At 35.9% G+C, this 72,089-nt stretch overlaps 3 protein-coding genes, 1 long non-coding RNA gene and 1 other non-coding gene across 13 annotated transcripts; 2 read left to right on the plus strand and 3 right to left on the minus strand.

Annotated features, from left to right (window-relative positions):
- Positions 1-1,390: 1,390 nt before the first annotated feature.
- On the minus strand, positions 1,391-1,725 carry LOC147516967 (uncharacterized). The gene is made up of 3 exons (XR_015213777.1): positions 1,653-1,725; positions 1,508-1,583; positions 1,391-1,434 (listed from the first exon to the last, which is right to left on the minus strand). It is a non-coding gene; the product is annotated as an uncharacterized LOC147516967 (long non-coding RNA).
- Positions 1,726-16,969: 15,244 nt separating this feature from the next.
- Positions 16,970-17,075, minus strand: LOC147516968 (small nucleolar RNA R71). Its single transcript, XR_015214580.1, has one exon. It is a non-coding gene; the product is annotated as a small nucleolar RNA R71 (small nucleolar RNA).
- Positions 17,076-22,728: 5,653 nt separating this feature from the next.
- On the plus strand, positions 22,729-28,983 carry LOC147516969 (putative tRNA N6-adenosine threonylcarbamoyltransferase, mitochondrial). 9 transcript variants are annotated; one of them, XR_015211263.1, is made up of 9 exons: positions 22,748-22,907; positions 22,993-23,193; positions 23,730-23,820; positions 24,163-24,212; positions 24,948-25,138; positions 25,335-25,420; positions 28,257-28,332; positions 28,408-28,613; positions 28,781-28,983. XR_015211263.1 is itself a non-coding variant. In XM_086589414.1 (8 exons), exons 3-7 carry the CDS (start codon positions 23,795-23,797, stop codon positions 28,291-28,293), a joined length of 390 nt encoding a protein of 129 aa, XP_086445540.1. In that variant the 5' UTR covers positions 22,729-22,907; positions 22,993-23,193; positions 23,730-23,794; the 3' UTR covers positions 28,294-28,332; positions 28,408-28,656. The 9 variants fall into 9 exon arrangements, 8 of the variants coding, with proteins under 8 accessions (XP_086445540.1, XP_086445542.1, XP_086445538.1 ...); XM_086589414.1 differs by lacking the exon at positions 28,781-28,983 and having other exon boundaries at positions 22,729-22,907; positions 28,408-28,656; XM_086589416.1 differs by lacking the exons at positions 28,257-28,332; positions 28,408-28,613; positions 28,781-28,983 and adding an exon at positions 26,041-26,416.
- Positions 28,984-36,436: 7,453 nt separating this feature from the next.
- Positions 36,437-37,054, minus strand: LOC147516970 (uncharacterized). The gene has a single exon (XM_086593435.1). The coding sequence runs from the start codon at positions 37,052-37,054 to the stop codon at positions 36,437-36,439; it is 618 nt and encodes a 205-aa protein (XP_086449561.1).
- Positions 37,055-49,754: 12,700 nt separating this feature from the next.
- On the plus strand, positions 49,755-50,918 carry LOC147516971 (uncharacterized). Its single transcript, XM_086593437.1, has one exon. The coding sequence runs from the start codon at positions 49,755-49,757 to the stop codon at positions 50,916-50,918; it is 1,164 nt and encodes a 387-aa protein (XP_086449563.1).
- Positions 50,919-72,089: the final 21,171 nt, after the last annotated feature.

Raw genomic sequence — 72,089 nt, forward strand, 5'->3', positions numbered from 1 at the left:
AACTGTCTCTCCTCACCGCCCTTCTCTTGAGCCCTTAATCGCTTATCTGAATGGACATCCGTTAATTAAATATGCTATTACCTTCTCTTTATAGGTAAAGAGGTCGTCCATCCATCTCATGCTAGAAAACATTCACGGAATCGGTATGTCTCTGTCTCTATTGCACTTTCATGAGAGAGAGCTAGTATTGGACCCATACAAATACAAAGATCCTTAGTGCAAGTGCAACAAATTGATTCTGCTTGGGCAACACAAGTAGTAAGACAATCGGGATCTGAGAGGTTGACTCAATATCGGGATAGACAGAGGTGGCCGATGGCTTTACCCCTTTATTGAAGGATGAAAAACCCTTCTATTACTAAAGCATTTATGTACTTTCGGATAGGTGGCTAAAAAGATTGGTTGAGAATAGGAAATAGCAACCTATGAACTAACAACCTATTATTATAAAATCGGTTGCTACAAAGATAGGTTGTGGAAAGGATCGATTCATTGCGGTGAAAAACACGTTCACTAGTAAACCTTGCTTTTTGAAACAAAATAAGTTTTCCTGGGATTCAAAATAGGAATCGGGGTTGTAGTAAGTGGGGAGTTTGACTTGCCTTTAGGCCGCCCACTATCAACTCTTATCCTCTTACGGAAAAGAATCCGTTGTGGACATAGTAAACCCAAGCTACTAGGGCGCCCTTAGCCCATTCTTGACTTTAGGCAGTCATCGAGGGTTGACGAATTCCTTATCAAGCTAAAAGCAAACGGAAGGTACACCTTACTCATGAACAAAAATATGCAACCTACAGGTAGAATATTTCTAGTGGACCTTATGCCAAAACCTCAGAAGATTATTAGTAAATGGTTTCATGGGTGACTAGGTCTAGTCGTCTATCCAATCTAACTAACTGTCGCTTCCAGGGTAAAACCCGACAACTCATGATAACACCATCAGTTCGCCTGAATTAGCTATCTCACTTAGAAATTCAAAACATCTCAAAGATTATTTATTCATCAAAACATGTATGCAAGAGAATATGGATCCATTATATAATGCGGGATTAAGGGAATATCAAGAAATTATAATATACTTTCGAGATCAAAAGCTAGTTCTTGAAATAATACAACGGAAAATATTTCCTTCACCGAGACAGACACTCTAGGTGAGCATCAATGAGATTGAGTTTCTTCAACCGGGCATGTTAAACCTGTCATCGGAACTTTGCGGTGTCCTTATTGTGTTATATAGAAACGACTTTTAACATCCTGGCATGCGACCTTGGCAACAAACAAATAAAAAATCTCTTAATCCTTTTCAGTTGAAATAAATAAATAATGGAATCATCTGCTCAGATTTCTCACCTAAAGCCGGAGCGGTGGGTGGTACTTCAACCTCTAGCTAAGGCGATTCCAACCACGCCTAACTTTCCTGTCTAAGTCCATCACCTGCAAAGGAGTAATAAGCATTAATAACCCAAGTAACAATGAGAAGCGTTTAACAAGATGGAATGAAACCCACCAATCTCTCGCAAAACTGTGCGAGCTCAGCTTTGAACTTGGGCACATGCGCATTGTGTCTAGGGGACTTCTCGAAACTAAGAAGAAAACCAAAATGAGTCAATCCATAAAACCCAATTCACAATAAGGACTATTGTGAATTTTACCTCTCTTTGAGCTTGGGATCATGAATTTTAGGGCAAGGTCCTGACACACCAGATTCGGATTCACGGCCTTTAAATTAGCTCTTTGCTCTTTGCCCGCGTAAAATATCGTCGATTTCGATGCGCTAACATCTGTAAAATGCATCATCTCTGCATAAACTTAGCCGTTCACACCTTTTCTTCAATGTAAATTTGTAATGTGTGTCATGGACAGATTGAGCATACAATTGGAACATAAATACATAATAATAATAATAACAAAAAGTCGACCATAGACAAACCAAGTGAACAAGAAGATTTGTCGAAGACACCGCTTTAGCTCATTCATAGTCGTGACCTCGGGATCGCGCTTGAGCATTTGTAGAGCCTGCTTGCTTAGAAAATTCAAATGCAAAATAGCATAAAGTAAATGTAAAAAAAGTTGTAGTAGAGTAACTTTCTAGTATAGAGAAACGAGATTCTCGTTCAAAAGTAAATTGGTAAAATATAATGGAGTGAATATAATCAAGACAAAAGCAAATAGGTTCCCTACAATCAACTAAACTTGTATCAAACATCTCCTTCTCTAGCTTAATTAATCTAGTCCAACTGGCCCGAAAGCAAAATTCCTATACATTCTTCCAACAATGCCATTAATCAGTATAGTCATATAAACAGTTCTACATCTCCATAAAAGTGTAATGCCTCCTGTTCTTCTTTTCTAACTAACCACAAAAGTCCAAATAAAACCACACATAATTCAAGTTCAAGTCTATAAATTCTCTTTGTATTATAATATTTTCCGTTGTGCCCTCTAATGGGTGGGTCGCTCTCGATGTTGTCTTTGACACAAGCATACCAACTAAAACTTGATAAGAATATGATGGGGAATGATGATAAACCATATGGACTGATCTCAAAATTTCCACTTCTGATATATACTTTAAGCTATCTTTGTTATTGTTTACAATATTTTCCACAAAGCAGTCATTTCGCGGAACCTCATACTTGAGAATAGTACTGAGAGAAATGGAACTTTGACATTGAAAGTAAGTTCATTAACCAATTTATTCCACGTCACAAAGATGATGTATCAAATTGAGGTCCATTTGACTGAAAACTATAAATGGAATCACAGAGTTACATGAGATTCATGGTTAACCAAAAATAATTATTTCCACGTCTTACAAAAACATACTTGGCGGTTAAATTAGAAATTCATAGCTAACCGATACTGGGATCGACTAGCAACCAGTCTACTTCTTCGAGGATTAATTGGACCAATTAAGAGTTTTTCTGCGAATGATTTTCATGTCCAAAGACGACTAACTACACCAAAGAGAAACCATCGAAGCTCTAGATTTTGAACATTGGGAGGAAAAAAAATGTTACCTTGGTAGCTTCTTTCACTTTGAATAAATTATATAACCACCGATACTATCGAAGTCACCAACCAATAATACACTCATCTTGAATGTCACTTAAATGCTAAAAGATATCATCTACCACTACTTAAATATCGGTTTACATTAATGCTACAATCAATGACAAGCAAATAACTTCTCAATTAATTCAATCAGAAAAAAAAGTATTTAAGGCGAATTTGGCGGAGAGAATACTTACAGATTCCAAATGAGAGTAAGGAACTTGACGAGTTAACATCTCCAAGACAAGGTCGCAGCCAAGACTCCATATATCACCAAGCCCATAGCCATGACTCTTCCTGTTGACAACCTACATTTCACAAAATGTATTATGACTTAACAAAGCATTACATACATTATTCATGAATTCAAAAGGCAGATCATCCATGCATTGATTGGTATTGAACAATTAAACCTGACTTCCCAATCAGTTGAAGTCTTGACAATTCCCCACCTAATGCAGAGTGTAAAATGGCATAAAAAAATGCTCACCTCGGGTGCCATCCAAAATGGAGTCCCTTTGCTAGACTTCACATCATTGAATTTGGTTGCTGCGAAGGTGAACAAAAAGCAATATAAGGTGACAAAGAACTACAATTGCTTAACAAGTTACGGGAAGCTAAGAAAGAAAGAAACCTTTGCCAATCCAAAATCTGCAAGTTTCAGCGATTCACCGGCATCCACCAATATATTAGCACATTTAATATCCCCAGATGACATAAAAAAAAAAAAGTGGGTTAGATAGAACTTAGAAGTAGAAGGGAATGTATGCGCCCGAAATATTCGGGACAAAAAAAAATTAGTCAAATCTAAAAGAGAACTTGATTAACTAAATAACCAAAACACTAAGGCAAGCTTAGAAATCACTTGAGAAACTGAAACCATCCCATCCTAACCATCTTTGAATGTTTAAAATGTTTAAAATATCGAAGTGGAAATTTCCACTTCCGATATATACAATATTTTCCTTCACGAGATGCGGACTCTAGGTGAGCATCAATGAGATTCGAGTTTCTCGATTTCTCACCTAAAGGCGGAGCGGTGGTGGTACTTCAACCTCTCAAGGCTAGGCGATTCGACCACCCTAACTTTCCCCTTGCCTAAGTCCATCACCTGCAAAGGAGTAATAAGCATTAATAACCCAAGTAACAATGAGAAGCGTTAAACAAGATGGAATGAAACCCACCAATCTCTCGCAAAACCGCGTGAAGCTCAAATCGAACTTGGGCACATATGCGCGTCGTGTCTAGGGGACTTCTCGAAACTAAGAAGAAAACCAAAATGAGTCAATCCATAAAACCCATTTCGCAATAAGAAGGAATATTGTGAATTTTACCTCTCTTTGAGCATGGGATCATGAATTTTAGGGCAAGGTCCCGACACACCGGATGAAATTAATTAAACACAATTATAATTCAAGAAAAAGTAATAAAAATGAGTGTAACGACCTAGATCGAGTTAAATTGTTGACGAACAATCAATCAATCCATGGTAGTAATACCACGGTAGTCACCTTTCTCTCTCCTCCTTTATCCGGCTTGAGACCGGAATGCAAATTTTTATGAGTTGCATTGGCGGAGTTAAAAAAGGGTTAGTAAACTTCTCTAAACCTGCAAAAGTAACCACAATACATATGAACAATCAATGGCAAGGAGCATACACACATATATAAACAAAAAGAGTCCATTCACTACTAAACATATCCATGAACAAAAGGTCCATATAAGACGCAAACTAACAATAGATAAACTGTCTGTCCCTCGTACTTGAGTTCCAAATTAAAAACGAACAAAACAAAGCGAAATTAATCTTCATATTGCAGCCTGCCTCCCAAATCAAAATCAAGAAGCCTCCAAAGAGCTATATCTCGTCAGATACAAAATATCATCACAGGGGACCATCATACACGAGCATCACCAACCAAGACATTGGTAATATAGACAACCTTTTCATCTCCCATAATATCTCTAAAATGACATTTTTGGCAGTCGGTCTTAACATACCCATTAGCCACGTGTTCACCTTTCCTCCCCAATATCTTCACATTCGGGTAAGAAGTCCTAGAAGGAGGGTTCAAAGATCCATTTCGATTAATCAAATTTGGAACTTGCTGAGTACGAGGGACAGGGACAGAAGTAGAATCAACTTCAGTTGTAGGTGTAGATGGTTGGCCATTTGCCGATCCATTAAGTTTCACATGTTCAAGAATACCCTATACACAGTGAACAACAACAATTACATAAATAAAAAGAAGTTACAATTATGGGAAAACAAGAAATAGCACACAAGTCATAACTTACCGCCATCATAGTCTCCATTCTCGTTTGGCTAGCCAAGAGGTTTCCCACTGTAGACTTCACCTCAGCTAATTCATCCTCGAGCTTCGATTTACTTGAGCTCTCCTGTTCAACTAGCTCCTCTGCGATAGCAAACGTTTGCAATTGTTTGTTGGACATGCAAGAGCTCAATCCACGAGTGACTCCCTTTATCCTTCCCAAAAACTTGAGCCAATGGATCACATGTGATGTCGTAAAACCACTTCACCCCCATGTTCACTTGCTTCTTCACCATCCGTTCTTCAACACTTGTAACTTCGATCCTGAAATTTTTTGGGGCATATACTTGAGTATGGACTGCAAGACTTAATTAAGATAAATTTTTTACAAACTCACATAGTATTCTTGGGCACGCCTCCAAAACAGTCCCATCTCGATGTTTATGACCATATTTCCAACTATCCGTGCGACGCCTATGCTTCTTCTCGGATTCGGCTTCATCCTACATAAACAAGTATACATAGAAAGTTATTAAGTAGTAACATAGCAAATGAAAGGAAGAGATACATGATAGTGATAATGATACATACAAGTTCCTCCAATATTCTTCCATAAGGTTTCACGCCACAAGTATGGCCAATTAAGTTCATACTTCTATTCTCAAAGATTCTTAGCGCACATATCCTTTACTTCTTGTCTGTTCTCATGGATTGCAAATGCTTCCCAATGAATTGGATCAAACCCCGTTGGACATGATGAAATAGCTTCTTGCTCAGATTCACAATTCTTCAATATTTTACCTCGCAAAGCATATTTCCAATATCGAAACTTAGGAGCAAACCATTTCTCTATATTTTTCCGAGCCCCCATTGTTGGGTTCACATTGAGTTGGAACTCCTCCTACAAATCACATATATACATTTATATATATGCTATGACTAATATGGTGATGGAAACAAAAATAATAATAAAATAAAATAAAATAAATAGTTACCATTAACTTTAACCAAACTTCATCTTTGAAATAACCATCTACTTTATCCCAACTTGCATAAGAAATTGGGACAATAGCTCGTATCCAATAGCCGACTCTACTGCTCCATTTGGCACTATAAACTCCTGTGATCCTACCGTCGGCGTGCGCTATGATTGGCAGCTTACCATTACTAGATCGCAAAGTATTGTCTCCACGATTCAGATGGTTGGGACACATTAGGTTGATGTGAACCCGGAAGGAGACGACCGAGGCATTATGCGGTGTTGTGAACCTGAAGGAGAGACGATCGCATTATGCGGTGTTGTGGGTGTTGTGAACTGAAGGAGGCGACGACCGACGCCACGGCGTTGTGAACTTGAAGCCATTATATTAAAACAACCTAATAATTGAAGAAAATAAAGTAAGTTCATCAAAACTAATATAGCACAAACTTGTTACATAATAAGAGATATTGGCACAACATATAATTAATCAACCAAAACGAAAAAAAATAATAATAGAAAAATAGAGGTCGAAGTGTACATTACCAACAACAAAAAAATAAAGTGCATATTACAACTACTATCATTTGCGAACTTTCTCCATCGGGGTAGCAAATTAGGCTTTGGTCATCAAAAATAGACTGGACTTCAGTTGGCGCTTCTAGATCATCTACGTTACTACTCAATCGAGGAGGAGGATGTATGACCACCCACCAATCAAGATTTTTCAAATCATTTGAATAGAACACTTGACTAGCCTCGGAAGCAAGAATGACTGGCTCATCATGTTGATGATGGACACTCTTGAGCCTATTAAAGTTGACCATCACCAAATTAGAATCGAGACAAAGTTTACAACCATTAGTTTTGTCCTCAACCCTCACCCAATCGCAATAAAAGACCACTTCATGGAAATTTGTGTAGTCCAACTCCAAAATTTGCTTGATAACCCCATACCACATGGTTTTAAATTCGACCCGGATTTTTGTCTTTCCTACTTGCCATAAATGACGTAATAGCCTTCATACAAACACCACTATTTTGAATGACAACAGTATCATCATGAGACTTGGTAGAAAAGACAAATCCATTAATGCGATACTTCTTATATGATTTAGCCTTGTGCATTGGCCCTTTAACAAACTGCCACAAAATTAAGCCGCTAGCGTATCTTTAGCCTTCAACAACTACACAACAAAGAAAAAGAAAATTAACAAAATACAAACAAAACTAAAAGGCTCACCCTAGCTACTAGAAATGTAACGTAAAAAAATACCTTATTGTATAACCAAACAATGAATTCTGTCTGAATCTCCACTTCTGACTTTGCTATTCCTCTTCCTCTACCACGAGTAGTGGGCTGCAAGTTACGATACTCACTGCAATTCATTCATGGAAGTCCATATATACATGATTATTCATAAATTACCAAAACTAGTCAAATTCAAAGCCAGAATGAACAACCCACTTGTAGAATTCATCAAGTCTTTCAACTTGTAATCGAAAAATAAGCCATCTCCGTATTTGTATCCATTGTGCCGTTTCTAGCATCACAACTTTGAAGTCGAGCAAAGGCCCTTCATCAATGATCTCACCATTTTCGTCAAGGTAAACTTTACGAGTCAATTTTTATTTCCTCCACGTGGCATGTACTCCATGGCATATCGGACGGATTCAGAAACTATATAGGACTCTACAATTGACCCTTCAACATATCGTTTATTGCTAGGTATATTTTTACACTCTTTCATCGCCCTGTTAGTATTGAGAAATGCAATAAGTATAAGTGTGTTGTTAATGCCTATCTTTATAAAAGAAATTGAACTAAAATATATGACATTGTTGACTTACTGCTCAAAAGGATACATCCACCTAAGCCACACAGTCCACAAATCAACGCTTCATCGGGCTAGATGCACCATAAGATGGATACTAATATCAAAAAGATGGTGGAAGATGCTTCTCCGAACACACAATGCTTCTACAATCATGATTTTGGCACCTTCCATATCCTTACGACATAAAACCTTCGAACACAAGATTCTAAAGAATAAGCTGATCTGTTGAAAGGCTCTTCGCAAGTCGCGGTTTTTTGGAAAAGCATGTTGAAGCAACACAGGCGCAAAGACATATTGCATTATAACATGATGGTCATGAGACTTCATCATGAGCAAAGAAGGTGGGTTAGAACCGACAATGTTGCTCAGGTTAGATGAAAAGCCCGAAGGAAGTTTCAAGTCTTTCAAAATTTGGAAAAATATTTTTTCTCATCTGCATCTAAGACATAGGAGGCCTTTGGTTTTTTCTGCCTACCGGTATTTAAGTCCTCTTGCATCCACAAACTATCATGCGGATGCCCTTCATCTTCAAATCCTCTCTAGCAGCCATTTGTATCCTTTGTTTTTTCAGGTCTAGGATCGGATACAATATATGCTCGAAACATTCTTCTTCTCATGCATCATCATCAACACAATGTCGAACTTTATGATTTGGCCAATATAATAGCTTAAACAAAATGGATCTTCTATAAAAAGCCTTTGTAACTTCAACACTATCATCGTCGTCGTCATCGTCATCGTCATCATCATCACTATCATCATCATCATCTCTATCAACAACATTTACACTCCCATCAACTCTTGACCGTTTGGAACCTTTTTGGATCTTACCAGGTACATATTTAACGCGGTTCAACAATTTATCAACATCTGTTCCTTTAAGACGTGATGGAGGAAGGTTAAGCTCTTGCTCCCCATTGAAGTGCTTACTATACCTAAAGATAGAAAGTGTTAGAACTGCTTATTATACCTAACTTGATTATCTAAAAAAAAACAATATTTGAAGTGTTTACTATACCTAAATGGGTGATCTGGATCAAGAAACAAACGGTAGTTTGTGTACACAATCTTCTTACTACAAGGTAAACGCTCCGAGGGAGTGTTATCACCACAAATAGGACATGCTTTATAACCATGTGTCACACAACCAGATAAGTTTCCTAGAGCCGGAAAATCGTGTATCCCCCACATCAACATAGCTCTCAGAGTAAAGTGTTCCCTCTTGTGCATGTCGAACGCAGGGACTCCTTCTCTCCAGAGCTGATCCAACTCATCAAATAGTGGTTCAAGGAAAACATCAATGTTTGTAGTCGGCGCCTTCGGTCCAGGTATTAACAAAGACATCATCTGAAAGTCGGATTTCATGCACAATGAAGGTGGGAGATTGTATGGCACTAATATGACAGGCCAACAACTGTAGCCAGTTGATTGAATGCCACGAGGATTGAAGCCATCAGTTGCAACTGCAAGCCAAACATTACGCCCTCGATGGCGAATTAATTCTGGCCATTTCTCTTTAAATTTTGTCCATTGGACTGAATCAACAGGATGTCGCATATAATCCCATGAAGGTGTTGCTCGAGCATGCCATGTCATTTCCCGTGCTAATGATGGTATCGTATACAATCGTTGGAGTCGTGGACCTAAAGGAAAATGTCTCAATACTTTTTTAGGCACTTTGGATTCCTTCCCTTTTTTACCCTCCACTTTATATCTAGATGATTCGCAATGAGGACATATCGTCAAATCTTTCTTTGTCCCATAATACAAGATGCAATTATTCTCACATGCATCGATGCGCTTTGCTTTCATCCCTAGGTCTATCAACATTTTCTTCATTACTGGCCACTTTTCAGGTAAAGTATTTTCTTTTGGCAACCAAGTTCTTAGCATAGACAAGAGTGCGCTCACACTATTTCGGACCAACCATACTTGTTTCTTCAAGTCATGAAGCTCTACAACCGCAGATAGAGTTGTCACAGGACCCTCACATGAAGGGTATAATTTTTCTTCGGCTTTACTTTTGTATTCAGCATACTTTTTACCCAAATCTGGTTCGGGAACAAAAGGTTGTTCAAAATCAGAAATTTGATCAGTAGCCCCTCCATACACATCACCCCTTACACCTTCATGTGCGCCATAACAAGCATCAACAAGATTCTCTAACCCAAGCCCTCTATCTTCAATGTTTTCATCTTCAACTATGTCTACCACAGGGATACTTGATTGTTTTTCACCATGTAAGGACCATATAGTATCGTTAGATCAAAACCATTTTGAATTATATGCCTTCGACTTCAAAACACCAATCTTTTCCCATTCCGGACATGTTACACAAGGACAAGGACATGTTGTCAACCCTTCATATTTTTTTTTGTGCCAAATCAATAAAACTAGCTACCCCTTCCCTATAGGCGGTGCTCACTCGGTTTGGTTCATGAATCCACTCTTTTCTGAATCGGCCGTGACATTCTACCATTATGTAGATACAAAGATAAGAAAGAAAAAAAAAAGATAACTCTCGAGTTAGTTAGTTAATTTGAAGCAATCATAGATGACTTAACACTATTACTACCAAGCTCAATTACTTGTCAGTCTTGAAAGATTTTCAATAGAAAGACTTGACAATTTTTTGATCGAGCTACTATTCTACCAACATAAATCACTATTCTACTAATAGAAATCAGGGAGACAATGACTTCAAAGTTCAAAGCACATTCATAATCAAACTATGTCAAACGTCAAAGCATTCACAATGTAAAATAACAATATACTGTCAGTAAGAAAATTTAAGACCTGCTTTCGTAAAACATTTAGATCAGAACTTAGACCAACCTAAGTTAGGAAGCCAGAATGTTTGAATTCAAGCTACCATGACTGAAAATGGATACAAAAATGTTGGAACACTAAAGCTTGGGATTCATTATACTTGAACATTTTTAGAACAAACACATATTTTAGTGTTTCAAACATAGGGTACTCAAGATTATAGGACCAAAGACCACCGCACCCACCACTATGCGTCACACAAAAAAAAAAAAACAATTAACAAAAGCCAAACAAAACCCCAATGTCCTAAATAGATATAAATATTAAACAATTCAGGCACAAATTATGAATTATGAATGGCTAGCTTCAAACAATCAAGAAAAAAAAAACATAACTTTATAACTTCAAATCCTTAAAGCTAGGATTTTTACGCAAAAACAGAACTTTACAATTTCAAATATTTCAAGCTAGGATTTTATGCAAAAACATTGCCTAACTTGATATAGAGATGCTGTCAAACATAAAAATTTTGTAAAGAAAAAAAAAAAAAAAAACAAAACAAAACAAAACAAAACAAAAGAGCAAACATTAAGAACATACCCTCCAAAAGCCGAAAGTTATCTGTCTAACAGAGAGACTTCCAGAGATAGACTTCAATAACCTTCTCCAGTAATCCTTTTGCCAATTTATCTATATCAAAACATAAACCCAACTATATTACAAATAACTCAAACCATTAAAAGCAAAAATATCGTTTTATTATTACTATTATTACTATTAAGAACTCATATTACTATTATTATTATTCCCATTACTCTTTCTTTCTTTCTTCTTCTCTTTCTCTTTGTTGTTTCCTTCTTTATATTCATTTTTCTTCTCACCGATTGTGAATATATCTCTCCAACGTTTAGAAGTTGATAATAACTTCGACTTACCCGGTCGACTTCGGTTACGGCTCGGTTTTGTTCTAGCTCTAATGGAACTGAGTTGGGTTTGGGGTCTTGGGAAATGAGGTGTAGAGGTAGAAGCACACCATCTGCTATCAACTCATCAGCAGAAAGAAGATGGGGCTGTTAATTGAAGATAAGGATTGGGGTCGTTTTGTTTCATGTTCTTCTAAGTTTGGTTTGTCTTCTAAGATAATCTACTGAAGGCTTCATTTCCCTATAATTCAGTAGATTATACACACTTTCAAATCATAATTAAAATATAAATCAAGGATACATGAAAAATAGTACAAGTAGTCAAGTAGCCGAAAATTCACATATGAATTTCATGAAGTCCAGTCTAGTTACTAACTAATTACAGTAGGATCAGCTTAATGATGTATACATTACAATAAATGAATACTAAAAGGAACACTACATAATAAAGGAATAGCAAGTACTCAAGTTGCAAATAACTTAGGCAGCAAACAACAGAATTGGACTCTACAAGAGTACAAATATATGGCATAGTTTAGCTTAATTATTTGAAAACTCACCACCAACTTCTGTTATTCTAATTAAGTACAAAAAAACTCCACGTAAAAGACCCCAATATGTCCCTTTAGCATACACAAAGAAGTCTCATTCATAGAAGAAACAAATATATTCCAAGTTTCAAGTAAATTAAAAACCAGATCCCAAAGCTAATCTAATGAACGTCATTAGTTCAGCAACCCATAACAATTCAAACTAATTTGAACTCAAACCAATATATAACTAGCTCGCTCAAGAATTCTTACAGTTAAAATGACCATCAAGATGCTAAAACAACAAAGTTTTTCCTTCCCTTACTACCCAACCATGAGTAAGCGTGGACCAATGAATTCGGGCAGACCTACTTGGCGATTAAACTTGGTTTGGTTGGATTTGGAGTGGCGCCAATAGTTGGGTAACAACTACCTAGCCTATGGTTTCAACAAGTGTTTGGTTTGATTAAATAAGATGCTGCAAAAGGTTATACAAATACTAATTCAAAAATTGACAAGCTCAATTCGTGCTCACAATGTAAGTTAAACAAGGCTTGCGAAGACATATCGAGTTCAATTGGATCATTTGTAATGCTTAATACGCTATCTGAAAGTATGACCATAAACCATGACAAAGTATTCTCCAACAAAGGATTAAATGTTTAACATACACTTACTTGTCGAATCCCATTCGAAATGATGCAATTATCTTTAAATCAAGGTCAAGACACGCCATTTGGCCAAAAGCAATTTGAAAGGCTATTTCACTTCAAGTCTTCAACACGAGAAACAAGAGTTAAAGAATAAAACTAAATTTCAACATAATAAATCAAAAAATATTGTTACGGGGACAAATTATTTGAAAAACTCAAGAACTCGAGACTTGTTCTCCTACCCGAGAAACAAAGGTGCTCCTACCATGAATCCAAGAAAACCAAAACCAAATCGATCAAAACTAAACAAACACCACTCGGGATACCCAACCACACCAAAAAGAAACAATTTTTAAGCAAAAATATGAAGAAATAAATCAACTACAAAACTGGTTCAATCTTTTCCACACAAAACATTAGTAAATTCAAACTAAGTAAAATAGAAATTTGAAAACCCTAACCTTATTTCAACATTATGGGCCAAAACAATTGGAAAGTTAATATCTTTCTCGGTTTCTCCGTTAAATCGGTTTCTCGGTTTCTTCGATCGTCTTTTGCCTTCGAAGCAACTTTTTATTTCTAGGCTTCGACAAATTATCTTTTTCAGCATTGGTGTGAAGTTGAGAGGAAGAGCGGTAAAGGAGATGAGATAGTTGGGCGAGAGAAAACACGGTCCCTTAATTGTAATTTTTGTATTCGGGAATCTTTGGCGCTTTTGCCGTCACTTTATTTAGTAAACCTCCTCAACATTTAATTGAAATAATTATCAAAATATTGGTGACGGTTTTAGCATTTTAGTGACGCCTATATGCCATCACAAGAGTCCTAACGCCCATTTGGCGTCACAAACCAGAAAAACCCAGTGTTACAAAAATGTTGTTATGGTGTAGTGATAGCAAATGAAAGTGCTCTTTTTCTTTGCATCTACGTAAATTCCCAACGATCAACTGCATCATTTAATGGTCCATTTGATTTTCTTGATTAAGACCATTTCTTTGTGTGCCACCTAATCTAATTTTTACGCAAAAACTTTGTTCCCATCAAGACTTGGTGCCAAAGTTTCCATTTCATTTGACTTTTTGTGCCGTCATAATGGACTTTGTTGCACCTCATTACTTTTGTTGCAAAAATGCATCGAAACTTTTGCCACCTGTGCCAACCAAATGAGATTTTTGTGCCAAGTTATGCACAGAAGTCTTTCATGCAATTTAACTCGTGTGGAAGCTTTGACATGTAAGCTTGATCACTAATTTCTGTGGGTCCGCATACTGGGTCCCTCATACCTCGACCAATGGTGGGTCCAAAAATTGACTTTTTACAAAGTCTCGCCTATGTGTAGAGCTTGTCGCATTGATCGTTCTGATAGTTCATTTTCCGCCATTGGAGTCCAGGTTCAGAAGATATGAGCTTCTGAAGTTTGATGCTTTTCGGCACGTTCATCCTGTTTTGACTTGGAATTGCCCTTTTTGCTTCCCTGGGATTTAGTTGGGCTTCACGTGGGCTGAATTGGAAACTTCATGCAGACACCTTGTTCCGTGCTTAAATACTGGCTTTTATTTTCATTTTCACATTGATTGCTCCAATCTGCAAAAACACGAAAATACGATTATTTCATGATTATTAAACACATAATTAACCAAAATTCTATATCTCTACGGGATTTTATATTACAGTTTTGTGTGCTTATCAGGCTTCATGTTGGGCCTGGATGTCAGGCCTGTGAAACGGGCTTTGGTAGTAGGTGGGCTTACTAATTTAACTAATATTAATTAATTTTTTTGTATTTTTGTATCAAACCAACGGCCAGGCCACTTAAGAATTAAGGGAGGTTGTCCGTGCGTGCACGTTCCTTAATTAGAGAACCCCAATACTTTCAATTTTCTAAACCACGTATAGTATGAAAATAATTAATTTTAATTACTAAATATTTTTTGGACATACGAGTACTGTATTGTACTCTTGAAGTAATATTGTACTTAATATTAAAAATTGAACTTATTCTACTTCAAAGAAGGCACGAGGCGCACTCTGTGAAGGCTAATCTAAGGCACGGGACGCGCTCATAAGTAAAAACAATTGGTTCAAATTTTTAGGTTCAGGTTATGGAATTGCAGGGAGTTGGTTTCTCAACTCGTATGCACTCAAACAGTAGCAAAAAGTTTTCGGAAAATCGTGAACAGTGAAAACAGTGAACAGTTTTGTGAATTCTAAACATGCGATACGAAAGCAAACAAGATGCCCAGTGGCGCCATTTGATAACTAAGTTTTGATAGGGTGAAAACAGTGTTTCTACAGTACTAAAACATGCTAATCAATATACTAAACTAATTCACTAATGAGAGTAATAATATGATATGAAAACAATAAATCTAAATGCTAAAACAGTGATTTTATTATATGAGAGAAGGATATAGAGAGAGGTAATCCACCACAAGATTCGCTTGGCTATTAGTTTAGTCATCGAATTAAATTCCTTGATCCCTAGTGAATACCAAGTCATCTCTGATCATGGCTTCACTAGCATGAGAGTTTAGCTCTACCACAAATATCTTTGATGGTGGCGCTAAACTCTACTTCAACTGTTACGATTTTTATCTCTAAACAATCATAAGAATCAAACTTGAAACGCTATTTACAAAACAATAATCATTCTAATTACCAATCATCCTCACGTGGCTTCATAACCCCCTCTAATGGAGGTTTTAGCCTTGTGTCATCGGATTAATTAAACTAATGAGAGAAGACAAAGACATAATAAGGTAAAGACAAGAATTGAAATTAAACTAAAGCTTTTTATTGATAGGTTCTAATGGAGGCTACAATTATAAAACTAATTCTAACCCTAAACTAAACTAAAACTAAACTAAACTAATTAGAGACTAAGAAGAGGAAGTGAGAATTAAGTTTAGCCTTAACCCTTTTTATATAGGAGAGGGTTAGGGTTACATTTTCGTGCATGGGCCACAAAGGGGGGCTTTGGGTCTTTAATGTGAGCCCAAAGTCCATTAGGTTAAGTCTAAAGAGACCACAACTACTAGAAATTACTTCAGTGCCTTTTTTGTCCACTTCTAAAGCTCTGATTAGGACAAGCCTGAATTCAATGGAAAGCTTATTCCGCGCCGGTCGTTTTGACATAAAGTGGGCCCAATTTCAAGGCTTGAGTCCAAAGATACGCCTATTTGAAGTTTTATTGAATTTTCTGTTCTTTTTCTACCCGAATTGACTTTGACTTCCTAGCTTTGACTGGGATTCAAAAAGCTTTTTCTTCTTGATTCTTGGGCTATAAATATAGAACTCTTCTAGCAATCATCTTGACTCGTTTTCCATACAAAATGACGTCTTTAAACACATTCAAGACATGAAATACACAAAAATACGTAAACAATACTAACTCTTATTTATTATAAAAATAATTGGCCTAAGTAAAATACTATTAAGGGGTTTAAACTACATGTTTAGATGCTTATCATGCATGATACTGCGTTCAGGAATTATAGATATTGGCAAGAATAAAATTTACTCACGTAGGAGTGCACGTCGTCCTAGACAATCCCCTATTTCTAGTCATCCATCTACTAAGATAGTTGGCGAGGTAGTGCAAGTTAAAGAGCCTCTCTCCAACTTCTACACACCGTTGCCAGATGGGCCTCCATCTTGTATACGACTCACACCGCTCACGAGCGATTTTCACATTCTACCAAACGTGTTCAATCTTCTATACATCTTCCACGAGTTACCGTACGAGCATCTACGCCAGATACATTAAGTATGTAATACATTTCACCATCTGGGCATCACTAACGATCAGGTTAAGCTACAAGTGTTTCCTTTCACTCTAGCTGGTAAGAGTCGCGCTTGGCTTCTTTCACAGAAGCCTGATTCTTTCGATACACGGGGAAAGGTAGTGTTCTCTTTCATGAAGAAGTACTTTCCGCAGAAGAAAACAGAAGAGATAAGAAGCAAGATATAATCCTTCAGACAGAATCCAAGTGAAACATTTTTCAAAGCATGGGATAGATTCTCTGACTTACTCCATTCATGTCCTCACTATAAACTAGAAAAATCCACTCTTGTCCAATGTTTCTTCAAAGCTCTTCTCCAAGAACACAAAGTAACCCTCGACATTATGAGTGATGGTAATTTTTTGGATAGAGGTGCAACCGAAGCCTTAACATTTCTTAAAAACCAAGCTGAAAAGAGTACCAATTAGGGCGACATAAACAATTCCAAAACAGCCCAACCCAGTACATCTAAGGATAGTGATATTTTTTAGGTGAAATATAATCCAGAGATCAAAACTTTAATTGAAGCCTTCACAAAAAAGGTAGATGCCCTCACAACTAAACAAAAAGACCAAACCCCTCATCCTATCATGAACATAATACCTCACCAATCAATTTCTGTCTAAGCTTAAATCATATAGATGCCACTTGTCCCTTTATCACAAACCTATCATCACTTTAGCCAGAAGAAGTATGTGCTTTCAATGTACCAAATGCACCATGGAGACAACATCCAAACTTTGCATGGACTAACATTCTACAAAACCAACCACCTCCAGGTTTCAACAAACCACCAAATACATTCAAACAAAGACAAGGACAAGGACAAGGTACATATAACAATCAGAACAGTGTATTCATTCCATCCCAGTTTAACAAGAACTACCAAAACCCACCTAGTAACAACCAAAAAGACCTAGTTCAAGTTACACCATCAACTAGTGTCCAAACAGATAAGCCTACCAAAATAATGTTATCTGTCATGCAATAATAAACCCAAATCCTAGCTTCCATGTAGCAATCTCTGAACTTGTTAGCCCAAGACAAAACCCAGAAAGGTGTATTCCCAGGTCAAACTATTCCAAACCCTAAACCAGTAAACACAACCTTTGAAGCAACAAGTAACGTGAACGAAGCTGGAGCACTAAAAACTCTTTCCTAAGGATCCTATCTACGAGGATTAAATCCTCTTTTCCAATGTATTCCTACCCTATTCCATTCCACCTTTTGTTTAAGGGAATCCATCAATAAGGTAACTGGACCCTCCATTTAAAGTGTATGGTTGTAAGTGCCGAAGCCTTAGTCCACGTATATCTCGCATATTCTTTGTAAAACACATTTTACTTGTCGTTTGAGTAAGTGTGAACATTTTTCTTTTCTTTATTTTACATTTTTTTTCAAAAACAGTTGTTTTCTTTGTTCTGTTAATGCTAGATTGTCGATATATCAATAGTTATGTGATTTTACAAAAACAAAATGGGCAATGGATTTTACATAGGCTAACCCTTAGAACAAAGCAATCTAGGGGCAGTTTGAGATCGGCCTTGCTTACTAAGGGTCGCCTATATCACCGAGCTATTCACCCAGGTCAGGACATTCCATGTCTTGCGCAGTAAATCCCCCAACTCACATAGCTGAAGCTCTATCCGTCTAGATTGGGTTCGCCACAGAGCCGACACGAAAGTTGCCTGAGAATTCCTATTATAGTTTGTTTTTCATCACAGCTTTTTAAGTACAAGTATCTTACAACATCTCTCCATAGTTTTCAAAACTAGAGGATATAAAAATGAAAGTTAAACACCCCGGAGTAACCAAAATGATACCGGATTCAAGTATAATTTTATCTTCTTGGCAAAACCTCTATATGGTTAGAGATATCTTTTGCTTGAGAAAATCAACTAAAAATAATAATAATAAATAAATAAATAAAAAGACGAGGCGTCTCCAAACGAGAATTAAACAAATAGAGTAACCCAAAGTGATACTATTCTCTGTTTAATTATATCTTTTGCTTCCACCTCTCTATTTTGTCTCGAGAATCTGATGTTAAAATACTCAAAATTGTACAAATTTTTAAAAATTCTTCCTTTCTCAAAAAAATTCCCCTTTCTTCTAAAAATATTTTCCCTTCTCAAAACTCTCCCTTTCTAAAAAAAATCAAAATTTTCAAAAATGTCTTCTGTAGTGAACAATAAAAACCCTCCACCTAGCAAGACTAGATAGATCAATTTCAATGATCGTGTGCAAGCACTTCCTAGAGAACTGCAGCTTAAGATATGGACACATATACCGAAAATCATTCCTGGTTTAGGTAAAAGTTCATACGCACGTAAGAGACGAGCTATGAGAAGGCCGGTGCTCAAACTGTCAAACACCAACTTGCCCTGATCTTCAACCTCATAATAATTCTGTTTATAAAGTCTACACGTGTTATCTTCCAGTACATTACGCACGACTGAGGAGAGTAATCCAACCATCTGGTTAGGATTGACTCAAGTTTTCAAAAACTTCAAAGTCTTGGGAATCTTACTTAAAATGACCCACCATTTTTAAATTTCAGTCAAACTTATTCAAAACCCAAAAAAATATTAATTAAATAAAATTTTCCTTCTGTTGTTTGTACATATTTCCCCACAGTTCCTTTTCATTCCTTTCTCTCATTTGTTTTTTTTATCCACCGCTAGATGTGAGTGTACTCTATACTGTTGTGTTGGATTTTCGATGTTGATCGTTTTGGTACCTCACGGGTCAAGATCGGACGAGTAACGAAGCGCAGATCAGCTCTTGAAGTTAGCAAGGCACTAAGGACAAGATCTAAATTTCCTGATTTCATTTGGGCTTGGGCCAAAATTTCATTTTAACTAAAAAGGCATGTTCAAGGCACATGCTACGAAATCTATTTTAGCCCATGCAACCACCCCACATTCATGTTCTTCCTCACAAAAATCCCAAACCCTAGCCGCCCAAGCAAGCTCGCGACCACCCGCTTACCCATACACACCACCACCTGATTTTTTCACAACTTGCTCCATTTTCAACCCCCATTCCAACTAAAAACACCAATTTTATCAATCCCTACTCTAAATGGCTCGAGTTCTTAAAATCGTGCCGGAGCAAAATTTTCAAAACCTCTTCAATTCCGATCTATTTGAAGTGCACTTCAAGGCTGAGATTAGAAGAAGAGGATGGAAATCTTTGGTTTTGTTGGAAGGTGTAGCTTATTCTCTCTCTCTCACTCCTTCATTTTATAATCATATGCTTAGAGGGGAGGATGACCGCATCACGGTTGTCAAGGATGGTCGCTCGCTTAAGCTCACCAAGGAGGTGGTGAGTGAAGTTCTGGGGATTCCTATGAAGGCTTATGTTCAGACAAAACATTCCCCAGACAACAAGACCATCGATGTGATGATGGTAGAGACTCTTCTTGAGGGGGTGAAAAACCCTAAGTCTCACTGCGCATTCCAGAGTTTGCTGTGAAGGAATTAGTTGGCAGTATCTCAGTGGACAACCTACAACCTGCTAGGCTCAGCCAAGCCTTCTAATATCAGAAAGGCGATGCTCCACATTCTATGGGGTCTTCAAGAGCAGAAGAATAGCTTCTGCATCATCACCTTCGTTAGGGAGCAACTCTATAAACCCAAGAAGTCAACTGCCCCTCTACCAGTGTTGGTCACCAGGATCATGCAATACTAGGGGTTAGAGGCTACAGACGACCTAATGGAGGTCAAGGACACTACCACACCACAGGTCCTATCTATTCCCACTGCATCTAGAAATTCTGGCTTCCACTTGCCGCCAGAGCCGCCGAGCAAGCACACCCTACTGAGAAAGTGCAATACTTCGCTGAAGATACCACTCAATAGTTCACTCATCCCATGGATGGAATTCACTTCCTCCATGGAGGCCAGAGGATTCTGCATTCGTACCTCCACCAACTCAGGCAAACTCAAGGAGTGATTCTAGAGGCTTAGCAGACCCTCAGAGATGAGCAGCGGTCTTTCCAGCAGGAGCAACAATGTTTTCAGCACAATGTCACTAGAACACTGCAGAGCATTAGAGATGCACTCATGCGTAGTGATAGACATGTTAGGACCCAACGTCATCAAAGGGAAGGATCGTCTCGACGTCGGGACGAGTCACACACGGATTTTGACTAAGCATTTCCCTAGTGTCCATATAGTTGGATATATTTATTTTTCTTTTTTTTCTTACGTGTATGACATTTAGTATAAGTTTAATTATATGTTTAATATTATATGCTTGTTTTATTTGTTTTCTTGTGGAATTTGGTGTATGAGTAGAAGGTAATACAGATATACAACATCATGCCAAATTTTTCCATTTTTTTTTTCATGCATTTCATATATGTTTTAAAAAATATGAAAACCCAAAATGATTTCAGAGTAGAATAATTATCCCTAATATAATAAACTATGTATTTCTCATTCTATATCAAACAACCCACGCCCCAAACTTATTTGGGGGTGGCGTATATTCATCATGAAGAACAGAATACAGGTGTATAACCGTTTTTGCTCATGTTTCTATGGTAATTTATTTTCTTATCTCTTCATACTTTGAGGACAAAGCATATTTTTATTTGGGGGTGGTATAGTAACATTTTGCGAAAACTATGTATTTTCTATAATAGTTATAATAATATATTAATTCCTTTCTAAAAAAAAAATCGAAAAAGACCAAAATTATTTTTTTATTTAGTATTAAAAAGTTTTGTTTCATTTTTCTATGATGAATAAAAAGTTTAGAAGTCTCATTATAGCAATAGAGTAAGGACTTGTTCTTCGTACTTAGACTAATATACGTACAATATTTTCTGCATTTTTTCATGAATGGTATGCATCAGCATTTGTTTGTATATAGCAGTGAGTTTCCGAGACCAAGCTTAGAACAATTAAATTTCATAACCTGTGAGAATCTTGCCAAATGCCTCATCTGAATAATTATTGAGTGATGACACAGAGGATGTCCGGATAGATCGAAAGACCACACGTGTCGTCCACTTGTTTGATCACCACGCCATATCCTAATAGAGAATTTATACCCTTTTTGGATCGATACAGCCAATAAAACGTTAAAAACCCAAAAATAAAATTTTCCTCTAGTTACCCCCCTTGAGCCTTCACCATTTACTAAAAGCCTTTTTATTCTTAGCCATAAATTCCTAACCTGTTATAATACACAATAAAAAGCTTATTCAGCTGACGAGTTGAGAACTGAATGGATATCAGAAAAAGAGAAGATAAGACCTTGTACAAAAACAGATCAGTTAGTTGCTTTGGAAAAAAAAAACCCCATCAAAAACCAAAACTTCAAAAAAATAAATCGAAGGAGTCAAAAAATCGAATCTCTCAAAAGTTTAAAATAAAAAAGAGGCGATATCATAAACAAGAACAAAAAGAAACAAAAACAAAGTTAGAACTCTTAAAATTTAAAACCATATGGAGTCACAAATGCCAAAGGGCTAAAAGAATCATAATTCGGAAGCAAAGAACAAAACGAGGTTCTTCTCTGGTTACAAGTATCTTGAAGACCCAGTTTCTCAACTTATCAGATTTTGTTTTTTCCTTCATTTTTTCTTTCTAGACCGTCACCTTAACCCCGTAACTCCTAATAAAAGACATCTAGCTCAATTAAGAATAAGATGGTGTGATAGTAAGTGACAAGCGTGATCAATCGACCCTGGTTTCTTTGGACGTCATTTGAGTATCACTACACCATAACAAGGATTTTCTAACAATTGCAATTTCTCATTTGTAACACATATACATCCGTTACTAAATTAATAACAGGTAGAATCCCATTATAAAATTACTTAACCGTTAGTAAATTATCCGAATTATTTTGTAACGTTTATCGAGATATTAACTAACGGATGGGAAAGTGTGACCGATGTTAAATTCTAAAAAGAAAAATTAAGACCAGGAAAACAGGGTGAAAATTTTAGCGGGATTGTTTTCACCTCGCGCTCATTAGAATTAGGTCAAGTGGTCAACTACCAGATGCTTAGAGTAAGAAAAGAGTTAACAAAAGGGGAAAAGTGCTCGCCGGTTCTCGCCGCCGCTTCCGTTGCCAGTAGCCAGATGAGGTCTTTCTTCTTCCTTTTCTTCTCTTTATTTCTCAATTCTAATTGATGACTAATGAGAATTAGTTTTTTTTTGTCGATCTGCTAGGGTTGTTCAAGTTAGTTGGTTTGGTACTCCAAAAGGACCAACCTTAATACGTTAATGAAGGTCTTAAGCAACAAAACCCTTGCGACATAGAAGTACTCAACAAAAATACGCTCCACCAATCCTAATTTCTACTTAATATCTTCCTCTCTCCTCCACCTCTTGGGTGAGTGGGCTGCATCTCCTTTTCCTTGAGACTCTAAGGTATGGGTTTCTCATTTTCTCTTTTGCATCTCTCCGTTTGGTTTTGATATGTTGGATTTGGGGTTAGGGTTTGAGAGATGTGCTGAGAAATTGAATTTCTTGTTGGGTTTAGTTATGTCGAGTTTGGCATGAAACCCTTAGAATTGTGTTGGTACATTACAAAATTTTCAATTAATTGCTTGAAACCTTTTGTTTTAATTACAGTTTCTGTTGCTGTTTATTACTTCTTGAAAGTTGGATTCTTTTGTGAGTTTTCTAGTCTGGGTAACTGTTAAAATTAGTTAAAAGTGGTGGTAGTTGTTTATGTAGCTCTACATTTAGAGTTATGAAATATTGAATTTGTGATGAATCTACAGTAAGAAAGAAAATGTGTAAGTGTTAAAAAACTTATTTTGGATTAAGAAGCTGGATCTTGCTTATTGGACGTAACTCGAACTTTTTCGTTTATTCTACCATATAATCTATTCTTTATTGTTACAAAAGGATATACTCTGAAATTCTGCTATGTGATTGAGTATCTTCGTTATATTTTCCAGTTGGTGCCCGAAAAGCTCAAAAACTTGTTGGGAGCTTCAGTCTACCTATTATAGGAATTCATCACATGGAAGCACATGCTCTTGTTGCCAGGTATTTAATTTTGATCTCCATGTAAGATCATCTACTCTTTTACATGAATTTAACATGGAAAGGACATTTTAACTATATTGGACTACAACGTAGATCACATGAAAGGTCTTGCTTGTAGATATCTCCAAGTTGAATTGAAATTACTTCAAGTAAATAGTTATCCAAGGCTGGAAACTAAGGAGAGAAACACGAATTAGAAAACTACAATTTTGCAAATAATCCTTCAGAAGAACTCATATGTGGGATTTTTCGTTTATTGTTTATGAATTGAGAGCAAAGCATGGTAAATCATTTTTTAAATTTCCATCTGCCATTGTCATAAAAAGCTAAAATTTGTATCAGGTTAGTTGAGAGGAAGCTGCAATTTCTGTTCTTGACCCTTCTGATTTCAGGTGCATAAATGTACACCTTTGTATTTACTCATTATTAATTTGCATGTATCCATCACCAAATGCCACTTCGCTGACCATTTCTAGTAAAATTTTCTTTTGACAAAGGAAATAAGAAAGTTATTTAATATAGACGCAAATTCCTTAATGTGAAGGTTTTGATGGATAACTTGTGTTTCGAGCTTGTACAGGAATTTATGAGTGAACTTGTGTTATGAAGAATGTTGATTTGGGGATTTATGCAATCTCCATTGACCAGTCTGGGAGTTTGTTCTAATTCACATTTATGGGGGAATAATTTGTGCATAGTGTTGAGTGTTGACTATTGGTGTTCCTTTGAGAAAGAAATAGGCAATTGCAATATTTTGGAGCAAAAGTGACTAAATGTGGGTGTCCATTACCTGCAATCGCTCGTCTGGGAAAAAAATTCTCTGCTAGTTGCCTTCAATTCTTATACTTGTAGAACCTATTTATAAGTGTTTTTAATGGATGTAGGAAGCTAACCATCTATATATCTGATGAATCGATAATCATATAATTTAACGAAAGATATGTTCTTACAATCTTACCAGAAACACTCCTTTATGAATTCCAGCAGAGTTATTAATGAAACTGTAGTAAATTTTGACTGATTAGGCTAGTAGCTTATAAGTAGGAAGTTATTTATGCTTTTCTATACTATTGTGAAGCTCATTCTAGCATGAAGCTGGCATATAATATCTACTGTTTAATCCTTAGGTCGACATAGCCTCCTTGTTCTTGCACGTGACCTTGGCAATTATGTACAACTTGGGACTACAATAGATGATGCAATTGGTGAGGCATATGATAAGACAGCGAGATGGCTTGGCCTTGACATGAGAAAGGGTGGTGGCTCGGCTTTAGAGCAGCTTGCTCGTGAAGGAAACTCACAATCAATAAAATTCTCAGTAAGTTGTGTCTTGAGACGTCCTTTTGCACTTGTCTTTGTTGATTATGATCATCCAAGACCTCACAATTGCTTTTTCCTGTTAATGGTTGCATTGTGGTGCCAACTTGTTCCCTTTCAATTACTTGGAATTGTAAAAGTTCGTATGTTTTCAAAATTCTGGTCGGATGTAACCTCAGAATTGATCTGCTTTACAGGTTTCAATGAAACAGCATAAGGATTGTAATTTCTCTTATGCCGGTTTGAAGACTCAAGTAAAGTTGGCCATCGAAGCCAAAAATATGTAAGTAGAAGGCTTTTATTTCTGTGCAATAGTACATTGAGCATTAACCTTCCTGCTTCATTTTGGGTAGTGAGTCTAATTCACTTTTTATCTTTCTTTTGAACTGTAGCAGCTTTTACTTGTTACTATATAGGCTCTGATGCTCTGTAGAAGTAAAAAAATTCCCTGAAAGGAGAATCTTCCCATTTTTGTGAAAATAGAAGATTCCTGAAAAGAAAAAGAATGTGGAAGAAAATAAAAAGAATGTGGAATATTATTTATTCTAATTTTGTTTTTCTGGGTAAAGATAATGGAGAAATGCATTCACAAATCATAATATATGTTAAGACTTTCGAGGGCTAGTAGCTAGTGTAGGGCTAGGAGCTAGTATGTAGCAGCACAGAATATTGCATTGGTTTCGTTGAATAATGGAAGTTAACACAAGGGATATACTTAATTATGGAAAATTTTATGGCATTCAGCTGAAGAGTAGATAACTTAAAATTGAGGAAATCTCATTTTGTAATGTTTGCTCACAAGATAGCCTTGTTAAATTGGATGGAAAAATAAATAAATTAGTTTAAATTTTAGACTTTCGAATACGTTGATCTTCCCTTTATTTTTTTATTTGTTTTTTGGAGGTAAGGAGGGGGCTGGGGTTAAATTCAGATCCTATCTGCATGGGAGGATGATGGGAACATAACGGCCTAAGAGTAAAAAACACGTACGTGAGTGAGTGCCTAGGCCCATTGCCTACGAGCTACTGCGGGGCTCACCCTTAGTGCTACATTCTTTGGAGCCAAATCCGTTCCATCTTGGGAGACAATATTCATCATCCTTGAGCACCAAGAGGGAGCAAATTTGTCTCAAGTAATTTGTGTGATATGCTGGGGTCAGATTATATATTTGGTATTCAAATTGAAAGAAAAATTGCATTAATACTGTATCGATATTGTACCTAGTATTGATATTGTATTTGTCTTTCCCTTTGTTGTATCTGAGTGGGATATCTCATACTATAAAGTTGACTTATGATTTTATATATATATATATATATATATATATATATATATATATATATATATATATAACCACACACATCACATTTTACTGATACACAACAACAACAACAACAACAAATTGAAAGAAAAGGTTTGTAGACTTGCGGTATATTTGTTTGTCTGGCTTACCTACCACTAAGCAATGGTGTTAAAATTGTACAATTCCCAATACGAACTGTTTGACTCGGATCGAGTTGACAGGCTAAAGAGTCAAATCGCCCAGTCAAATGGGAAGTTCACAGAATCGCACTGAAATCGGTAATTTAACCGCTGGAATTGTAAGGAATTGCACAATGTTTGCAATTCAGGTTCCCAAAAGATAAAAGAGAAAAAAATGATTTTCCCATTTCAAATCCCTAAAACCAGAGGAAAAAAATGAGAAAAAGAAAGATAAAAAAATGAGAAAAAGAAAGATAAGGAAGAAATGGCTGATTTGTTGTTTTTGCTAGAGAAATCCACTTTCTTTTTCTTCTCTGTCTCTTTACAGTCTGTCACAGTCCTCATGTTGCGGCGGCGAGAAAACATGAAGAATATCCTCATTGTTGTGTTTTCATTGGTTACACCATTAACAACAGTGTTTATTTTATTTTTTTATATATATTTATTTATCATAAGATTCCAGATATGCATGTTAAGATAATTGTGTCTTCATTACTGGCAATCTTGAATACGAAGCCACAATGTGCATCCACATTCCAAACTTTAGGATACACAATGCCTAAGCCTCTCTTTACTATACCTTATGGTGTTGTGACTGGCTTGCTGCATCTTCTTAGACAAGCTAGGCGTGGATAAAGTTGCGTAGACTTGTTCATATTCTTTTACGTCACCCAAGTCCGTGTAACCTTATTGAGGAGTTACATATCTTAAGTCTTGACATTCAACTGAATTGAAGGGAACTTTTACTCGTAGGAAAAGAGCACCTTAAGAAAAATTAGTTAAGCAAGGATCAACGTCTTCAGCTACGGTGATTACCTTTCATCACTTAATCAGAGAGCTGCATTAGTCGTATGACTGGATCTAGTTAGTATTTTACGGAGTTACACGATTGGTTGTGGATAAGTATGTAGAGCACAATCTTTCTTGGTCTTAAATTCCATATTAGCAGCTACGTTTCTAATTTTTTAGCTGTAAGTCTCACCTGGCTTATGAGGCAAATTTCACAGGTTCCACTGAATCAGGTTTCCCTTGATATAAATTTAACTTTTTTACTTTATAATTTATCTGTTGGCACATTAGCCAAGAAGACATCTCAATTTGTTTATGGTATCCGAGTTGAAGCACTATTATAGCTCCATTTTCTTCTATTGGGTGAAAATATTTTAATATCAGAAGGGAATTTTAAAAATTTAATTTGAATATGAACTAGGTTTGTATATAGAGAGAGATTTTACTTTCAAAGTCTTAAAGTGCATTGTCAACAATTGGTGCAATGCAAACTTGGGTTTTGATGAACGCACAGGTGCTTATGCATTTCATCAAGGACTCACATAAAGCTGTGAGCACTATTAAGTACAATCGCTTTGAGAAAATTCTTACAACTGGGAATATTTAATGAGCCAAAAGTAAACCAGGAAGTACTTATGCAACTTGCTGGCTCCACAACCAAGAGTTCCATACAGACTATACTCAAAGATTTGACTTTTGACGATTCACGATTAGGATTGTGTTTTTGAATTGTTTGGCTTCATGTGTCACAGTTGGGAAATGGATATTGCTTATATTTACTGGTTTTCGTGCATGACTGGTAATTTCCTGTTGGTACAAAGACTGATGAACTTTGTTTGGAATTTCAGCTCCAAAGCCGTAGTTGGATACATTTGTATTCTGTAAGAGCAAGGGATCTCTTGGAGCTTTCCAGCTGGATGAGAGGTAACATGCTATCAAATTCACTCATTGCTCTTCATCTACCTTTTACCTTCACTAATCAAATTCTTTTGTTTGCAGCGGAGACGAGATTGTGGATTTAGTCGCAGATGATTTGTACGTCTTGCGATATAAGTCAGTAAAACCACGTATTGAGAATGGTCAAATTGACATAGTGTGACTTTCATGTTGAGTATGGCATGGTGTGACATAATGAAGTGGGAATGTGTCAATTTCTTTGTTGATACGGTAGTTATAAATGCAGCAAAAGGAGCCAATAATACAATGTAAGTTTTTCTATTGAGAAAAATGTGAAGTACTTCTGCTAGAGATTTTGAATTCCATAGAGATACTTGTGCATGAGGATGAAGATTACACTCGGTAAAAGACATCTCATTTCTAGTCTGTTACCCTCACCCTCAGTTGAATCTTTTTCTTCACACATGTCAAATAGGAAGGATAATGGCGCAATCACACCATGCGTCTTATTCTTAATTGAGCTAGAGATCTTTTATTATGAGTTACGGGGTTAGGGTGATGGTTCAGAAAGAAAAATGAAGGAAAAGACAAAAATTTAATAAGTTGAAAATTTGGGTCTTCAAGATAATTGTAACTAGAGAAGGACCTCGTTTTGTTATTTCCTTCCGAATTGTGATTCTTTAATCTTTTGGTTTTTTGTGACTCCATATGACTTTGAAATTTTAGAGTTCTAACTTTGCTTTTATTTCTTTTTGTTTTTGTTTCTGATATCAGCTCTTTTTTTATTTTGAACTTTTGGGAGATTCGATTTTTTATTCTTTTGATTTTTTTGGAGTTTTGGTTTTTTATTGTTCTTTCCTTTCTTCTCTTTCTATTCTTTTCGAAACAACTAACTAATCTATTTTTGTATAAAGTCTTTTTTTCTCTTTTTATGATATCCATCCAATTCTCAACTTGTCAGTTGGGTAAGTTTTTTATTGTATGTTGTAACGGGTTAGAAATTTATAGTAAAGAATAAAAAGGCTTTTAGAAAATGGTGATGGCTCAAAAGGGATAACTAGAAGAAAACTATTTTTTTGGGTTTTTAACGTTTATTTTGGCTATATCGATCCAAAAATGGCTTAAATTCTCTCTTAGGATATGGCGTGGTAATCAAGCAAATGGACGTGTTGTCTTTCTATCTAGACATTATTTGTGTTATCACTCAATAATCATTCAGATGAGGCTTTTGGCTAGATTCTTACAGGATATGGAATTTAATTGTTATAATCTTAATTTTGGAAACTTACTGTTATATACAATCTAATGTTGATACATATTATTTATGAAAAGATGCAGAAACTATTGTACGTATATTAGTCTAAGTTCGAAGAACGAATCTTTATTCTATTTCTATAATGAGATTTCTAAACTTTTTATTCATCCTAGAAAAAGGAAACAAAACTTTTTAGTACTAAACAAAAAAATATTTTTGGTCTTTTACGAAAACAAAATTATAGAAAGGAATAAATATATTATTATATCTACTATATAAAATGTCTAGTTTTTGCAAAATGTTATTATACCACTCCCAAATAGAAATATGTTTTGTCCTCAAAGTATGAAGAGATAAGGAAAAAGATTACTATAGAAACATGAGCAAAAATGGTGATACACCTGTAATTTGTTTTTCATGATGAAAATATGCCACCCTAAATAAGTTTGGGGCATGGGTTGTTTAATATAGAATGAGAAATGTATGGTTTATTGTCCTAGGGATAATTATTCTACTATGAATTTTTTGGGTTTTGTATTTTTGAAAACATATGAAATGCATGAAAGAAAAATGAAATTTTTTGGCTTGATGTATTTGTATTACCTTCTACTCATACCAAATTCCATAAGAAAAACAAATAAACAAGCATATATAGAATATTATACTAACGTCATAAAAAAAGAAAAATAAAACAACAAAAAATACAATAAAAGGAAAAATGTCCAACTATATGGATGCTAGGGAACTGTCTAGTTAGAATTTGTGTGTGACTCATCACGACGTCGAGAAGATCCTTCTCTTAGACGTCGGGTCCTAGGTGTCTATCATTATGCGGGAGTGCGTCTCTAATGCTCTGTAGTGTTCTAATGACATTGTGCTAAAAACGTTGCTGCTCTTATTGGAAAGTCTATTGCTCCTCTCTGAGGGTCTGCTGTGCTGCTAGAATGACTCCTTGTGTTTGCCTGAGCTGGTGGATGTACTGGTGCAGAATGCTCTGGCTTCCATGGATGAAGGAATATGCAAGTATACGTGGACTCAAGGCTCCGGCAGTTACAACCATACACTTCAAGTAGAGGGTCTGGTTACTTTATTGATGTATTCCCTTTAAAGCAGAAGATGGAATGGAATGGGAAAGGAATACATCGAAGAAAAGAGGATTTAATCCTCGTAGATAGGATGATCATGAAAGAGTTTTTAGCGCTCCAGATTTGTTTACGTCACTTGTTGCTTCAAAGATTGTGCTTGTTAGTTTAGAGTTTGGAATAACTTCTCCTGGGAACACACCTTTCTGAGTTTTGTCTTGGGCTAACAAGGTTAGAGATTGTTGTATAAATGCAAGGATTTGAGTTTGTTGTTGCATGATAGATAGCATTATCCCGGTGGGCTTATCTGTTTGGACACTAGTTGATGGTGTAACTGGAACTAGGTCTCTTTGGTTGTTGATAGGTGGGTTTTGGTAATTTTGGTTAAACTGGGATGGAACTAATGTTCTGTTCTGATTGTTATAGGTACCTTATCTTTGTTTTTGTCATTGTTTGAATGTATTTGGTAGTTTGTTGAAATTTGGAGGTGGTTGGTTTTGTGGAATATTCGTCCACGCAAAGTTTGAAACTTAGAGAAAACCTTGTTCTTTTGTTTCTACACTTTTTGCTCCATACGTAGCCCTTATTTTGGCTTTTTACTCATTTTTATTCTAATTTTGGAGTTCTAACTTTTATTTTTCTTTCTTTTTGGAAACTTTCTTTTTTTTTTTTCTTTTTCTTTCGAAACAACTAACTAATTTTTGTTTACATAGGTTTTTCTCTTCTCTTTTCTTATTTTTTTTATTTTGTTTTAAGGATTTGTGGTTTGTGAAAATGCTAATGAAAGGCTCAGTGGGGCGATTAGCGGATAATAAATTTCATATAGGTGTGAATTTCTAGCTATATCGATCCAAAGATGGCCTAAATTCTCACTTAGAATATGATGTTGTGATCAAGGAAGTGGATGTGTGATTTCTCTACTCGGATTTGATTTCTCCCTTGTGTCATCACACATATATTAATTTATATGGGCTTTTTGGCTAGATATTCACAGGATATGTATTAAGTACTCTAACCTAGGTTTCAGAAAAATACTGTTAAGTGCAATCATGGATGCTCATGCAAGATGTTCGTGAAAATATGCAATAACTATTACCTACATATTAATCTAAGTTTCAAAAATTAAATCATAATTCAAGTACTACGTGAGATTTCTAGACTAATATCATCATGGAGAAGGGAACAATACCATTATCACTAAGCATCTAGTATAAATAATATTTATGATTTTTAATATTTTATAAAGAAAATTGTGTAATTTACATCCCAAAAGTGCCTAATTTTTGCAAATGTTTTTATCCCACCCCCAAACAATCGAACGCTTTGTCCTCAAAGTGTAAAGAGATAAGGAAATAATTTACTATAAAAACGTGGCAAAAATTGGCAGTATCTGTAATAGAAATATTGTAGAGATGATATGATAACATGAAACACAATTAAATTGTTACGTACTAACTAACACAAACTCTAATAGAGTAAACATGACAGAATGGGGGATTGCCCTTTGGATTCAAGCAATTGAATTCTTGTCTTGAACGAGTTTAAGACGGCAGCAGTGCCATTTGATATTGACAAGTTTATGTAAACTAACTATTTATGCGTAAACACAAATAATCAATCAACTAAACAAGTGTTTAGATCAATATTTCTACTATCAAATAATAATGAAGTAATATATAGAGTACGGAATTGTTCCACTCTTAATCTATCAAGACTAAATAAAATCCAATTAATCAAACACAAAAAAACAATGGTGAGAGTAATATTATGTTAAGAGATTTCTATTCTACGATTATACTACAGATTCAAATAAATCTAAATTAATTACACTAATAGAAATAGGGTTTTGATGGAAGAGAAAGTTATAGAAGAGGGTAATCAATCCACCTAATGATTAGTTTCAAGCAATAATAGAATTATTCATTGAAAAGAGATCATCTTTAGGTTTTCACATAATGATCTAACCTAAAGCCTCAAACTTTATCATTCCATGCAACAACATACATCTCTATATTCATTATTACTAGCATGTAGGATTATTACAACCAAGTCTCTCGACTTAATTATAATAGTCCCTAGTTTAATTTACTATATGCTTATTTTGGAAGTCATACAATAAACTAAACTCAATGAAATACATAGACAATTAAATAATTCTACTAAGTAATCTATTCCTCATTAGGCTTTCTAATCACTCTCTCTAATGGGGGGATTAGCCTAATATCATTGGATTAATTAAACTAAAATAATAAAAGGAAAACATAATGTAAAGAAGAAGTAATTGAATTGAATAAACTAAATATTTTATTAAAAAGGTCTAATGGAGGCTAAAAACTAAACTAATTAACTAAACCTAAACTAAACGAGAGAGAGAGAGAGAGAGAGAGAGAGAGAGAGAGAGAGAGAGAGAGAGAGTAAATAGGAAAGTAGTCAAATTTTGTTTAGCCTTAAACATTTTTATATATGAGAGGGTTAGGTTAACAATTTCATGCATGGGTTTTGGAGCTATGTTTTGAGTCATTAAATCAAGCTCAAAACCTAATTACTTAAGTCTAAAGAGGGTTTCTTTGCTATAAATTATTGCATTTTTGTCCACTTTTACAGCTCTAATTGGGTTGAAGTCTAGACCATTAAAAAGCTCTTTCCGAACCGGTTGTTTTGATATATAATAGGCCCAATTCTGATTTCTAAGTCCAAAGATACGTTTTACGGAAGTTATGTTGACATTTCTGCTCTTTTTCTACCTGCGTTGACTTTGACTTTTTAGCTTTGACTAAGTTTTAAAAAGGTTTTTTCTCCTTGAAACTTGGGCTTTAATCATATAATTTCTCTAGTAAGTAATTTGACTCATTTCTCTTGCAAAAGGGATATATTTCTTCACATAATTGATTCTAAGACCTAAAATACACAAAAATACGTAAACATTATTAACTCTTATTTATTATAAACATAATTGGTCTAAATATAATACTATTAAGGGGTTGAAACTACAGTTTTGAGCTCTTATCAACTATAGCTAAACTTAGTTAGAGTGTTGATTACTAAGTTGATTCAAAGTGTTCAAGCGTATGATTTACGACTCGCCTCACACACTTGAACTTCTCAAGGCAATAAAAACTCTAATCTCTTGGTAAGTTTAGAACTTCAACCAAGTGTTCACTCATGTTCATCCACATAATCAATCAAAAACTCATTTTTTTTCTTTGTTTTTCGTTTTTCTCTTTTTTTTGTCTTTATCTCTATCTATACAAACAAGGTCCACTAATTTATAATACTCTATTACAAAATAACTGAACTGTGAAAAAACGGGATGTTAGTTTGCTGAGGTGGTTGGGTAGTCGCCCATCCGGCTCCGACTAAGTTTGACCGGCTTTCATCAGCAGCTTCAGCTCATCTCCATTTGTTCAATCTTGAACCTTGATTTGCAAAAAAGTAAGTTAGTAATGAAAAATAACAAAATAAATCAATGTAAAAAAAAAACAAGAAATGAAATGGTGAGAGTGATGCTTCTCTCCTTAGATGCTCAACCAAAGTTCATGCTCCTCCAATCCATGATGGCGGCACCATTTGAAGTAGATCTAGTGATGAGTATCTCAAAGTTGTTGATGTGGTTCACAATAAATTGTTTGGAGCTTGAATGATTGGGAGTGTTGGAAAAAAAGAATGTAGTTTTCTTTAGTTTAAGACTTGTATTGGTTAACTCTATTTGTATTGAACAAACTTGAAAAAGCTTAAGTTGTTTAAGTAATTGAAATAACACAAACTTGAAAGAAAATGATTGAAATGATTGAAAGAAAGAACAACAAATAAGAAATGATTTATTGATTGAAGAACATAAAGTGAATAACAAGATTGAAAATGAAGAACAAAAAATAAATGACTTGAATGAAAATGATTAGAAAATAAATCCTACATGACACTAGAATAAGTCTAGGTGCATTCTCTCTCCTTGACTTTTGGTTCTTATATCCTTACTTTTTACAAAAGACTGATTTGCTCTTCTCCATTATATTTGAGACGCTTCACCCTTTGCTTTATGCTTTTGTTTTTTCCTTTTGTTTTTTGATTTCTTCTTGATCAAGATAGGTTTTAGATAAAGTCTTCTTTTGTGTTAAGGACATCTATCTTTGGTGTTCTGATGAGTTGAGGACTTGACTTTCAATTCCTCTGTTCTGAGTCCTTGACCTTTGACCTTTGACCTTTGACTTTTGACCTTTGACTTTTTCAGCACTTTTTCATAGCAACTTTGAGTATTCGTAATAAGCGTAATTAAGGCTCCTTTTGGTGCTAAGACGTAGCTTTTATGATAAGTGGTCTAAATTACTCTGTAACCTTAAAAAGGCAATAAAAGCTATAAGTTGTCTTTTCATTATGCGTAAGAAGGGCTGTAATGCAATAATGTAAGGGTAATAAAATACACATTTGGGAGCTGATCACTTAGTTAGCAAGTTATACTCATTTGATTGATTCAAATGAGTATAACCAACTTTGGTTGGTTGAATGAATGATTTAGAAGATGTTTTGAAGAACTATTGTTATAAAAAGCAAGATTAAACACTTTGAATGAAAGAAAACCAACTAGATTCAACAAAGCTTCAAGCTTTAAAGTAATGAAAATGAAAAACAATGAATTAAAAGTAAATAAAAACAAATAACTAAATTCTTATCTCCTACTCTTACTAGAGTCTAGCTATTAGTTAACTAGCTCTCTTATTTTGTGGGCATCTCTACACTTATATATGTGTAGAGATATACAAATTTGTCCTCATCTAATCTTATCCAACAAGCAACATAATCTAGAAGTTTATTGTGCCTTCTTTGAGTGGATAGGGTCAAGCCTTTTAGGCCCAAGCCCATGTCTTTGGGAATTTGATCATTTAGTCTTTTGAGACTTTTGTGCTTAGTCCTTGTCTTGCAAAGGGTTGAGTCCTTGGTCCTTGAAGCCTTGAAGTGTTTCTTGAGTTATAGAGTTTTTGGACCCTTGAGTTGAATTTAACCATTGACTTTGACTTTGACCATTAACTTTGACCGTTGACTTTTTGGCACTTTTTCTCAGCTGTCCCATAAGGTCGCTTTTAAGCTCCTTTTGGCTCTAGATCACGTCTTTTGAGGTATTTGGTTCAGAATAGGGTTGTATCCTAAAAAAACGATAAAAACATGAGTTTTCTAAATTATTGATCATATAATTTGACTAAATTGAAGCATTATAAGAGGATAAAAACGCATATTTGGGAACTGATCATTCAACAAATCACAATCTTATTTAAACAAAACAAACTTGATAAAAGCACACTTAAAAAACACACTTAACAAAAAATACAGTTAAGACAAATCAAACTTAAACAAGCTTATTAGTTGTTCCTTTAGTTGCGGCGTGCACCATAACGTGCCCAATGATGTTCAACCAGGTCATTCTTCAATTGTTCATTAGTAGCTCCATAATTAATACTTAATGTCCTGGCTACCATCTTTTGCACAAGCTCATGTTTATTACTCTACATCTCAACTTCATGTCGCAATCGTTCATCTGAAGGTGGTTTCCATTGCACGTTGGAAGTTGTTCATAACGCTCATTCTCAACAATCATGTTGTGAAGTATAATACATGTCTTCATTATACGAAATAGAGCTCATCTATCTCACTGACGAGCAGGCTCGCTAACAATTGCAAATTTAGCCTGTAAAACACCAAAACTACGTTCCACATCTTTACGAGCTGATTCTTGCATTTTTGCAAACTTAATATCCATGAGACTAGCAGAAGATGAGATTGTTTGAATCAGTGTAGCCCATGGTCAATATATTCCATCAGCAAGGTAGTAGCCCATGTTGTAAGGATTGTTATTAACTTGATAAACACAAGCTGGAGTTGTTCCTCTTACTAAATTATCAAATAAATGAGAATTATCTAACATATTAAGATCATTACACCATCCAGCCATTCCAAAGTATGTGTGCCAAAACCATAGCTCCTGATCTACAATTGCTTCCAAAATCACAGTCGCTTTTCTAGAATGGCCCAAATGAGTTCCATGCCACGTAGTTGGACAATTTTTCCATACCCAATGCATACCGTCTAAACTACCCAACATACTTGGCCAACTGCGTTCTTCACCTACTGTAAGCAAGCGTGTTACATCTTCTTCCGTTAGGCTTCTCAGGTACTGTTCTTCAAAACAGTTGACAATTGCATTGCAGAAATGATGAAGTGATTCTCGAGCTGTACTCTCAGCAAGTTTTATCCAGTGATCCATTGAATCAGCTAGACAGCCATAAGCAAACATTTGTATTGCAACTGTCATCTTCACCAAACTAGAAACCCCAAGCAAACCAAGAGCATCACAAGAAGGCTTAAAATATGGATCAAAATTAGTTACAACTTCCAATATACGGTTAAAAAGTGGTCTTCTCATACGAAACCTACAACGAAACTTATCTACTTTATAATTTGGTCTAGCAACAAAATAATTAGCCACCAACCGTTCATGTGCACCAACACGATCACGGTTAGTGTATTCTCTACCATCAATAAATCCACCTCATTTTGGTACAGATAAAACGTTGAAAGTCAGAATCATTGACGTCACTACAACTGCATCACTTCACATTTGTTGAACGATTGCGACAGTTTCATCATCATCGTCGAAAATCAGTTCACTTACTCTTTCGTACCAATTGTGACTATTACTACTAGAACCCATGACAAAATATAAAAAATTTATAACTACAAACTTAAACTGATGAGAGGAGATGAAAAAATATATGGGAGGAGGAGGAGATGAAGAAAGCATATGGATGTTTCTTGTAATATAGCATACGAAATGGAGGGAAATGATAGGCGCCAAAATGAATTGGCGCCAAGGAAATAGAGGGAATAATGGACGGGACAAGTTTTGCCGTCCAAAATAGAAACCACAATTTCGCAAAAATGCGTTGGTACATGACACGTTTATAACAATTGTGACTGATGAAAAAAGCTAATGTGTCACAATTTTTTTAGCAGTGATGCTCTAAGAGAGGTAAATGAAGTCATCTGTTGCTATATTGGCCCTTTCTACGACTGAATTTTGTACTTTGTACTATTCTTCCTTCCTTTTTAATAAAATTTCTCTGCTTACCTAGCAAAAAAAATGTATTGGGGTTTTTATTATTAGTTCTTTCAAGATTTAACGAGGGAAAGTGTTTAGATATAGCTTGCTTTATGACATTCTTGCCACAAACACCAAGAAAAGTTTTCGCATTTTCAAAAAGAAACATAAATTCCAGATTCAAAACCTACCACCTCCAAAGGGGGAAGTTGAGGACTCAGAGCCAGTTTTTCGAGGGAATGCCATAATATATGTATGCATTTCTAGGCCACGAATTAGAGAGCATTGTATTGAAAAGGCTCCCAAAGACATCCTTGAAAGAGCATCATGGTAAAATTAAAATTCATCGTTGATGGTAGATGGGTTTACGGTTCAAGTGTCTGACATATTGATGCCAAAGATTATGGTATTTGTAACCCAAAGAAATAACATCATTCAATGGACAATCGTGTCATCACACCTACTTCCTACTGTAGCATAAGTACTTAACAAAACATAACTCATTTACTTAGTGATAATAGCCCAAAACTGTAGTTTTAACCCCTTAATAATATTATATTTAGACCAATTATGTGTATAATAAATAAGAGTTAATATTGTTTACGTGTTTTTGTATATTTCAGGTATTAGAGTCAAATATGTGAAAAAATATGTCACTTTTGTAAGAGAAAGGAGCAAAGGTTGGTTGCTAAGAAGTTATATGATTAAAGGCTAAGATTCAAGGAGAAAAAGCTTTTTTACAGCCCAGTCAAAGCTGAAAAGTCAAAGTCAACGCAAGCAGAAATAGAGCATAAAAATCAATAGAACTTTCGTAGGCCGTATCTTTGGACTCAGGCCTCGGAATTAGGCCTATTATATGGCAAAACTACCGGCTCGAAAAGCATTTTCTAATGGTTCAGGCCTTGATCCAATCAGAAGAATAAAAGTGGACGAAAAGGCTATTGCAATAATTTCTAATAGAGAAATCCTTTTTGGATTTAAGTAATTAGGTTTTGGACTTGATTTAATGGCCTAAAACATAGCTCCAAAGCCCATCCACGAAATTGTAAACCTAGCCCTCTCCTATATAAATAGGACTAAGGCAAAACTCTAAGAGGATCACCTTTTAGTTAATAAATTAGATAATAAATTTGTTTTCTTCTTTAGTTAAACCCTAGTTATTGTTTTATTAGCCTAATCACCATTAATAAAGCCAAGTTATTTATATTGTTTTAATTATGTCTTATTCTTATTCTTATTTTTTTTAATTATGATAGTCTCATGATTCATAGCTAAACCTCCATTAGAAGGGTTTGATTAAAGCTTGATGAAGAATTGATGTGTTAGTGTAGAATAAGTTATAGTAATCTATTCCACTCTAGAAGGTAGTTAATTCACTATGAGAATGGGTTTAAATTGCCTCACATGCTAATTATTAGTTGGCAGAGATTGCCATGAATAATTAGAGATTAAAAAGACCCAACCTTTATGTGAAAACATATAGATTAGGAATACAACAATTCTATGCTAGCCTATTAAGAATTAATAAAGTGGATTTCAAATCCCCCTAATACCTTTCTTCTTATTCACATATTCCCATTTTAATTGCCATAGCATAGTCTAGAACATCTTAATTAGTTATTTCCACATACTAGTTTTATTAAACCATTACTCTCACGGATATTATAGAATTGTTAATTTAGATAAATTATTACGTCTACAAAACAAGGAGTGGACACTACACCAATTTGGCTAATTTACGACACCTAAAAACGACGGTTAATGTCACTTGTTGAAGTACGATTGCTTATGGCCGTGGTATAAGGACTGAATGGTCGTTGTTTTTTGTGTGCCTCTTCCCGCTTGTACTTTGGTGAAAAATTCAAGCAAGCCCGCCCAACTCCCAGGGGTATTTTAGTAAAAACATACCTTCTAAAAATATTTGTTCAAGGGTTTGCTGCCTCTCATCTTCACACTCGCACGTAAGGAAGACCGCTCACCATTGAAAAAAAAAATCTTCAAGTTCATGCCTCTCAATGAGAATGACCACTATTCCTTTTCAAATTCAGAGGTAGTCCCCAAGCTTTCCCTTTTCGTTCCTTTCACATGTTTGTTGTTACTCAATTTGGGGATTTTTTTGGTGTAGGGTTACTCAAGACTTAGGTAATGGAACTGATGTTATATACTTTTGAATTTCGCCTATTTTTCTACTCTTGAATGTACCATCATCTTCTTCTGATTTGTTAAGTCTTATCTTGCGCTGAATCATTTTATTTATGTGTAGTATGGTAAATACAAATATTCAAGACATTTAAACTTAGCTAATGTCGTAGCAGTCAACTATATTCTCTGCAGTTCGATCCGGCGACCTCCACACCCTCAAACAGCTCCTCCAAGCAGCACCATCCTTATCTGATCACCACAAGGCTCTTTCCAGTATCATGTCCTTGCAGAACGATGCGGGTGAGACAACCCTCTACATAGCGGCTGACAACAATCTTGAACAAGTCTTCAATTACTTGCTCACCTTTGCTGATCTATCATCCCTTTTAATTCGGTCCAAGCTCGACATGAACCCCTTTCACATTGCTTCCAAGCGCGGCCATCTTGGTACTACTACTACTTTCGTATGTATTATCCCATATTTATATGCATATGCTTATTTCATTATATGAATGCTAGAATTGATATGCTTGCTTGCTTTGTTAATAGTCTGTATGTTTGTGTTTATTGGCATTAATAATACTGAATTCTTTGGTTTCCTTTGTATTACTAGTATATATATATTATTTATATATTATATTTTCGATAATATTATTTATTTATTGGTTTCCTTTCCGATAATATTATTTATTTATTTCCTGTTTCGTTTATTACGTATCGTTTCCGTTTCGGGTTGTATCATGTTTGATTGTTATTGGTTGGTTATGGGCATTAGGATTTGGGGTAGTGGCCACTTTTTGAAGTTTGTGTGTTTTATTTTATGAGTTTGTTATTGTGGTGGTCGAACAAGTTTTGGGGTATGGATGGGCTGGGCTTTTGAGGATGGCAATCTAAGATACACGGGTCTTTGGTTTCTGTACTCTGTTAATTCACTTTGATATGTTATTGAATGACATTATATCCATATTAATTTACTTTAGACCTTCTCACTATGAAGTTCAGTAGACACAACTAGATTTAAGCATCTAAGATAAATGACAAGCATTATAGATCTCTACCTCTAGTATGAAGAAAATACTTCTTTGAATTGTTTTGGTGCAGTGATTAAATTTTGTTGTCTTGTATTATGTACTGAATTTGTTGCATTGTCCAGCATGAAATAAAGCATACTATATAGAACAAGCTTCATCGTAATGCAGGCCCAAAAAATCTAATTTCTACTGAAGCAATGCTTGCCAGAATTACCAGGACCCTAGGGGATATAATGAAGCATTTGTAGAACAATTTAGAATATTTCATAATGAACTGAAGGACTTTTTCAACGCGGGAAGGTATTTTGCACAATTCCTTTTGAATGTGATCTGACATACACAATATATACATGTTATTCTCAAAGAATGCCGCAGTAGGTTCTCCTAATTTACCAAGATTTATTTATGATTTCATATATTCTTAATATCTGTTTTGTGAATTTTCTCCTCATGATGCCTAAAAAAAGAAAACGTTTTCACATAATATACTTATGGGTTATTATTTGTTTTGGTTTATCAAAGCTTCATGTGCAATTAATTACTGATGATGCCAGTCCAACTTTTTTTTCTTCTACATAACTACTTGATAGGCATATGAAAGATGCAGCTCATGTTTGTCCAAATGACCATGTCACACGGTTATGATCTACTTATTTAGTTACTCAAACGATCCCTACTACTCTAGAGATAAAATTTTGTTAGCCACCACGTCCCCGGACAGTATACATGTTGTCTAGTTAACCTGTTTTTGTGTGTTTAGTTTTGTAGTAGGTTGGTTCCTCTCTCTCTCTTTCTCTCAAATGATTTTCACAAGTATTTGATTCCTCTTCTTCTCTTTGGTTTGCTCACCTTATGAGTTTTTATTTAAAAAACAAAGTTAAAGTACTGAATTATCGTCCACGAAACTATTATAGGAATTCACTTTACTTTATTTCTTTCTTTATTTCTAGCTACTTGGCTACTTGGCGTAATAACTCTTACACGTGCTATTGCAGCCTCACAGAGCAACTTGAATCAATCAAGGATTCTCTTCATAGAAAAACCTTATCAGCTCTTTCTTTATTTCTAGAGTGCAAGAAGGTATTTATGTTGTGCTTCAATTACTTTGTTCTCATTTATAGGCGAAAGTTATAGTTTCACCCAAATCTGTTATGTTGTTAATCAAGAAAAGCTTACATATACTACACAACTTAGGTTCTCTATATTGACTCTTTCTCAAACTCTTAATGAACTAGAAATGATATTAATCAGAATGTTGTTTCATCGATAGAAAATCTAGTTAATGTCCACACGATTGAAAGATGGAAAGCTTAAAATATACTCATTTGAATGCGTTGGGGAAAGTGAAGTAAGAAGAATAATTTATATATAGTTTGTGGAGTTCATGTGGACCTACATAATATGGATACTCTCAATTGATCCTAATCTTGAACAACAAATGGCTAATATATGGGTGAACTGTATTTTGTAGAGTTTAGACAAAATGGACGAACTTGGCAATTTCTTGAAGAAGGATGGGGTTGATCTACTGATGAAAGCTTTACAATCTTTGTTCTCTTTAAGAACACTGCTTGTGAAAGGTCTTGAAAGTGGCCTTCGGAATGATGCCCCTAATGCTGCAATCGCAATGTGTCAAAAGGTCTTTTGAGATACGTAAATACTTATTTATCATGTTTCACGATGGAGTGGTTTCCTGAAGTAATGCATTTTTTCCTAAATGATCTTGCTCCGTGCAGTGGCGATTTTGTGAGATTGGCCTTGAGGACTACTCTTTTGTTCTTTTAAGCAGGTACATTTAAAAGATTCCTCTAATTTAGTTCTTATTATGTGCAATAGTTATGGTCTATTTTTTATTACTATTTAGTCTATCTGTCTAGGGTAATACGTTATGGATTTTATGTTCTGATCGGTAATGTGTTACTTATCAGAATTGAATATATGAGAATTGTATTAGTTGTTACTTTCACAATAGTATCTACATGTAACAAGAAAAAAAATGGCAGTAAACACTTTTCTTGGCGGAATGAGGATTTCTGAAAAAGGACTTAAAAAAAAATCCATTATAAGTTGTTTCTGGTGTTTAACTGAAGGTCAAATATCTATGTTTTCATTATGTTTTTATGAATTTTATCGCAATTACACATCATGCTTCTACTGCATCAACTTTGTAGAGCCCATAGCTCAGGGCGGTGTGCACATTATATTGCAACAATGTGGTTTCTGTGGTAGTCCAGCAACTTGCCTAAGTAATAGTAAAGGAAGAGAACATAACCAAGTTGTTAGGAAGATAAGGATAATTAGGTTATTATGTAAGGGTATACTAGTCATTTGTTATTAAAGAACGATTTGGGATAGAAAGGTTACACCTATGGGTTCTATATTACATGTCAACACATATATTAATATATGTTTGTAATAGCTTTCGATGTTGTTTGTCAAGATTGCAATAAAAGGTAGTCTTCATTGTGAATAGAAGCAATCTTTGAATAGTTTCAGAAATCCTACACCATGCATGTACTTAGATAGAGCTATGTTATTGCGCACACCTTTCTTTAAGTCAAAATGGAATTCATTTTTAATATTTTGGAACTATTAGTATGACCAAATAACAAATGAGTATGGCATTGCAATGAAGCAGATGAACTCCTGCAGTGGACAATTGACAAAGTACTTTTGATAAATGGGAGTTCTATAGTTTTATAGCTGTTGAGTTTGGACACGTGTAGCTTAAACTACTAGATTTGATTGGAACAATGCGTGCAATCTTGTTTCAAGTGTTTAAGATTATGTGATCACTCTTAGATTCATGTGTGTTGTAGGCAACTACGCATTCATTGTCTAGGCGACAAGTGGTTCCCTTGCGTCCATCTCTATATCATGTAAGTTGCAAAGAGTTGGTCGTAGAGTTCTAGCATTTTGGAAGACTGCTTGGTGATCATGAGGGGGCACCGCGAAATGTGTATTGGAACATAGTGGATGAGATTCAAGACTTTGGTGTTTTACTCGTGTAATTTAAATTTGTTTTTTTTTGTTCTACATAACTTGTTTGTACAAAATTGTTACTTGAGATTGACTTTGGTTGAAGTTTAAGTATTTTATGAAAATATTTGGTGTTTTTGTTCAGTACTTGTGTTCCATTTAAGTTGTGTTAGAAAAATGACTATCAGGTACAACGTAAAGGATACTACAATGAGGAACCAAAAAACCTGCATATATAATCTGGATATATGGTTATTCATGAACGACGGCCATAGGATGTTGTTTAGATACATTACGAGAGGGGTCCAAACTTACAAGAAACAAGTGTCAATGGCCGTCGTTACAAAGACAAGTGTTAAAAGTCGTCGCTTTTTTATTGGATAAACAAGTGTCCCGGGCCGTTGTTTCTCAAAAACTACAGCCTTTTTTATTACGGCCCTAACAACGGATGAAAGCACACGTTTTTGGCTTAAAACAACAGACAACGGCTGTCGTTTATTGACTTTTTTTTTAGTGGGAACGAATTCTGACTCCCGTTATTGCATGATAATTAAGAGTAGAACTTTGGTAACAACTAGTGTTAATTCATGTTTTTACTTCTGCCGAGTTTAATTAGTTAAGTAGGAGTAAAAGCTAGTTTTTACAATTATCAAATGGTGTTGCTGCCATCTTAGTTTTGTTAGATTAGTTTCCCATTGTGTTTTCAATTCTACACATAATCCCATTTCACCCACCCGCCCACCCGATTGTTTGGTTCTAATTGTGTTTGTTTTTTTTTCTTCAGAATTTTTTTTTTTTGTCGACATAGTACTCAAAGCGTGCCCACCCTCTTGTTACTGGAATTTTTTTTCGAACAGTACCCTGAGCGCGCCCGCGCCCTTGTTTACCCTATATTAGAGCGCGCTCGCGCCCCTTCCTGAAGAAGCCCAATTTTCATAGGTTAGTCACCGACTCTCATTTTGTTCAAGTATTTTTACTATTCAGTGTTCCGACCTTCTTCAATACACTGAGATCGCGTATCAAAGACGTTATTCATACGCGTAGCAATGAGATATTCAGGAACTCCTTTCACTCCTCGTCTCTACTGTCAGAGGAGTTTAATTCTAGTATATCAGGTTGTTTGATTGTTGCTAGTGGTTGTTTATTCATATTGGCCTTAGCCTTGCATAAGATTAAGGTCTAGTAAGAGTAAACCATCTAACGTTATTTATCGTAAACGTCAACACACACGCCTATCTAGAATATCACACACTACACCTACATTAATGGCTAACGAAATAGAGACTCCTCTCTCTGATTTTTACAAAGCCCTAAATGATAGCCCTAAGTCATACATCGTTCTTGCAGACCCAGTGGGGGATTTTTGAATTTCCCCGAATATATTTAATTTGTTACCGGTTTTTTATGGGTTAGACCACGAGAAGCCTTATCAGCATATGCGTAGGATAGAACAAGTTCTTACCACATTTCATCATCCTACCGTAGGTTTGTAACAAATTAAACTAAAGGTGTTTCCTTTCACCCTAGCCGATAAGGCGGCGTCTTGGTTAACTATCCAAATGCCTAATTCTGTGGACTCATGGGCCAAACTTGTTCAATTGTTCATGGAACAGTTTTACCCACCATAGAAAACAGATGAAATGCTTCAAAAGATTCTTCCGCCAGAATCCTCATGAATCCTTTTCATAGGCCTGGAATCGTTTCACTGATCTTCTCATCGAGTGTCCACATCATAACTTTGCGAAAGACACGTTTGTTCGTGCCTTTTTCAAAGGGCTTTTACATCACCATAAAGAGGTTCTTGATATAATGACTGAGGGTAGTTTCCTTAGTAAAGGAGCCTCAGAGGCTTATAGGTTTTTATATGATCAATCTAAGCGTAATAATAACTAGGGGGGGGGGGGGTAATGACATCCCCCGCTCCACTAATTCTTCTTACACAGTTAAGGCTGCCAGTATGTTTGAGGTTAAATATGATCCCAAGCTTATAACTCTAATCAAATCTCTCACAAAAAATGTAGAAGCCATTTCTATTCAACATAAACCTACTCCTGTCATGAACATCAACTCTCTTCCATGTAATTTCTGTTACAGCCTTGAGTATACCGACTCATATTGTCCTCTTGTCTATGAACAACTGTCACAACCACCATTACAGCTGGATAATCTTTGCTCCCTAAATAGCGAACCTAACGCACCTTGGAGACAAAACCCCAACTTCGGTTGGCAGAATAACCAACAAGTTACACCTCCGAGGTTTAATAATCAAAATATTAGGCCAGCAAACAACTATAACCTAGCAAATAACTACAGCCAGGTTCCACCAAGACAAGGACAAGGACAAGGGAATTATAATAATTATAACAATAACAATAGAAGTATCGTACCGGTTAATAATAACTATCACAACCCACCCATTAATAATCAACGTGAGATAGTTCCAGTCACACCACCTGTGGCTACTACACCTTCACAACTGGATCGTTTCGAAGCCTACATGCAAGCTAACCAACAGATTTTACAGTCCATTAATCATTCCATACAACAGTTAACCCAAGAGAAAGCCCAACCGAAAGGTGTGTTTCCAGGTCAAGCTATACCTAATCCTAAAACGCCAAACACAGCATTTGAAGTAACCGATAATACTAGTAATGAAAACTTAAACGTAGGTGAGTTAAATGTCATTACCACTCTCTATCACTACACCAAAACAGAAAATCAGTAACGCACACTTTTTTTGTTTACTAACGCTTTTTAGGCGTAACTAAGTTCCTAACGTTTATTTAGCGTTAAAATTGCAAATAATGTGTTAGTTAATTTTTCCGGATTTGAGAATTAATTTGTAACGTATTTATAAAGTTTTGTTTTGACATAAAACCGTAAAGGTTATTAAGATAATAAAAACTAGATTAGCAAAAAAAAAAAAAAGATAATAGAAACTAAATAAAATCGAAAATTAGAATTTTGGGCGAGAAAAAAATCGCGCTCTTCTCTCTTCTCTCTTCTTGCTCATATTTTTCATCCCCTGTTTTTACAACCAAACAAACAAACACTTCTGCCGCCACCGACATCCCCTCTCTCTCTCTCAACCAAACAACACTTCTGCCGCCACCGACATCCAGTAGTTTTCTCTTCCTTTTCCTTCTTCTTATGCTTTTTATGCTTTTTATTCATTAACTAATTTCCACTTTTATGCTTTTTTTTCACACTCCTCTAGGTGTTTAATCCACAACTGCAAGTAATTTCGGTGCTAGTTTGCTTCAAAGGTATGTTATTTATTTTGAAATACAACAAAAAATTTCGATTTTTATTTGATATCTTGTGTTCTTCAAATAAGTTTTCTTGGTTATCCATCCATGTACACCTGACACACACTCATTGAAGTATGTGCTGTTGAAGCATGCCAAACAAGCACCTTAGGCATTCTTGAACTTGTTATGCTAAAATATAATCGAAGCCTAGTGTAATGAGACCTTTAGTTTTCCTTGTAGATACACCATCAAACCAGTTAAGGAGAGCCCAAAAAATAAAAGAAAAAGCTGGAGAAAAGCGGTTCAAAATATTTGAGTTGAGAGATAAAATTCATAGCAGGAAACCCACGCAAGTATTGAATCTCCCTCATTCAGACAAAGATTGGGAATTCTTTCCTGTTTACTTGACTGAAATTGGGAGTATGCGAATCTCATCCCATTCTTGCACAAGGATATCCTAAATTCTGCCCGATGGTGCGTATATGTCCTATTCACGGTCCCTGTGCTTCCGAGTCCTTACATGTCAGTTTCGTATACAATAGCCTGTGTTAGTATACTATTTGCTCAATCTACCTATTATATTCTAACCTATACCCACTATCATATGGTTTGTTGTTTTGAGTACAACCATATTATGTATCATATGCGCTGCTTTATATATGCAAATACATTTTAAGGGGTTAAGTAGTAGAGATACCTTTCGATGAAGAGGGGTTTTCTTAACTTTAAGCTCACACCCATCACAATCCATCTTGACCATAAGTTCCCAGGTTTGCAATAGTTTATTTTTCTTGCTCTTTTCATGGTTCTTGCTTAGCTTAACTAGAAAGATATTCCAAAGTCCCCCAAGAACACCCATATGTACGTTTCCTTTCTTCTAAAGAAACTTTGATCGAGAGCCTAGGATTTGATGTTTTTGTACTGAAATTCAATGACCTAGTGCAAGACCATATAATAGATTTCTACAAGTGGGTGTTCTTTAGTGTATTTAGACTTAAGACCATCTTTTCACTTTACTATTTTACTTTGTTTGTCCCTTTTACTTTTTCTTCCCTTACTTGTGATAGATAATTGATCTCTTGCAATGAGGACTTGGATTTAAACTATGAGTACACGGGGGGACTTGGGCCTGCAAGTAGACATTGCTCACACATATGCCCCCATAGTGTAGGAAATTCATAGTTGGGCAATATAAAATTCATAGGAAACCCACGCAAATATTATATAAAATTCATAGCACACATAAAATATAAAATTCATAGCAGAAACCCACACAAATATTTATATTTGAGTTCATACAATATAAAATTCAAAGCCCATTAGAAACTCACGCAAATAATTTTGTAACCAAGAAAAACGCAAATTACATAACAATCAGGCATAAAAAAACAATTGTTTTTGGGAGTTGTTAGTTCTCTGTTTCAGGTTTGTTGGTTTAATCGGGGCATGTAATGGGTATGCTCTATTAGTACTATTCAATATATGAATACTATGTTGTTTGAACTCTTCTTTTGAGTCTCGGATTGTTTGTGGAAATGCATCTTTGTGGTTATTATCTGTTTACATGTTATTATCATTGTTTTATCCTATGGTTTTTTTTCAAGTAAAATGATTGTGGTAAGTAAACTAATCGATGGTGTTAAAACTGACTTTAAGAGATCTTTTCTTATATGTCATTATTTGGACAAATATCTTGTCGTCATTGTCATGAGTGAACTCGAGTGTTTGTATTTTTCTTTAGTGTTTTCTTGTCAAATTTGTTATGGTGACTGGATTAAAATATTGAGTATACTTACCTTAGTGGTTTGATACTTTGCCGATATTTCTACCGAAAAAAAAATGATACTCTGCTATTACCTATACTAGACTTGCATATTGAAGGAACTCCCTGATTTGGTATAATGAAGTTAAGTAAATAGTTGTGTCTGTATATGTCATATTGCAAGCTCAAAGTCACTTTCATCCTTTTGCCTCTAAACTATTTTGCGTAGATTTTATTTTATTCTAAACGGTGTAGTGTAAGGAGTTATTTTGCAGTATGTCTCAACCAATTCCAAAGGATTGGATGAATGAAATTGACAGATTTGGGATCGTATACAAGCAAGGGGTGTCGGATTTTATTCAATTTGCTAGTGATAAGGACCCTACATCGACCACGTGTCCTTGCCCTTGTAATAAGTGCGAAATAGGAAAAGGTTTCCGTTTGATATAGTGAGAAAACATTTGATTTTGCATGGTATAGAATCAACATACCGTGTATGGGTTCTACATGGTGAGAACCCATATAAGGATCGAATGGTAGACCGAGATGCAGAAGAAAACGATGAGGCTGAAGGACTCAGAATGGGGAATCTTGTTGACGTTGCTTATGGCATACATGAAGGGCTAGCGGTGATTTGAATGGAGGCGATGAAAGTGAGGGTGGAGATTTGGAACCACCATATGTTCTTGAACCAGATTTGGGTAAAAGGTATAATGAATATAAACAAAAAGCGGAAGAAAAATTATACGCTTCATGCGAGGCTCCTATAACAACTCTCTCGGCAGTGGTGGACCTACAAAACTTGAAGAAGCAATATAATTGGTCGAAACAAGCAGACCGCTCTTGTCCATGTGAAGAAAATGGTTGCGGAAGGAAACACGTTGCCTTTAAAGTATCCTGTAATGAAGGCAATGTTAAAAGATTTGGGAATGAAAGCCAAGTGTATAGATGCATGCGAAAACAACTGTATGTTATATTGGAAGACTGAAGCTGACTTAACGGTATGTCCTCAATGTGAAACACCTAGATACAAAGTGAAGGAGGGGAAAACGGGGAAGAAGAAAGAAACAAAAGAGGCGAGAAAAGTATTGAGACATTTTCCTTTGATTCCAAGACTCAAGAGGTTGTACACAATAGCATGGATAGCGCGTGAAATGACATGGCACGATAGAGCGACACCTTCTTGGAATTATATGCGACACCCAATCGATTCACTTCAGTGGAAGACATGTAAAGATGATTGGCCAGACTTTGCTAAGGAAGGGCGTAATGTTTGGCTTGGGATTGCAACTGATGGATTCAATCCACGTGGAGTTCAATCCACTGGTTACAGTTGTTGGCCTGTTTACATAGTTCCTTATAATCTCCCTCCGTCTTTGTGCATGAAATCTGAGTTCCATATGATGTCATTATTAATACCAGGGCGAAGGCACCGAGTCAAAAACATTGATGTATTTCTTCAACCACTAGTTGATGAGTTACAACAGTTATGGAAAGAAGGGGTGGCAGCTTATGACATGTACAAAAGAGAGCACTTTACTTTGAGGGCTATGTTGATGTGGGGGATTCATGATTTACCTGCGTATGGTAACTTATCAGGCTGTGTAACACATGGTTACAAAGCTTGTCCTATTTGTGGTGATGAAACTCCGTCTATGCATCTTGGGAATGCAAGGAAGATCGTTTATACAAATTACCGGATGTTTCTTAAATCTGATCACCCATTTAGGCAGGGCAAGTACTTAGGACTTAAGACAAAAGAGTTAAACCCCCCTCCACCAAGGTTAAAGGGAGAAGTAATTGAGAAAATGCTAAGTCGTGTCCATTATGTACCTGGTAAAGTATTAAAAGGTGCCAAACGGAGTGTAGATGATGTAGATGTGGTTGCTATTGGAGATGATGAAGATTATGAAGTTACTGAAGCATGGTATAAGAGGTCGATTCTCTTTGAAATGGAATATTGGCCGAAACATAAGATTCGACATGTTATTGATGTGATGCACGATGAGAAGAATGTGGCGTAACACATAATAAATGCGATTCTTGACAAGAAAGAAAAACAAAGGATACTGATCTGGTAGCGAGAGGATTTGAAGAAAATGGGGATTCATAGTGGTCGTGGATGCAAAATGGACCCAATCACGGGGGAGATCTGTTAAACCAATGGCCCCATTTGTCTTGAATAAAGATGAGAAACTTGAATTTTGCACAATTTTGAAGAACTTGAAGCTTCCTTCGGTTTTTCGTCGAAATTTAAAAAAAAATGTTGTCACTTTGAGTCCTCCCCGGTTTGCTTACAATGAAATCACACGACTATCACGTGATTATGTGTTACTTGCTTCCAGTTTTGCTTCAACACGCTTTTCCAAAACATCGCGGATTTGCGTGAGAGCTATTCACCGATTAGCTTATTCTTTAATCTCCTATGTTCGAAAGTCTTAATCCGAAGGAAATCCAAGTTGCCAAATACATGGTAGTAGAGGCATTGTGTGTCTTTGGAAAAGTATTTTCCAACCGCTTTTTGATATCGGATCCACCTTTTGGTGCATTTGGTCGATGAAGGGCTGATTTGTGGACCCGTGTATCCTAGGTGGATGTATCCATTTGAACGGTATGTACAATTTTACCTTTATTTCATATTTAATGGCAATTATCATCGAAACTACTAAGTACAATTTTCGATTTGTTTATTTTAATAGGGCAATGAAGGAGTGTAAAAATATTCTGAGCAATAAACGCTATGTTGAAGGCTCTATTGCGGAGTCCTATATTGTTTCTGAATCTGTTAGGTATGCTATGGAGTACATGCCAAATTCACGGGATGGAAATCACAAAGCTACTCGTGAGGTGTTTCTAGATGAAGATGGAGAGTATTGTGATGAGGGGCCTATACTTGAGGGTAAAACCCGTGACCCTAGGCAAGGAACAATGGATACAAATCCGTCGATGGGTTCTTTTTCGACTAGACGTCGAAAAGCTTGATGAACATTATAGGTTTGATTTCTTTTTTTGACACATTTGACTTGAAATTACTAGTCTAGAAAGTCGTAATAAATAGTCATGTCAAACTGCATAAACAAATTGCAGTGAGTATCGTGCCTTGCAAGCAAGTGCACGCGGTAGAAAAAAAGGATAGCAAAGACGTAAGTGGAGATACAAACCGAAGTTCATTGTGTGGTTATATGACAAGGTATTGTTTTCTTCTATTCATGTATTTAGTTTACTAGGATATTACAATTTGTACTTTTAACTTTCTAATTGTCGTTTTTTTTCACTTCACAGTTGTTGGGCTGAAAAAGACACAAATTGTGACTTATGGCGATTTGTCCAAGGACCATTGTTCAAAGCTAAAACGTATAAAAAGTATCGTGTTAATGGTTTTGTGTTCTCTACTAGGTCGCATGATGAAACAGTTGCTACACAAGACAGTGGTGTTTGCATGAATGCAATCACTACATTTACGTCAAGTAGGAAGGACAAAAATCCCATTGATGCATCGACTAAGTGGTATGGGGTTATCGAACAGATAATAGAGCTGGACTATACGACCTTCCAGCATGTTGTCTTTTACTGCAATTGGGTGAAGGTGGAGGACAAGACCAATGGTTGTAAACTTTGTCTAGATTCTAATTTGGTGATGCTTAATCTCAATAGGCTAAAGAGTGTTGATCAGTATATTGATGAGCCGGAGATTCTTGCTTCCGAGGCTAGTCAAGTATTTTACTCAAAGGATTTGAGAAATCCTAATTGGTGGGTAGTGATAAATTCACCGAGGCGATTGACAAGTCGAGTTGATGAACTAGATGCACCAACCGACTTCCAATCTATTCTTGAGGACCAACCTAATTTGCAGCCTTTGATGCAAAGTCTAACCTGATTGTAATAGTTGCATTATCACATTTTTTTAAGATTCTTAGATATTTTAAGATTCTTAGTTGCATGCAAACTTCTCATTTTCTACTTTTTTTCTATTTTGAAGTTTGTTTGTGCAATTAGGTGAGAGTTATGTTTTTTATTATCAAGAGTGGTCTTTATAAATGTATAGTTTTGAACTTTTTCATTTTTTTTTTTGTGGTATCCTAGTTTTACCTCTCTGTTCTAACAATTTTTTTGTCATATTAGGCTATTTAATAATGTCATCAGGTCAATCACAACATACTGCTTCCCAGCTTTTTCGAAGTTCAGTCCCACTTCCATCTCATAATTTAACTTCCGACTCACATACATCTCAGCCTTCTGAAGCTTTACCAACGATTACCAAGTTACCTATAGAGTTCAATGAGGATGGCGTCGCTGTGGGTCCTAACCATGCCAAATGGAATACCCAGGTTGGAGTTTATGTTCGAGCTCGTATTCCAATTCATTACAAAGATTGGAGAAAAATAGATGGAAGCTTCAAGGATAATGTCTGGAACAAATTAATGGTATGGTTTACATGTACTTTAATTTCAATGATAGCATCCATTATTCTTGATAATTAGTATGTTTTTCCAATCCTATATCTACATGTTGTCCAGCCCTATGTGTGGAAATTTACTTAATATGAAATGAACAAACATCACTTTGTTCATGTAGGAAGAATTTGAGCCTAATGTTCCCCAACAACGACGCGCCGAAAGTTGAAAAGGACTTTTCCCAAAAGTTCGATCATCAAAAAGTATGCCTTCGGAAAGAGATTTTTCGTAAGTGCGGGGCGTGGAAGAAGCTATTGCAGCATGCCCGGATGGCAAGGATCCAAATCATTGGGCTGCGTTTGTCGAAAATGAGAGTACCAATGAAGTGAGAGCTAGAAACGCAAAGAATCTTGAGAATGCCAAAAGAACATATATCGACATACTAATGGGCGGGCACATATGCCCATAAATTGGATAAAATGGTAGGTGTCTATTCTTGTACTAACGTTTTCTTATCACCTTATGCTAACAACTATTAAGGATTATTTTTGTAGGATAAAGAAGATCCTAGTAGAAAACATGGACGGGTAGATAGTTGGAAAAAAGGACATGAGCGTCGTGGATGGAACTATATTAGCGGCCAAACCCATTATGTAAGTTCTAATAACATTGAAGCTTGAACTTACCTGTGTGTTGGTATTGTATATAGGCTATGTTGCATACTTGCATACCATTCTCATAATTTATGCATGTATTACTCATATAGGAACAAGTGGAGGCTTCTAATAAAAAGAAGAAAAGAAGTCGCGGGTGGTGAGGGCATGTAATGGAAGTAGACTTCGATAATGATGAGTTGTCCGAAGTCTTTGGGCCCGACAAAGGGAGTAGAACACGGGAATCAGCTCCAACAAGTCTAAGAAGCAATTGCAACGTCTGGTATTGCCAAGGCATTATTGCAAAGCCCGACTCTTCATCCAATTCTGAAGTTGAAGGGGGAAATGAATGAGATGAAGTCTTCCTTATCTAATGTCATAGGCGTGTTAAAGGTGAGTTTGCAGTTTGCACTTATGCTTTCTTGCATACAATTTCATTATGTATGACCAATTGTTACTATAAATTGTGTCAGGATGTACTTAAGGCTGTTAAAAACAATGGAACATCAACTACTCAACAACCGTGCGGCCTAACACCAGAAACTGAAGTCGGTTCGCCTACGTTTCGTCACTCGACTCAACAAAACTTGATGAATATGTTTGCAAATTTGAATCCTCCTTCTGGGACGCTTGGTTCTTCACCAAATGTATCCTTATTAGATAGGGATGGTGTAGTGGTTGCTAAGGGGTATGTCATGACAGAGACAGCTGGAGATTGCAATGGCAGAAAAGTTCTCCCAGGTGAGAAAAAGGTCTACATAGAGGAAGTCTTGGTTGGTGATGCTCTTGTTTACGATGGGCCCCAAGATGGAGTTAGATTTTTGGATGGCTTTAGTGCTGGAGGTCCTTTAATTTGGCTCGAGTCAAGGATGCAGTTTTCTTAATAAGTTGTTTGGGATATGCAAACTTTCTCGAACTTGGGATTTTTAGTATGGTTTGGCTTCTTTATGTTTTGAATGCCGCTTTGTTTTGTTTAATATGGATGTCATAGTGACTTGACAAACTTATGGTCTTTTTTTGGTATGGATGAGTATTAACTTTAATATGTTCGTACTATATCTATTTATTAAATTTGATTGCAGTGTATGTATGCTTGTTTGCTTAGTAGGTTGAAGAAAGCCCTAACCCATTTTTTAACTCCGCCTGTGCAAATTAATATAATTGGTTTGCATTGCCGGTCCCAAGCCCGGATAAAGGAGGAGGGAGGATGGTGAAGCCTTGGACTGTTTTTCCATTGAACGTTGGGATTCTCGAACTAAAGGTGTGTACTAGTCTTTGCTTAACATGTTGTAACTTAGTTTAGTTTCTCTTGTTGGTGTTTCTGTAGCCTGTCGAATAATGTAAAAGCTGCCTGTGCCTAGCTTAGTTAAGACGGTTGTCACTTACACTCTTCTTGTTTCACTGGTATATAGATTGCGTTAGCATTACTTGATTTTGTCGTATCTCTATAGTTGGCTAGTATTATTTCTCGTATCTCTATAGTTTCGCTTATGAATTATTGAGTCATATATTGTCGTTTTCTGAATATCATTTCTTAGATGACGCTGCATGCAGCTTCAGCTCACTTGGTTCGGATAAATGCTCGGTTTCCAACCATGTAAGTGTAGCACCTTCATCTTTTCTGTATATTATTTTTCTTCTTTTCATTTTCACTATTAACTGTTATTATAGAAAAGAATGATATTTGTGTGTGGGAGACTCAATGTTACTTGTGTTTCTATGATGTGCACATAAGCTCTTGTGGAAAAATAATACTTGCAACACCATTACTTGTATAATGTGTCATAAACGTTACCTCTTTCTTATATGCATTGTTGGTTTTAATTAGCTACTTGAGTATAAGCTTTTTTTTAGTAATCTATTTATTAGCTATCATTGCTTTCTTGGTTTCAAATATATTGTCATTGTTAGTGAAAGAAATCTGCATAAGTTTTGAATCTGCTGGCTAGTTATCTAGTGGTAGCCTGGTTGGTACCAATTTTGAATCCAATCCTTAGTGGTATGGTCTCTGACTGCTTTTAACCTTAAATAAGGTATGTCTTTGTTAGTGTGAGTTGCCCCTAAATATTATGCTAAATGTATGCCCTATGGTGTCAAGGTACTTGGTTTAGAGTGTGGGAAGTAATTACTCATGAGCAATCAAGAATACCCTAGACAGCTTTTTCCGTAAATTATTCAAGTGACCCCCTTGTCTCGATTTTCTTCCTTTTATGGGTTTTATATCAACAAAAAAAGATAGTTTTATTGATTGTGTTTGTGCGATTGAAGGTCTGATCTATTCTAATCAAATCACAATCTATGGTCAGGTATCAATATATTCCCTTTAGTTTCTTCAAATCCGACGTTCTCTTTTCGTTTGCTAGAAGTAGTGAGCTTTTTTTTTTTCATCACCTCATTTCAGCGATTAACTCCTCATTTCAGTGATTAACTCCTCATAAGCCCTACAATCTCTAAGGTTAGAATCCAAAAGCTTTAATTATGATTTTTTCAGTTTTCTTTGTAGATTATTACTTTTGATTACTCTTCTATCAATTTACAGAGGAGTTAAAGAAGATGGTGATATGATTGCTCCAAAATTTACAGAGAAGGTATACTTGAGCACGATTTTGAGGAAGACGAGGAAGGACAAGACAAAGACGATCTGAGAAGACATAGAAGTGAAGAAAGAAGTAGTGGAAGAATCTTGCATACACTTCAAGAGGAAAATAGCCGATGTTGGTGCCCATTTGAATATCAATAAAGATTCCATTGTCGGTCCCCGGAATATATGAGATAAGGAAGCCTTATAATTGGAAGCATTGAAAGGCCCGACTATTGTAGTGTTGGAAAGTTGGAGCAGAGTGGGGTGGGTCTTGGATTAATGGATAACCTAGAAAGCACAAAAGATCCAAAATCGATCTTAAAACAAGAATTCAAAACATTTTCCAACTTTGTGGGGGCCACAGGGAGCTTGCTCAACATATCGAATCCCTACACCTTGTAAGACAAAAGCTGAATTCATCGATGTTCGATCATCACCCACAACAAAGGCCTAATGAGGAATCGGTTGTAAAATACTTTTCGAAGGAAAACTTCGCCTCTTCAAACTCGTACGAGTTTGGGCATAACTATCGAAGTTTTGTCCGATGTAACGATAAACAACGCCGGGAAACTCCAAGCTCGGGAATGGAGCCATTTGCGCCACTCAAGTTTTCGAATGAGCGAGAACTTAGTAGAATCCCAAACCTCAAGAAAGGTCCGATGTAGTACATTCGTTGGCCGACACAACCAAACATATTTGAAATGTTGATCCAGGTGGTTGAATATTTGTATTGGGATTTATCCGTTAGTTTTGAAACTTATGAAATAATGGTGGGTGATTCCGGGATGGGATCTTTGAATTTGCTACTAAGGCATATAAGGATGAAGTTGAGGCGCCAAATACGTGTCGTCGGGTTTGTGATATGATGTTATTTATGGGTTTTACCGATATTTAGGACTACTTTATATGTTTATTGTATATGATGTTTCACAGTTGTTAGAGGATCTAGAATATGAAGCGAGAGAGGTCAAGAGGCGGCCAGAAGGAAAACTCGAGTCCGCAAGGTAAGAAAATAAAGTCCCTAATCTGAAATTTCATTGTTATGAAGTTTTGGTTGGAAATCGAAAAGGATTTTCGCATTTGTTTGGTATATTTGGAGACCTTGATACATAATAAAAAAAAAATTAAGAGGTTTTGTATTTATATTATCCGATGATTCATGATTCAAATTTCGATTCCTTATTTTCTTACTCAATCAAATAAAGAAGTTACCATCTCGCTAAAGTCTTTTCTACTTGAATGATGCTTATCATCTGCTAAAGTCTTTTCTACTAAAATCTTTTCTATTGCAATAGCTGTTAATTGTTAAATCTTATGGAGAGATTGGTCAGGACGTGAATGACAAAAAAATTGTCTGGTAAAAAACTAGGATGGGATCCATTTCTAAAGTATCATGGGTTTCTATTATTATTATCGGTTTGACTATAGCAATCAAACTAGACGAGAGATTTTGCTATACAAAGATGAATTCGGACTATGTTTTCGTAGTTAAATATTGGGTAGTCAAACCATTTTATGTTAATGAGGATGGTATTGTGTATGGATAAGCAGGGACGGACCCAGGATCAGCTCTGAAATCTTTGTTTGTCCTTGATAAACTATATGTTGTAGGTTCTTTGATTTTTCACAAATCACCTCAAGTCCATGATACTGTCATTTCCCGCCCTTAGTCACAAATCGAATTATATTATGTTTATATATGCATTTTCATGTGTTGTAAAGAATGCCTTAATTTGGTTAAGTAATAGACTTAAGTTGTGTTTTTCGGTGTTATGTTAGCCTCACAAGTCACCGTGGATGTAAATTACTAACTTGAGAACCATATGTTGTTTGGTGTTCCCCGGTTTGTTGTGTGATACGCTTCGTGGTGTATTTGTGTATGTCGCAGAGGTATTTTTTCTCTCAAGCGAATCAAGCTTTTAATGTTACATTCTGAATCGGGAATGACTATGCAATTGAAATCCAGGAGGAAATCTTGTTTGTGTTCCCCTACTATTTTTCCCTAATACATATTGTTTTACTAATTGTTTGAGAGCTCTAGGCATCAATGCTAGCGGGTTTGTGCATCGCTTTTAATATTCTCTACCTAATCATCCGTTTATTCAATTTCGCGACTTGTTATTTTGTCGTTCTTTGTGTATATATTTTGACTCGGGTTTAACATAACATTTCATTTTACTTAATTATTACCTAAGTAGGGAATCAAACTTTATATTGGTCGCATTTTAACTTAACGAGTCATATGTCAGACTTTATAATAAAGTTGTTACAACTTTATTCAAGGATAATTGGGAGGGCAAACATCTTGAAGAGCAATCATATTTAGTTACATCCACTTCCTTCTATATAATAAATATTAGTTTCGATCTGAGTCTTTGCATATATTTTCAGTTTTTGTTATTTGGCGTTCTAGATATTGATGTACTATCTGGTTTGTGGACCCCCTGTACTTGATAACGGAGATGACATAGAAGTGATATACCACTTGGCTGAGACTATTGTTTGACATTGTTTAATTATTGTAATACATCAATTTTATGATACTTTGTTAGAAATTGTATGTTACGATCGCCTTTTAAGTTTGTTTCTTATTCTGCTAGGGACTAGGGAGTCTTCATCAGTCCAGCTTTGGTAGAACACTAAAACCTATGAAGCACGGACGCAAGTGTTGTAGTGTTGTGTCCACGTATCGGACGCGCGTCCATGATTCAGTCAACATGGTTAGGATATTTGACTCGAGAAGTAAAGAGAAAAAGGAAAGATAAAAAATAATATAAAAATAATATCAGTTCTCTTGATCTAACATAAATATCATTCCTCCTTGTCTATTCTCTCTTACAGCACCACTAACTCTTTGCCACCAGTCCACCAGTCTCAATACCCAACTGAATAATTATGAACTTATGATAGATACAAACAACTCTTCCAAAGTTCCAAGAACCGCTGATGAAGACCTTAAAGAAATTTCAACCGAGGGTATCCGCAATGGAAGAGCCGGTTTCTAATGGGCTGCTCCTTATATTTATATGTAAATTACTTTTCATTCTAGGTTTGATCTATCTATACATATCCCGTATTGATTAGTTGCCTATCATACTAACATTATGGTTTCTGCAGTCGACATTAATAAAGCATTTGGTCGAGCTTGTCGTCTTACCGTCGTTGGATGGTCAAATGTTAACTTGTTAACATCGTTTGTATATGTGTATGTTGTTAGTATTGAAGCGAGAAAAGCAACTAAGTTAGTGGCGGACTGTAGTCTAGGACGTAAGTCAATAATCCTAGCCGAAAAAAAACCATGTCTATTTACGTGGTTCATGTGAATACATATTATAGCTACGAGTTTTGCTAGATTTTCTATTTGTATATAGAGTGTGTTTGATGTTGAGGAGGAATCTCACTTTGCAGTGAATGGTTTTTCATGAGATAGGAGGCCTTTAAAACATATACTTTTCAACCCTCAAGAAGGAGAAGTTTCACGGGCAAGTGAACAAACAAAAGAGGGAGTTGTCTCTTTCATGGGAATTCTCTTCTGCAAAGTAAGACTATAATACTATCGAAAAAATTCTCCCATCTCAGACACCTAAGTTTTTTCTTCTTTAATTGCTCTCATATCTACATGATTTCCTGCTTCTTTGTGATGCTTTATCTTTTAGTTATTAAGGCTGTGTTATGTATATATATGTCCTTATTTTATATAAGATGTTCCCAACACTCTTTGACTAATTGTCTTGAATAGTTTCTTCCTTAATATTGTGGATCTTTTTATATCCTTAGTTTTCATGTATTCGGCATTTTCTTCCAATGTTTTTTTTATATCACATTCTTGACCTTTTTTATCCATTTTCTATAAGTTTCACTGTTTTTCAGTTTTAAGCTGTTGAATACCAGTTTACCATTAATAGGGTCCCCCCCCGCTTTGAATTCCGTGAAAGTTGATGTTTAGTCCGGTTGATTTGGAGATTTGTTTTTGGGGTTTATTTTATTTTAATTTTATTTTTATTTTTATTTTTTTTCTTGTAGGAGTGAACAGAAAAGAAAATTGGAGAATGTCCAACAGGTTTGAATCGAGGTGTATTTTGCTACTATCTATCTTATTTTCTTACTAATATCGTTCTTGTTGCCTTTTGTTCTTCTTTTAGTAGTCTTATCTCACTGCAAATTATAGTTCCACAACCCATACACTTCTCCGCTCTTGGTTTTGGAGTCTTATTGAATGTAGTCGTGTTAGCTAAGAATGTTGTTGGGTTTAACTCCTCGGTTGTATCTTGATTTACATTTTGAGTAAACATTAATGCAGGTGTTGTCCTTGGATTTTCCCATTGTTTAGAATAGCTGATTCTTCTTGATGTTTTTGAAAATTTAGACATGTGCTTTTCTATTGTTGAATCCTTGTTTCGTTTGCTTGAAGTGTGATATTTGAGTTGACTGGCCTTACTCACCTAAGTTCTTCACCGAGGGCTTTGGGTGACATAGTGAATGTGGCAAGGACGGGTTGGCCCCAAGTTAAAGGGTGAAAGGGAACATGGCCTTGTGTGATTTGGAGAGGTGGCGCCTTACTTGTCTTCTACTGGTTTCTTGAATGTTCCAAATTTCCAATGCTACTAGCGGACACTAAACAAACTCTAGCACCAAGTTTAAGCAACTATCAATATAGAGCAAGGAAGGCTTTCCGAGAAGATGTCAATTGAACATTTAAGATAAAGAGGAGTTTATAGTTTATCGGTACTATCTCTCAACTTATATCTTTGGAAGTTGGTTGGTACAAAACTTTATGAAGTTAGAAACAATAAAACGTGAGAAATGCTAAAAAGAAACGACCCTTTATGGCTCGGGACTTTATTCCTCGATTTAACACCGCTTTTTGTTCTGTGAAGTTTTACTTTTAGAAAAATGATATTGATGCTTATGATTTAGTTATTAATTATGATTATATTTCTTCTAAGAGTCACAATTATCGATTAAGATCTCTGCTCAACAATTGTCTTTCATTGACTTCTAGGCAAAAGGCGTGAGGAGGCGAGGGCAAAGGTTTGATTCAGAAAGGAAAGGACCTAGAGAATCTAGAGGCGATTCCAAAGACCTCGATGCCAATGCAGAGTTAGCCATTTCAATGCAGGTAAGTTTAAGTCTCTATTTGTTTTATGAGGGATAATTCTTATATTCGGTTTTACATTTATGTGACGACATTTTCAGTTTTAATTAGTGAATTTAACAACTATTTTAGTCAATAGTCATAAGCTTTAGCTTCATGGGTATTACACTTCATCTTTTGTACTTTCTTATTGCTTGAGCTATTATTTGATGGATGTAAGAGTCTTGATTTCCCACATTGAGTGGTTAATGTCCTTTAGATTGAATATAAATATCTCAATTGTCATATTGCATTTGCGTGTGCATAAAAGGATGCATGTAGTATGTTTGTAAAAGTATGCTGTCCGACGTTTGTTATCTGTCAGTATATCTTAGCAGTTGTTTAGCTATTTAACCTTAAAGAATTGTTGCAAATAGTATGATCATACCCGTAGATACACACTAGTACTTGTCAGTAATCTTCAGCATATAGCTTTTTTTGGACTCCATGAGCTTCTTTAGTAATAATCAATAGAACTGTTCTCTTACTCTTCCCATGGATTTAATAGAGTCTGTAGGGTTGTATATGAGATGAGAGAACACCTCCTTGCGTCAAATATTTTTTCGGAAGGCACAAAACGAGTGTCAAAAGTAGGATCTTTGAAGACGCTCAAGTGGAACAGTTTTATTGGAGTTTGAATTGCTCATATTGTTAGGAGTATGAGACCACTGTTGCCACATTTTTTGTGAGTTTGGTTGTTAGACCGGTGAAAATAAATCTTGAACTTTCCGATCTCTTGGAAGGGACAAAACATCTTGCTACTTAAGAATTATGCTACCATACTCTGTTTTCTGAATTCCGTAGTTTGAGTATAAGGAGCTACTACTTAAGAATAGGATATAAGTATATATCTATATATACATATTTGTTTTCTCTTGCTTTCGACTCCTTTTATTTATTTCTATTGGTGTATAGGATGAAAGGGACTTTTCGATGATACCATCCCAAAGTCATCCCCGATGCTTACAACTACTTGAAGGTGCTAGTTTTGTACAAATGATATGAGAGCTTGAGTTTAAGGACAAGTCCCATTGATTTGGAAAACAAAGTGTATTTCATTAAGTGGCAAGTCTTATTTATGAAAGACGTTTTGGTGATGTTATTTTAATAAAAGATTATGTGATTGGATGTACTTGTAAGATTTCTTGTTTATATTATGGACGATTGTAAAATACCCAATAAGTGGGGGCATCTTTATGCGAGTTAAGTAGTCTCCCAAAAGGGGTTTTGGGGATTTTTTTTTTTTTTTATGAAATAGTTTTGTAACGGTTCTTCACCGTTACTAAGCTTTGCAATAAGTAACACAAAAAAGCGTTACTAATTTTATAAAAGCGTTACTAATGTTAGAAAAGAGTAACACAAAAAAAGCGTTACTAACTTTATAAAAGCGTTACTAATGTTAGAAAAGAGTAACATAAAAAAGCGTTACTAACTTTATAAAACCGTTACTAATGTTAGAAAAGAGTAACACAAAAAAGCGTTACTATTTTTATAAAACCGTTATTGATGTTAAAAAAGAGTAACACAAAAAAGCGTTACTAATGTTATAAAACCGTATCGATGTTAAAAAGAGTAACACCAAAAAGCGTTACTAATTTTATAAAACCGTTGCTAAAGAGTAATACAATTGAGCAAAGAAAACCGTTAGTAAATATTTTAGTAACGGTTAGAAACCGTTACAATAAATAATTATGTAACGGTTATAAACCGTTACGAATATTAATAACGAATTAGCAACGCCCAAACTGTGGCGCATAAAAACCGTTACAAATATTTTTAGTAACGGTTTCTGACTGTTAGGGATGTCCTGTTTTGGTATAGTGTATTCTGTTAGGGTGGTTGACAATGCCGTAACTATGCCCATTAATACACCACCAGTGGTCGTTGAAAATGAAAAATTACTAGATACCGATATAGAAACTGAAGATCCTACTCCTATAGACGTACCAGTTAAACCACAACCCAAGATCGAGAAAAGAAGCCAAGGTACGTGGTTAGAAATACTCTTTTCCTATATTCCAACTAACCCAGCTTTTAGCACTATCTATAAATACTGAATCATCTAGGTGAACATGCTCTGGGGCCCCTACATTTTAATTTTTTACCATTAAATTGGTAAACAAATATTATTCAACAATAAAGAGAAAGAAATTGGTAACCATTTAACACGTGCCTAGCACAAAGAAAATATTCAAGCAACTCAATATAGCCATGGAACTTACAACTATGAGTAACAAACAAAGATCATCATCGCTTATATCCCAAATTTCTATCTAACCAAGGTTTCAAACTAATGGCGTCTAGAAACATTTATAGGACACTCCAGCTACTCAGACATCTTACATTTTTCTGGTGCTAGCAAAAGCAAGGGATAGCAGCCTTATTATCATTTTTTTTCTTTTTATCAACAAAACAATAATATTCTATTATTTATAATAGTGGTGGTGTGAGAGATTCACACTACCCAAGTTACAAGCACACAAAAGCTAAGCCTCAATCACGGCATCCCATTTAAATACAAGATCTTCCAATATTAATCCCCTACACATCGGTAAATACGACACCCAATCCCACATAAGTAACTTGCAGACAACACAAAATTCAGGAATGGGGATCACATCATTTCATAATCGAAAAAAAAAAAATAAAAGGGAAAATTAGAAAATAAAGATCGAGCACAATTACAAGCTGGAAATTTGCCCATTTGCAGAACATACCACCAAATTACTAGAGTTAATTAAAAAAACATAATGCAAAAAAATAAAAAATAAAAATCATACCTTTACGACAAATCGCAGTATAACAGTGAAATGAGTGCACCAAGATGAGAAGATACTAAAAATTTCGCATCTTAGTATAGTAACGAGAGGTTAGTTTACTGAAAAAATTGAAAATCGTTAGATTTAAACAGTAGTAATAAGAGAGCACGAGTGAAGACTAAAGAAAAATCTATACACGAGGAACAATTCAGAAACCAGGAAAAGAAAAAATATCACCACTTAAATCATGAACTCCAACACCTACCCACCAGAATTACACATATAGAACACGTAATATATGAAAATAATCGAATTTTTACATAAGAATACAAGATATCAAAATAAAAATCATACCATTGGTTATAACTGAAGCAACTAGCACCTAAATTCATTTTAGTTGTTGATTAAACACCAAGCAGTGTGAAAAAAAAGTAGAAATTAGATGATGAAAATTGTCAAACCATAGAAGAAGAATATGAAGGAAGGCAAAACTACCGGATGGCGGATGCGCGACGGCGAAGTGTTGATTATGTTGAGCGAGAGAGAGAGGGTGATGGAAAAATATATCAGTCGGTTTTAGTTTAGATGGAACAAGAGAAAAGAGAAGAGCGCGACTTTTTCATTTTTTCCCTCGATCCCAAAATTCTATAATTTTGGTTTTTATTTTTTTATTTTCTATTATCTTAACTTTAGTCTTTACGATTTCCAGTCAAAACAAAATTTTTAAAATACGTTACTAATTAATTCTCAAACCCCGAAAAATTAATGTAACACATTATTAGCAATTTTAACGCCCAAAAAACGTTAGGAACGTAGTTACACCTAAAAAACGTTAGGAACCAAAAAAAGTGTGCGTTACTAATATCATGTTTTGGTGTAGTGGGTTAAAACTCCTATTGATCCATATGCTAAATATAGAGAGAAACCACTGTTTCCCCCATAGACTAACCATGTTAAACAAGGATACAAACTTTGATGAGATTAGGGAACTTTTTAAAAATCTAATGATAAACCTACATTTTCTTGAAGCTATTAAAAAACTACCACAACATGCTAAGTTTCTAAAAGAGTTGTGCACTACTAGGCGGAAAACGAACATTCCAAAAGATGCCTTTTTAACTGAACAGTTTTCCACTCTATCTGAACATAATGGAATCGTTAAGTACAAGGACCCTGGTCGTCCTATTGTACAATGCACCTTAGGGGATACCCACACGACAATTGCGCTATTAGACATGGGGTCGAGTGTTAACTTACTCCCTTATTATCTATATAAACAAATAGGTCTACAAGAGATGCAACCAACTAAAATGACATTGCAATTAACTGATCGTTCTATTAAGTATCCTAAGGGTGTGGTTGAAAACGTGCTTGTTAAAGTTCAAGATTTTTACTACCCAGCAGACTTCGTTATCCTCGACATAGAAGTCGTTAACGACTCTGTTCCTATCATCTTAAGGCGTCCTTTCTTGGCAACTGCCAACGCCCTCATAAACTGCCGCGATGGTTCGATGTCCATGTCCTTTGGCCATCTTTCTGTTGAGGTAAATGTTTTCAAAATTATGCAACAGTTACCCGATACGATTATCGATGGAGAAGTTAGCATGATCGAGAGATTATCTCAAGATTATTTCAACAACACATTTCCAGAGAATCAGATGCACCAATTCCTTTCCTTCAGAAGTTCCGACTTCGACGATGACTCATACTTAGAGGAAGTCAACGCCCTTTTTGAGTCTACTCCTATCTTAGATTCTTCTGTAGCTCCTTCCTCCGAGGTTGAAGACCTCTTACCTAAACAAGTCTTCACTACTCAAGACGAAGACCCTCCGGAAGCCTTTTTACCCATTCCTCCAACCCCTGTGCTTAAACCTCTTCCTGCTGAGTTGAAATATATCCAGCTTGATCCGAATGGTAGTCATCAAATGATCATATCTTCTCAACTATCTGCTGATGAAGAGGTATGTTTGATTAGGGTGATTAGGGAACATCGTTCCGCGATTGGTTGGTCCCTAGACAACATTAAGGGGATTGACCCTAGTGTATGCACGCATCGCATACATTTGGAGGATAATGGGAAGACTTCACACGAACCTCAGCGTTGCTTAAACCCTACCATGAAAGAGGTGGTCAGGGAAGAAGCCTTACGGTTACTCGATGCGGGTACTCGATACGGGAATCATATATCCCATCTCCGATAGCCACGTAGTTCCTAAAACATTGGGGGTTCCCATTGTGTGTAATGTTGTGCGGGTAAATATGTTTCCACACGAGTTCCCATGAAATGGAGGATTTGTATTGATTACAGATGCTTAAACGCTATGACACAAAAGGATCACTTTCCTTTACCTTTTATATATCAAATGCTCGAACGTCTAGCTGGTCATGCTTATTATTGTTTTTTAGATGGCTACTCTGGCTATTTTTTAGATCATTATCAATCCTGACAACCAAGACAAGACTACCTTCACATGTCCTTTTGGAACATATGCCTATAAACGAATGTATTTCGACCTTTGTAATGTTCCTAGTACCTTCCAGTGGTGTATGCTTCATATATTTAGTGACATGGTGGAGCGCTTCATGGAAGTTTTCATGAATGATTTTTCTATCTAAGTGAATGTCTGTCTAACCTTTTCAAGGTGTTGACACAGTGTGAGGAGAAGAATCTGATTTTAAATTGGAAAAAATGTCATTTTATGGTAAAAAGAGGAATAGTGATAGGTCATATTGTATCTAGTGATGGCATTGAAGTATATAAGGCCAAATTAGATAAGATAGCGTCTCTACCTATACCACGGACTATCTATGACATTAGAGCCTTTTTAGGCCATACAGGTTTTTATAGACGTTTTATCAAGGATTTTTCAAAACTAGCTAGGCCTTTAACTAATCTACTTTTAAAAGATGTCATATTTGATTTTAATTATGATTGTAAACAGGCTTTTGAAATTTTAAAAGCCATTTTAACATCTGCACCGATTATACAGCCTCCCGATTGGTCTAAACCTTTCGAGCTTATGTGTGACGCTAGCGATTATGTTGTTGGTGTTGTGTTAGGCCGGAAACTAGATGATAAGTCCACTGTTATTTATTATGCTAGTGAGACTTTAAATGATGCTCAAAGAAATTACACTACTATGGAAAATGAATTTTTAGCTGTGGTTTATGCTTTAGATAAGTTCTGTCCTTATTTGGTTGGTTTAAAGACCTTAGTCTACACTGACCATGCAACTCTTAGGTACCTTCTCGCCAAGAAGGATGCTAAAAAGAGATTGATCCGATGGATTCTCTCCTATAAGAGTTTACCCTAGAAATTAAGGATAAACGAGGGGTCGAAAATGTAGTTGCCGGTCACTTATCTAGACTAACCAATAACAGTGATAGTGATTATGAGTCCATTCCTGATGAGCATCTTTATTCTATTTTTTATGCACCTTAGTATGCCGACATTGTGAATTATTTAGTTTCTGATATTATTCGTGATGTTTGGTCAAGAAATGAATATAAAAGATTTTTTGCTAGAGTTAAGCTATACTATTGGGATGAGCCCTACCTTTTTAAGTATTGTGCCGATCAGATTATTCTTCGTTGTATTCCCCAGTGGGAATATAATGAGATTTTATTCCTCTGCCATGACAAAGAGTGTGGTGGCCATTATAGTAGTATGAAAACGGCAACTAAAGTTTTGCAATGTTGTTTTTATTGGTCTACCCTTTTTAAAGATGCCCAAGTTCACTACAAGACGTGTGTTCGCAGCCAACAACTTGGGCGTATCACTAAACGAAATATGATGCCTTTAAATCCCATTATGGTAGTAGAATTTTTTTATGTATGGGGCATTGAATTCATGGGTCCTTTTCCTGTTTTCCACAGTTTTATTTATATTCTTGTTGTCATGGACTATGTTTCCAAATGGATAGAGGCCATGGCTTGCCGTTATAATAACCATAAGACAATTGTGTTTTTTGTTAAGGAATACATTTTCTGTCATTTTGGCATCCCTAAAGCCATCATCAGTGATGGCAGAATGCATTTTTGAAATAGAGTTATTGCTTCTTTAGTTAAAAAGTACGAAGTTACCCATAAGGTGGCTAATCTTTATCATCCATAGACTAGTGGCCAAGTAGAAGTCTCTAATAGGGAAATTAAAAAAATATTAGAAACGACAGTCAATCCTAATCGGAAAGATTGGTCTAAGCGTCTAATTGATGCCTTATGGGCATATAGGATAGCTTTTAAAACTCTTATAGGAATGTCTCCCTTTAGACTTATGTTTTGAAAACCTTGTCACTTGCCCGTTGAATTAGAGCACCGTGCTATGTGGGCTATAAAAAGCCTAAACTTCAATATTAATGAGGCAGGTGTCAAGCGCAAATTACAATTAAATGAGCTTGAGGAAATCCGTAGCGATTCTTATGATCTCGCAAAGGATTATAAAGTTAACATAAAACGTGTTCATGATAAACAGATTTTGCGTAAAGAGTTTGTGGTTGGTCAAAAGGTTTTGCTTTACAACTCCCGCTTACATATTTTTCTAGGAAAATTAAAAACTCGTTCATCTGGTTCTTTTTTGGTTACTAAAGTCACCCCTTAAGGGGCAATCACCTTGGTAAATCCCAAGGACAACAGTACCTTTCAAGTTAATGGCCAACGTTTAAAACATTTTCATGAATTAATGTCCCCAGATGTGGAGGATGTCCTTTTACAGGACCCTGTCTATAAGGACTGACCTTTGATGTTTGGTGTACTTCCTTTCATTTCCATATATTAGTGAGTGCACTGTTAAGGTAACCGGGCCCTCCTTTGGATTGTGTGGTTGTAAGTACCGGATCCTAAGTCCGCGTTTAACATAATTCACGCTTTCCACTCTTGCATATTTTCTCAGGTTTTTAGTCATGTTTCTCTATGGAGTGATTTATGTCTTTATTGTTTTCTTTTATATTAAACCTTATTCATAAAAAAAAATAAAAAATATTAAAACCCTATAAACAGTAAGCAAGTCTCGGAAATCTGACTTTAAAAGACCCACATTTTTAAAACAAATTTTCTAAACTATGTTTTAAAAAATTTGTTTGGGGGTGGGGTGTTTGGTCTTTCCATTCTTTATCACTCAACTTTCTATTCTTGTTGTTTATATCGTTTAGTCGTATTTTGATTCGGGTTGACACTATTTATTAATTTAGATTTGTTTTGATCATATAACTTATGTCATTCACGCATTTTGAGGCATTTTTCATCTTATTATATGTCAACCATGGTTAGATTTGAGTTTTCTATAGATCATTGTATTGTATTTTCTCTGCTGATCATTTTCATAGCTCATTCGCCGAAATCGGACCATTAACGAATCAGGAATTTTAGTTTTAAGTTTTACGATGCATAAGACATGATGGGCATTATAGGATTTGTTTTGGGATTGGGCCCAAACAAATTTAACCCTACGCGGTCACGTGACTCGTATGTGAGTCCCTTTTAAAAACCAAAACGCAATTTTTGGTTTCTCTCCGCCTCCAAAACGCAAGAACAACCTTTACCCAGAAAACCTTGAGCGCGCACGCCCTCATCTCCAGCCTAAACTTGAGCGCGCCCACGCCCTAACCTCTACACAACCCCTATCCAAGTTTCGATTGAGTGTTTAATTCACTCTCCCCCACCTTGCATTCACCCCAATTTCAAAATCCAAAACCCAATGGCTCTTCAAACCCCAAAAATTCTTCCGGAACAAGTTTTTACTTTTCAACAATTTTCACCCTTTTTCTGTCACGAAATACGTATTAGGAAGTGGGAAGGGTTGTGGTATTCTATGGAGGATTTTTATCACACTAATTTTGTATGTGATTTTTATAAAAAGACGGAGATTGATGGTTGTCAGATTTTTGTGAAGGTGAATGGTAGTCGGAGGGAATTGACTACAGCAATGTTGTCTGAGATTACTGGCATTGACCAAGGACCCATCATAATCACAATGCAGGAATCTCAGTTTGGTGGAATTGGTCCGTTGATGATGGAGACTGTCTTGGAAGGAGTTTACAATGCGAACTCGCATTATGTTCATCAGACGTCTCTGAGACGAAACCAACTGGTTGTGGCTTAGTGGGTTGGTAGAAATGTGATTTCCACCACGAAAGTAAGTGACATCAATTTGAATTGTCTGCACATTCTCTAGATCCTTCTGAACAAGAGGTATGAGTTTTGCATCCTCGACTTTTTGTTAAGTGAGATTAGAGCAGTTGGTAAATTTATCGCATGCTTCTCTACATTGATTACGAAGGTTATGATGCATTGGGGATGTGTTCCGAAGACTGGTAAGATTAATTTGAAGTTGAAGAAAATGCACGTATCTATCAGTAATGTATTCAGAGGGATTCGCATTTGTCGGAGGTTAGGGGTGTTGAAACAGTACCGGATGAGGAAGATGAAGATTACACGACGTGTTTTGATGCAGATGCTTTGGAAAGGGCTACTATAGATGTAGCCCGCATCTTGTTACTTCATCGTGGCCTGCGAACTCTCCATACTAAATATTATACGATTCGTACAGGCCAACGTTCTCTGAATAACCTATGTGAGATTATTCAGACTAGACAGGGTACCATTCTAAGTAACCAAGCTAGACTGCAGCAGAATATTCAGTTGCTTAGTGATAGTCACCAGGACATCCAGGATAACATGGAGACTCTCCTCCAGAGTAATACGGAGCGTTGGGAAGCCATGGATGTCTTTATGGAGCAACAACACACGTTTCAAGTAGAAGTTCTGTGACGCCTGCCACCTCATAAGGGTTCTTCTTCTACTGACTCTAGCAGGCATGAGCGTCGTCGATGTAGGATGGATGGCTCTGGCCCATCCTCATCTCGTGGCTAGTTGTTGATTAGATTACTGTTGTTTAGGAAATTTCCCTGTTTTTAGTAGAATTTGATTCCCAGTTGTTGAGTTAAGTAGTTAATGTTGGATTATGTATTTGGTTGTTATTTAAATTTGAGTTAATTTAAATTTTTGTCCGAGCATGCTATCTATTTTTCATAAATCCCACCTTCACGACTTGTTTGGGGTTGGTATTATTTGTTTAGCATTGTATTTTACCCTATCCACCTGTATTTGGAATTTAATGTTGCAAGGGTTTGAGAATATGGTTTGTATGAGCATGTTGCTAATATGGTGTAGCTAGAATTAGCTACTCTTGGGTTGTGCAACCTCAAGGATTAGAATTTGGATGGTTGCTATTTTTAATTCCAGCCTAAAGGCTATAGGTTTGATTTTGGAGCGTTTTTCTATTTTGGTTTTAGAAGCCTTTTCTTATTCCATCTATTTCCGTATCAATAAGGGAACCTTGAGGACCTTAGATTAAGAAATTTAGGTTGTATATATACATGGGATGCTCTAAACCTCTCACTCACACCTTTCACTCGCACCTTTCACTTTCACTTCACACCAATAGCACTCAGAGCGCACCCGCGCCCAAGTTACTGGAACGCAGAGTCAGAGTTGAGCACGCCCGCACCCTTCCATAGGCTATTCTGAGCGCGCCCACGCCCTTACCTTAACAAGACCTCCAGTTTTTAATTTTTCTAGGGTTTTCTGAGGTTACTTCCAAGAGTTTAAGAGTGTGTTTGTTTGCTATGAAATCTCCTCAGATCATACCGAAGCAATCCTTTGATGAATTGCTCGATA

The sequence above is a fragment of the Coptis chinensis genome, chromosome 2, assembly GCF_015680905.1.
Source record: "Coptis chinensis isolate HL-2020 chromosome 2, ASM1568090v1, whole genome shotgun sequence".
Classification (NCBI taxonomy): domain Eukaryota; kingdom Viridiplantae; phylum Streptophyta; class Magnoliopsida; order Ranunculales; family Ranunculaceae; genus Coptis; species Coptis chinensis.

Coding starts and splice junctions, on each gene's coding strand:
- LOC147516969 (XM_086589412.1), top strand. CDS start 23,795: ATGGAAGCACATGCTCTTGTTGCCAG. Junction 23,821..24,162: donor GCACATGCTCTTGTTGCCAG/GTATTTAATTTT, acceptor AATTTGTATCAG/GTTAGTTGAGAGGAAGCTGC. Junction 24,213..24,947: donor CTTGACCCTTCTGATTTCAG/GTGCATAAATGT, acceptor TTTAATCCTTAG/GTCGACATAGCCTCCTTGTT.
- LOC147516971 (XM_086593437.1), top strand. CDS start 49,755: ATGGTTGCGGAAGGAAACACGTTGCCTTTAAAGTATCCTGTAATGAAG.
- LOC147516970 (XM_086593435.1), bottom strand. CDS start 37,054: ATGAGAAGACCACTTTTTAACCGTATATTGGAAGTTGTAACTAATTTT.